This window comes from Gastrolobium bilobum, unplaced genomic scaffold (assembly GCF_033153095.1).
Source record: "Gastrolobium bilobum isolate Gb01-03AN ecotype WA unplaced genomic scaffold, APGP_CSIRO_Gbil_v1 utg74291, whole genome shotgun sequence".
NCBI classification, from domain to species: domain Eukaryota; kingdom Viridiplantae; phylum Streptophyta; class Magnoliopsida; order Fabales; family Fabaceae; genus Gastrolobium; species Gastrolobium bilobum.
This window is the reverse complement of record NW_026900007.1, coordinates 1-72,089: the sequence shown is the minus strand read 5'-3', so window position 1 is coordinate 72,089 and position 72,089 is coordinate 1. Positions and strand designations below refer to the sequence as shown.

General features: G+C 35.7%; 3 protein-coding genes and 1 pseudogene across 3 annotated transcripts; 3 read left to right on the top strand and 1 right to left on the bottom strand.

Moving 5' to 3' along the window:
• Positions 1-2,607, top strand: part of LOC133294834 (uncharacterized) — a 2,618-nt pseudogene extending 11 nt beyond the window's left edge.
• Positions 2,608-3,650: 1,043 nt separating this feature from the next.
• Positions 3,651-3,989, bottom strand: LOC133294833 (uncharacterized). Its single transcript, XM_061493589.1, has one exon. It carries the CDS (start codon positions 3,987-3,989, stop codon positions 3,651-3,653), a length of 339 nt encoding a protein of 112 aa, XP_061349573.1.
• An 18,584-nt stretch (positions 3,990-22,573) lies between these two features.
• On the top strand, positions 22,574-32,129 carry LOC133294832 (LRR receptor-like serine/threonine-protein kinase ERECTA). The gene is made up of 27 exons (XM_061493588.1): positions 22,574-22,649; positions 23,292-23,430; positions 23,539-23,610; positions 23,712-23,783; positions 23,875-23,946; positions 24,034-24,105; positions 24,199-24,270; positions 24,402-24,473; positions 24,565-24,636; positions 24,722-24,790; positions 24,897-24,968; positions 25,091-25,162; positions 25,285-25,356; positions 25,689-25,760; positions 25,835-25,906; positions 25,992-26,063; positions 26,265-26,336; positions 26,415-26,486; positions 26,562-26,633; positions 26,726-26,797; positions 27,136-27,204; positions 27,304-27,375; positions 27,481-27,554; positions 29,368-29,496; positions 29,852-30,199; positions 30,650-31,020; positions 31,568-32,129. The coding sequence occupies exons 1-27, from the start codon at positions 22,574-22,576 to the stop codon at positions 31,943-31,945; spliced, it is 2,949 nt and encodes a 982-aa protein (XP_061349572.1). The 3' UTR covers positions 31,946-32,129.
• Positions 32,130-37,691: 5,562 nt separating this feature from the next.
• LOC133294830 (myosin-15-like) lies at positions 37,692-71,946 on the top strand (the record flags this gene model as incomplete). The annotated part of the gene is made up of 24 exons (XM_061493586.1): positions 37,692-37,923; positions 38,025-38,171; positions 38,548-38,693; positions 38,805-38,961; positions 39,075-39,133; positions 40,050-40,206; positions 40,367-40,516; positions 40,635-40,771; positions 49,650-49,796; positions 49,885-49,986; positions 50,326-50,383; positions 50,514-50,615; positions 51,363-51,400; positions 51,740-51,866; positions 51,963-52,136; positions 52,304-52,435; positions 54,499-54,608; positions 55,589-55,649; positions 55,770-55,947; positions 56,347-56,552; positions 56,943-57,062; positions 57,148-57,246; positions 71,382-71,603; positions 71,807-71,946. Coding segments are annotated over exons 1-24 (3,089 nt in total), but the record flags the coding sequence as incomplete, so codon positions are not given.
• Between the last annotated feature and the right edge of the window lie 143 nt (positions 71,947-72,089).

Genomic DNA, 72,089 nt, shown 5'->3' with positions numbered 1-72,089 from the left:
CATGTCCATGTGGTATCTTCTACTCTCCCTTCTCTTCCTTCATGCAACTGCTGGCACTCAAAGCAAGTCTTTTATGTACTAATAATTGGTTTTACTTTCAGATTTGGATGCATCTGTTAGTGTGTACTGTATGTTTCATCTGCGTCACAACAATCACTTAAAAGTTTAAAACATTAAGAAAGTCTTAATATTCTTTTGAAATGTTGATTCTGGTACTTCCAATTTCCAAATGTAACATTTTAAATGAAACACAATTTCTGCAATGCCAGCGTTTGAGTTTGAAGCCTTTTCTATCTATTACTTTTTCTTTCATTGGTTAGAACGCTTTTTGTACGTTTGATCCCTCAGGGGAAGTTCTCTCATGTAAGTTAAGTCTTTTCTTTTTGAATTGTCGAAGAAATTGATGGCAGGGATGAAATTCCACATTGGATCTTGGTCTTAGAGTATAATATAATGAGTTTTGAAGCTGATGTTGTTGGTTGTCTTCTGTGTTATATTAATTTTTTCTTCGTTAATTAAAGTGAGATCCAAGAAGAAATACCTGGTGTATCAGTTTTATAGATTTTGTAACTAATTTCTACACAAATAATTTCAATGACTACGCTGGCATTTTCCTCTCTCATTTCCCCCCTGATTTTCCATTCCTTTATTTTTCTTGGAGTAGGGAGGAGAATATTCGGTTTTGCCCACTCTGCTTGTTCTCTTCTTCTATTACATTTTGGATTTGTGTACATTCTCACATTGTCCAATCCAAGCAGTTGGCTGCATCTTCTGTGTGTAACGGCCACAACCCATTTTAGGCTTCCAGAGTTTCAGTTTAGGAGCTTATACAGTCACTTCTCCTAAATTGATTTTCACAAAGATGCTACTTTTCCTCTGTGGTAGGTGTTTATAGTTCTAGGAAAGAAATAGATGAACTGTTTATGTGAAATGAAGTTGAAAAGTCGAGGATAACCAAGGACTTTTTTGTACATGATACTTTTGTTGTAGGATTTTATGTTTGTTCTTGTGAACTAAAACGAATTTACCTTGGCTTACTTGGCTAGAAGATATCCTTAATCTTTCTGTGCTCCTTCCCTTCTTATTCACAAATTATCATTCATACATCTTTTTCCTTTCTGCAGTAGACTAACTCAGTTTCCGGGCAAGTATGCTTATGGAAGTGTCATCAGGATTTTATATGCCGTACCTCAAAATGGTGCAATTTTTATTTTATTTTTTGATAAACCACAGGAGGCAATCCTGTTCAGGGCGAGTCCAAGATTAAAGCTTTAAACTTCTTCCAAAGATGGTACTAGGGAGGATCGAGCACATGCACTCTTTTATATTAACTTAGCATTAGGATTTAGGAATTTGGTGTTGGTTGAGAGGGGGAGAACTAGTTCTTGGCAAAGGAATCTCTAGAATTCATAACAGCCACTGAAACTCTATGAACTTATCAACTATTACTAGGTTATGCATGCAAGATAGAGATCTTGGAGGAATTCAAGAATCTGCAGTAGTTGAACTTCCAATCTGTAATTTCGAGTTTTTTTTTAGTATTCGGAACAATTTCATTTCCCTGTAATTGGTCTGTACCTCTGAACCTTGACTCTTTACATTTGAACTTTGGTGAGAAATGAACATGCCTCTTTTCTCAAGAACTTTCTTTATTGCATTTTCTGTTCATATGAGTAGCTAAATCTTTTTCAGGAATCTTGAATGAATTGATGAGTACCCTTTAATCAATATTACCTGTTATGCATGTCTCTTGATTTTTAATTAGAAAATCTTCTTGCTTAAGTGCCATGGGAGTGGTTCTAGAACACTTTTATTCATGAATCTTTAATTGGGAAATTAAGGGTTTATGATTTTGTTAATTGAATGATCCAAGACTAGGGATAATATGGAGTGAAAATTGAGGATTCGTCATAATTGGATTAGATTTAAGCTTAGGGACTGGTTTGAGTCAATTCAATTATGGATTTGGGAAAATTCAGTTAAGTGATACAACACTCAATTTTCGTCAGGAAGGTGCTATAGCAGGTAAAAAGTAGGGATGCGAAAATACAAGGGAAAGTCATGAAATTCAAGATTTCAGTGTCTTGTATCTGAAATTTAATTGTTCTGTAAGTGATTAGAGTATTCTTGTGAGGTTAAATTCTGATTTTGGTTTGTAGCAATTGAATTTTGAATTGAAAAACTAAATACCTTACAATTCAAGAAGCTAGGATAGGATTGTATAAAAGAAATTAATTTCACTTTTACGAATTTACATTAATATCTATGCTTCTATTACCAGTCGCTTCCTGGGGTGCCAGTCTAAGTATGTCCATGCACCTGAGGCATTTTCTGAAATCCTGATAAGAAACCAGAAGAGCTTAGATATACTTTATTCTAAGAATCACACTCAGGTGGGAGCTGATGTGACAGGTACTGATGGTGGGTCTCCTTACTTCTGGTGTGTGTTGTTCAGCAGAGGCAAACCTAACAGCAGCTTTGCTTTTGAGTGTGGTGTGGCTAAAATAACAAAACCTGGTTGTTTTAGTGCAGCTAATGATGAGTGCAGCGGTGCTCATGATTGGTCTCCACTCAGTAGGACATGGCTATTTGCCACTTCAGTTCTAATTGCATTTGGGTTTACTTTTGGATTATCATCATAAATTTATAGAAATTTGATGGATTTCCACTTGAATTAGGGGGCTCTTTCATCTTTGTTGTGTTTGGCAAGTTTGACCTCGGCTATTTATTATTTAATTTGTGAATTGATTCATTCAAGCCAATTGTTTAATTTCATTTCTTGTTTGTATATGAAATTTATGGTATTGGCTCTTGCAAATCTCTTAAATAGGACTCCAATTTTTATTTTATTTTTTAAGAAAGTAAAATCAGAACTTTAGCCAAAGTGGATGGCTTCACATGCCCTAAAATGTAGAGGAGAAAGGTCATAGGTGAGCTCTCCTTGCTTTGGGTTTCAGGCTGTTATTATGTCAAAAGTATAACAGTATGGTATTATAAAAAATATGCCATTTATGAAGAATTTGTAGTATTTTGGTGCTGGCTATATCACAGTTATCCTCTACCTTCATGACAGTTATTTTTTTCCTCTTTTGGTAATGCCTGGGTAACAGTTAAAATAACAGATGATTCAGCTGCTACACATACTAGTGCCACTAACCTGATATTCACAATTTTTCCGCAAGTGTATGGTTTTGCTAACCTGAGATTGACATTAACCACTGTCCACTAGGATGACTTGGCTATATTGCTTGGATCTCAAGAAAGATTTAATTTACGTGATGGCACTTCCTTTTTGTTTGTGCCATGGCTCCCCTTTGGTTCGTTCCTTTATTTCATTGCTTTAGACTCTGATTCTGTCTTCTCTTGGAGCAGATCTTAGGAACAAACCAAATAGGAAGGAACAAAGGAAATTGCTTCATTGTAGAAGTATGTCAATATCTTTGTAGAGGAATTGGCTAAATGTCCTCTGATATGAGCCATGAGGAATAAAAACTAGACCTTCAAAAAATGTTAAAATAAACTTCTTACGATGGATAAAAATAGAGGATGATTAATCACTCAACATAGAGAGTATTGCTATGCTCTTCACAAACACAGTTGGAAAAGAAGTTCTTGCATATCTTACAATACAGTTTAAGCATGCCAGCTTCTTACAGAGACGCTTTACACATCAAAACAAGAAAGAGAACAATAAGAATCAAAACAATACCACCAGAAGAACCACCAGCTCTATGAATCCAGTCACGATCAAACCTGGTGAAGCTCCGATCCAGAAAAGCTGATAAAGCTATGGCTAAAATCAATACAAAGAGCAGCAGAGGCAACCAAAAAGCAAAGTTCATGGGTTGGTGGTCATCATCTTGCAACTCACTTTCTGGTTTCCTGTCCATATAGAGAGGAGAAGCCACAGCTAGAACCACCATGCTTATGGCTGCCACTCTCTCATAAGAAGAAAATTTGCTCCCTTTTCTACTAGCTCCAAGTTCCATTCAGAAAATAGATGATGAATCAATCACCTTGGTTTTTTGGGGACTTATTTTTTTTTCTGCTAAAATATGTATTGTGGAAATGTTGAGGTAAAGTCACACCCAAAATGTTAATATGTGGTGAAGGGAATCATGCCTTTCAAAGTAAACATTATAAAGCATCAGGTACACTCAGCTATTCTTTTTTCATTGTTCATGTACTAGTACTGCTTTGGAAGATGAACTAAGACTATATGATGGTAATTTCAGAGAGAAAAATTGTAATGTGCAGACTTTTCATTCATTTATATACTATGTTTGGCATGAATATAAACCAAAGTACACTTTTAATATTGTTGTAGTTAATAATGTCAGGATAGTTAAAAAAATAAAAAATGCACAAGGCTCCCCATGGTGAAGGTCGATTGAATAGTTTTACTCTTATATTTTTGCAAAGAAACAATTTTCTAAATTATAATCTGTGACCCTCTAACAATGAAGGAGCAACTTTACGGGAAAAACAGTTGAAGAACATTTTATGGGAAAAACACTTCTTATGCTTCTCATGTTGCGTGAAAAATATTTTCTCATGATGCGACCTTTCAATTTGAGTTAAACTTTTTTTTAATAAGTGTGGAGCTCACTGTTAATTAAGTCACAACATGAAAAAATAATTCTCAATGCTCACATTTTATATAAAAAAAAAAAAGTTGTTTAGGATAAAATGCATGAAAAATAGAGATAGATTTTAGTGGAAAGTGGGGGACTCTGACCTAGAGGAAGGAAAGGAGGAGGTTTGGTACAAGGTATTTTTTAGGATTCCTGAGAAATTGAATTTTTCTAAATTTTTAATTTTCAGATATTATCGTAAATTAGATGTTTTCATCATATTTCTAAAAATCGAGATTTCCGGATAAAAAAAATTTCTCCTCTACCAAACATCCCAAAAGAGTAAATGTTATGTGCAAGACGGAAACAGGTATTGGCAGCACACTGACAAAGCTCCGGTAGTTACACTGTGTGGATGTGAACAATATTCTTCATTATTGACAAAAAAGCTCAATATTCGGTGCTGCTTAAATTTTTATGTGGAATCTGATGCTGTTTCTTCTGTTTTGGACGTCTACATTACTACGTCATAAAATGTCAAGGAATTGCTGTTGGAATGAGGCAGTTCCACTTCAACATGCTGACTGGAGGGTAGGGCAAAGAAATATTTAGCTTGAATTAAAGAAAAAGGAAAATGCTAGTGGACAAAAAGAAAAATATGCGTGTATAACGACTAGATAAGAATCTAAGATATGAATTTAACCCAAAAAAATAAAAATAAAAAAAGATATGAATTTATAATTTTATATAGAAAAGTATTGGTGTAACTGTATGTATGACTATATATACAAAGTGAGGAAAATCAACTATTATTTCAAGAGAAAAAGTCTCTGAACATAGTACCTAAGTATTTCATCACTTCACTTCTCAACAATGGCGGAACGAGGGTTTTTTTGGGAGATAAATTATATATTTTTTAAAATTTGGTATTAGAATTAAAAAGTTATATAATTGAATAAACATGGTCTTAATACATAAATTACAATATAATATAACATCATATAAAATAATATAATAAAAATAAAAATGCTCACAATATAAAGAATTTGAAAAAATTATATAAATAGAAATCACTTCACTTGAGTCTTACTCTATTTTATTGTATTTAAATATACTTTTTATCCAATTTTAAAATTTCAAATTAATTTTGTATATCTTATTTATTTATTATATAGTAATATTTAATTAGGCATCAAATGTATTTGAAATTGATTACAAAATAAAACGAATCTTATGAGGTTTAAATTTACTTTGAATCCAAATTCTATATATATACTAATTTCATTCTTTTTATCTTATCTTACCTTATCCTATTTGTTATATATTGATATATTTTTTTACATATTTATATATTGATATTTGCATAGACATCAAATATATTTTGAGACTGATTAAAAAAAAACAATTTTATTATATTTAATATATTTCATATTTTTAAATCTTTTAAATTAATTGAAATAACACTATTTTTAATAAAATTAGGGTAAAACGTATAGCATATAACTCTTTTTTTTTAGTACACAAAAAGTTTAGGTGGAGTAGACATCGATACCCCCACCAGAGTCAGGACAGACTTTCCAATCTCAAGAAAAATTTTCGGAAGGACAGCGGAAAGAAAACCTGCTTTGTACAAATCATCCATCGGGCAAAGACTTCACATCAGCCAGAGAGAATCAAATTCACGCCCTTTAAAAGTATGAGTCAACTCCTTTGGCAACTGTGCCATCGCTTGTTGGCTAGCATATAACTCTTCTAACAACATGATAGGTGGTATCAAGTGTGGCTACTCAATCAATATTAAGGAGGGCGATCATCTTTAACCTCTTCCTCGCATCACCATTGCTTTTGAGAATATAAAAAAGTTAATTTTTTTAGTAGTAAAAAAAATTGATTAGAAGAATGTGATCCCTTGTGAGGTAAGGAAACACCATCAACCTAGAGTATAAGGTGAAATTATATATTATTTACCAACAAAGAAAACTTTAGAATCGAAATCAAGTTAACATGAGTGAAAAGTTTGACTCGATATGTTAACCCTCGTTGATGAAAAGTTTATTTTAGATTTGCGGTTTGTTAAATATGAAATCATACAAGCCAACCGGTTGAGTTAGTGGTGGAGTTCTTTGAAATAAAAGGTTTATTTTATATATTAAAGTGAGTAACTTCAATGCATGTGTATTTTCATATTATTAGTTGTTATTTTTCCATCAATAATTATGATCTCTCATTTTTTTTTTCTAAAGTGAATTCCATCTGAAGCAATCAAATTGGGTGAACCAACATATAGTTCGGGAGTAAATTTTGGATTGCCATTCCGCCTTGCTGCAATTAGGACAAAAAAATAAAAATAAAAAAAATCAAACAAACCAGTTTTTGGAGTCTATGTCAAATTAATTTTTTTTTTGGGTACAGTATGTCACATTAAATGTTTAAACAATGCATAAGTTTGGGAAAAGTGTTTGTCCTTTTAAATGACACAACTTATATCCTTTCACTCTCACAAAAGAGGTGGGACTCACATTTTTTATTTTTTCATCCACTCTCTCTCCTTCTTTATTTATCTCTTTCTCTCACTTAAAATGACACAATTTTACCTCCTTTAAAATATACACATTTTACCCCAGAAGTTTTCATTCCTTTCGTTTTATCTGGCGCTCTGGCCCAATGAATTGAGTCCAATGTCTAGAATTTTGTAAAGGACACCCGTAATGAATCAAAGAACGTGATTTCTTTCTCCATACACTACTGCCTATCATATATTCACTACATTGATGAGAGTTGCAAAACGCCTTGCAATAGGCAAGATGAGGCTAACGGTGGTTCGACTTTATTCTCTCTTTCCCACACCTAGAGAGTATCCATTCTCCTATAAATATCCCTCTTCTTTTATTGAAGAAGAATTTGATTTTACACACTTTCATGAGTGTTATTCTATTAAGATTTAGTAGTGGCAGAGCTAGAAGAAAACTTAGCCAATGCCAAAAGATCCAACTGGTAGAATTTAGCCAGTGTCAAGGTGTATTATTTTTAAAAATTCAACCAATACTAAGGTTGTACCATATTTTTTTTTAAATATTGTACTATATTTTAAAATTAGATGGTGTCTTGGCACCAACACACTACCAAGTGGCTTCGCCACTCAAATTTAGAGCTACTATAATTGAAACACACTTCTCCCCATTGCAGAGATATCTTGCTAGCACCTAGATAACTTATATTGAATCTTGATCCATATCATTGCTATTTTGAGTATCCCTAAATCAACATAATTCACTCCACCCCTTATTTCTAAATCAACATACTCCACTCCACCCCTTATCCCTGAATCAACATACTCCACTCCACTTCTTAAGGATAATGTTCGGTTCAAAATACACCACAGTTCACCTTTATTGCTTTTAATAAAAAATTTCCTCCTTTTGGATGGTGCAAAACTTTATTGAAAATTCTATCGCTGCATAGCATGATATTGGAAAGTTTAAGCAAGTAACATGAAGAATGGATACAATGGGAGAAGAAGGGTGTTTATAGGGGAATGGATACTCCCCTACACTCCAACACATGTTGTAAAGACTCAAAAAAGGTTCAAAGATTGCGTTATATTTTTAGTTTCAACTATTAGATTCGTTGAATTATAATTATTATTTTATTGAATTTAATATAAATATTTGGGATATCTTGTGTTTCTTTTCAAAATTAATGGATAATATAAGTTTAGCTTCATTTTTTTGTTAAATTATTAAGGGTGAGGGGATTAGTGAGATTGGGCTGTGGTGGAAAAGGGTTGTATGATGAAGAGAGGCAGCAGACAAATGAGCCTGGGTATCACTGGACTTGGCCCGGTTCTTGTAGCCAAGAGGATAACCGTGCAATTTGAAGCACTTCTAAGCACTTCTCCAGTGTGTGTCCCTGTTGTGAACAATGGGTGTAGAAGGGACGGTCACAACGAGGCCTAGGTGGTCCAATAACGACGTTCACGGCAAGAAGCAGCTGAAGGTCAGAAACAGGGAACGGGCCAGGCAAAATGGAACGTTGGGCTCCTCCTGAACGACTAACGAAAAAATACGACTCAGAGGAGGTAAAGGCTCCATAAGGAGAATCTGAGCTCAACTTGCATAGTAAGATTCATTTAGACCCATAAGAAATTGGATAGAGGAATCTTGCTCTTGATATTGGGACCAGGTACGGAGGCCACCGCAATGGCAGATTGGAATCGGTTGGGATTCATGGAGTCCATTCCAGAGATTCTTCAAACGAATGTAATAAGCATTCACATCAAGAGAACCCTGTCGCAGGGCAGCAAGTTGAGACTTCAATTAAAAGATGTGAGGAGCGTTGCTCTGCTCAAAGCGATAACGAAGGTCAACCCATATGCCATGAGCGGTGTGAATGTAAAGAATACTATCAGAGATATCATGGGTGACAACATGAAAAATCCAAGAAGAGACCATGTTGTTGCAATGAACCTAGAAAAAGTAGAGCAAATCATCAGGAAAAGGAGAAGGAAATAATCCATCAACAAATTGATATTTGTTCTTGGCTTGAAGAACCATGATCATGGAACGACGCCATGTGTGATAGTTGGGTCCAAAGAAGGGATGAGCAATAAGCACGAGACCAGGGTGGTCAGCATTATGAAAAAAAAAGGGCTAGAAGAATCATCGTTGTGTGGGTCAGAACCACCAGCAACATTTTTGCCTCTGGCCATGAAAAAATTAGTCTATTGATACCATATTAGAGTAAAAATAAGAATGAATTGAATATTTCTGTATATTCTCTGATGATGATAAAGTGTACAATACGTGTCTTTATATAAACTAAAAAGGAATCATTCTAGAAGAAGCTAAAAAAGGTTATAACAAACTTTCCTATAAAGAAAGAGAAAAACTATACAACTCACTACTCCTATAATAGAATGCAAAAATACAATTACAAGATTGTCGTATACTTAATATTATTGGATATTATTTAATATCAAAACGTATCTTAACGTGTCAAAATATAATATTTTTTTAAATTAATATGTCGGAGTGTCCAATGTCAATACAACATAGCAAGAAAGTTTAGTATTAGAGGGCGTTTGGTAGAGGAGAAATATTTTTTTACCAGTGAAATACAATTACTGGAAAAATGAGTTTGGTAAAGGAATAATATTACAAAGAGTTTTCTGTACATAATAATGCTTTTCTATACCAGAATTGTTATGCTGAAATAAAAACTTTCGTGGAGCCTACTTTTTATTTCAAAAGGGAAAAAGAAAAAATGCTGGTGAAAGTAGGGGTGGCAATTTGGGTCGGCCTGCCCCGCCCCGGCACCAACCCGCCAAAAACGAGGCTGGGTGGGTTGGCCCGCCATTAAATATGGGTTGAAAAAATAAACACATCCCGTTTTATGGTAGGTTAGCGGGTCAACCCACCAACCCGTCAATTAAGAAAAATTAATTAAAATTCAAAAATAAATTATATTTAATAAATTTTTCTAATATTATTTTATTTTATTTTACACTTCTCTTAATTTTTTCAGTCTCAATCTTAAATGTATACTAATATTTGTCAAACATTCTTTAAGAACTCATTTGTCTCCATATATAGATAACATTTGTCATAAATAAAATTTTTATTCTTTATTTTTTTCGATAGTACTAAGATAAATTTTTTTTGTATATCACAAAAATTTAATTACAAATGAAATACTACCAATTTGTAAAATAAAAATTATAACCCCGCAGGTCAACCCGTCTCGCGGCGAGTTGAACCCGTTTTGACCCATTTCTAAGTGAGACGGGTTGAAGTGGATTGGTGGGTTAAAAATCTCAACCCAACCCGTCCCGTTTTGACGGGTTAGTGGATTGATCTACCGGACCCAACCCATATTGGGAGCTCTAGGTGGAAAATTCCTTTGCAGGTGAGGAAACAATTCCCCTATTAGGCTATTAATGCTCACCCTCTCCCAATTATGAATCGAAGGTGGGGAAATTCTAGTAAAAGCACTTTACTCATTGAGTCAATTGGCATGGTACTCTCGTAGGAGTATTCAAACTCGTCCCATTCCAAACTTGGGGCAAGTTTAAAACTCGTCTCACATCCTTCGTCTAAGTAAATAATATAATCAAGTTACATAGTTATTATTAAAGATAATTATATTAACCTATCTCACTAATGTAACGCTTATTATTAATATACTTTTCAATTTATATACAAAGTATTAGATTAATTTTAACTTAAGATAGTGACTATTGAATAAATTTAATTAAAAATATTTATAAATGTCAAGGAAGTTGAATAAAAGATCACCCTTACCTACCTCATCACCAAGTCTATAAATGAACTAGGGCTGACTTTCTTAGGGTGGCGCTGGCATGGAAAAGAAGGCACTTCTAGAACTTTACCTATGATTGTACTCATTTATTGCATGTTTTAGTCTTAATTAATAATAGGATTTGCCAGTCATTTAAATATTTATTGTTTCAACCTTCTTTTAAAAAACAAATGACCAAATTTTAAAAATTGAATGAAATAAATACAATCTTATATAAGTATATAACGCTCCAAGCCTCCAACATCATTTAATAATTTATGGATCCGATAAACTATAAATACTGACAAAGACGTTGAGGTGGATGGGGATTTGTGGGAACCTGGGATTGTGACTAACCTGGCAGGATTGGGGCCCATCTTAGGAATGGGCCTTTGATTGGGCCTGAGTGTGAAGTTGGGCCTAAGAGCAGTCCTAACCGTTGGCGATACACCTCCCAAGAGTGATTGTGCGAAATATCTGTTAAATAATTTATAACTGAAATTCTTATTTGCCATTAAATACCATGCTTTTTTAAAGCAAAGTATACATCAGTGTACCTAAAAAACAAAAAAGTATATATCTTAAAAATGATTTTAATAAAACCAGTGAAGGTTGGTGTTAGCCGTTTTCAGAAACATTAATTGGGAGCTGCAGTGTATTCGGTTTAGATATTTATATACAAACCACCTTAAAATGGAGAGAAAAAAAACAAATTCCAATGCAGAATCGACTTCGCAATACGAGATTACAAATAGGGAAAATTTTCTTTTTTTAATTTTTTTCTTCTTTCTATTCAATGAAAATATTTTTGATATTATAAATATACCAAATACTCAATACATCTGTTATCAAATATGAAGAAAAAAAATTGATTGTTATTTTTAATTTTTTTTTTCTTTTAAAAAATGGAGCATCTACGTCCTAAGCACCGAAAATGTGCTCTTACTCATCGCTAATTGGGATTGAGTAATGTGTACGTACCTTGGAAATTCAATTGTCCAATTTTTTTTTTGAGTTACCCAACCCTAATTATCTCTTTGAGGCGAGTTGGCTCCCTTCGGAGCCCCACGAGCTTCGACTCTTTGAGCCGGCTATGAGACTAATCCGGAGTGCGGGGGTCGGTGATGGCTAAAGGTTCAGCCCCCTCCCAAGAATGCATTCAGCAGGAATCAAACACATGTTCACCCCCACTAACTCAGCGCCAAATTACCAACTGAGCTGCACCCATTGGGTTGAATTGTCCAACTTTTACTGTCTATGACAAATGCGATAATAATGTCAACTGAGTAATATGAATCCCACCGTGTTCGAACATAATCAAGTCAGATAAAAAAATTAATCAGTAAAGAATTAAAAAAATAAATATGGTCATTCATTCAAATAACAATAATAACAACGTATTATGATATTGTATTTGAAAATATTTTATTTACAACACAAATAAAGATATAGTTCAAGAGAAATAAGTAATTCACTTAAATTTTATTTTTTTTAAAAGAATTATAAATTTTAGTCATGTTTATTTTATAAAAACATTGTTATTTAGAAGAATGATACTTTTATATATATATATATTCTATTGATTAAATTTATATAATAAAACTTTAAATTTTCATAATATAATTACTATATTTACCCTATTTCTCGATTAAATTATTTAAATATTTTTTTATGATACGCGTCGGAGTAATATGTTAAGAACACAATTACTTTTACAAAAATTTTATACAAAAAATGCAATAATGAAGAAATTAGGTTAATCTAAAATAAAACGTCCATATATAAAATAGACAAACCAAAATGTAAATGAGTTATATTTATCTCATGTTACATAAGAGAAGACAGTTTTTTATACACACAAAAGAGAGGTGGATCTCACCTTTATTTTTTTTTCTCCTCTTACCTACGGGTTCCATTTATAATTTTATTTCCGTACAACATAAAAAAACTATTTCACAATGTAAATAATATATAACTTGAATCATGCATATAATTGTAGCCTCTCCCACCCTTTTTATGCATGGTTATGTTACAGAGTGGGATATATTATTCTTTTCGGATCCGTATCCACACAGGAAAAGCGATATATTACAATTTAAAAATACATTTGCAGCTTCGATGATTCAGATTTCAGAGTGAGAATTATGGGACCCAAAAAACCTTAAATATACACATTTAATGGGCACGTGACTGGGAACAACTGTTGTTGAGAGGGCGTCCTGTCAAAACGCTTTGCATGTGAGTGTTGGGCCACATCCACAGTGCTCTAATTTTCTTTTTCTTTTTCCTTTAATTTTTTTTGGCTGACAAGCATCCTAAGAGTGTGTTTGGTACAGGAAAAATTTTTTGGTGACCGGAAATCATGATTAATGGGAATTCAGTAGAAATTGAGTTTACTTGGAATCTTACGAAAGATGTGTTTGGTTCGCCAAAATATTACCGGGAATATTGGGTAAAAATTATTGATTCCATATTTGGTTTATAACGAAATATGACTTGGAATATGGGGTTATTTTACAAAAATAACCCCAAACTATTTTTACTTTTGTAATTGATAGATTGAGTCTAGATTTTTATGTGTATTGGAGTATTTTTGTCTCAAAATTTATTGTTGTGTTTTCCCTTTACTTGGTATTCTGATTGGTATTCCGAATTACCATATTATTTTTGGTAATCTGAATAGTGACTTTTCTTTATAAATCAAATTACCGGTAATCCTTGGATATCCGGGAATCGTAATTTATTCTTTCTACCAAACGTGGTAATTACATTTACCAAAGAAAGATTACCGGTAATCCTCTCCAAAAACTTGAACCAAACACCCCTAGAGGGATATACAACACTGGGAAATTAGTCAAATGATTAATAAGAAACAGACGAGATCTAAGTAAAATATTATAAGACTAATCTCTTATATCAATTTTTTTGCATGTATATTAATAATAATAACTTCTTCGTTTCATACAAAATCATATAGTATTAAATACCTACCTTACACTTCCATCTATCGATATTCATAGGTGGTTGTGTGCAATGTCTTTGTTTTTGTATTTATACTATAATATGAAAAATATATATATCATAATTCTTTTGTCCTAATTTTTTTAATGACTTAGTATTATTGTTATCTCCTTAATAAATAAATAGTCCTTACAACTTTAACTTATTCAATAATTACCATTAATTTTTGAAAATTTATAATTAAATACTATCATTTTTTTTCTCCGACAACAACATTACCCTTCTAATATATTTTTTTTTATCTCAAAATAACTAAATTTCTCTCATTGATGCACGTGTAAATTTTGGCATTTATAAAGTAACAAAACCTAATAATTATTTATAAACGTGACTTAAACGATAATTAGTATATTTAAGTTAAGATAACGATTAACAAGTTTTTTAGTCAGAAATACAAATCTGCGTAAAATATCTTAAATGATAATTAATGTCACCCTAAAGATGATAAAAATACCTCATAAGAAAAAAAGAACCTAAACATTAATTGCCCGTGGTGTTCCCTACCCTATTAAAGGTATATAGGGTTTAATTCCCGATTTCCCATCCCATCCTTTTGACCAAATATCTCAGCTAGTATAAGTCAGTTTTATGTAACATTACCTTTTTTAAGATGACTATGTTTTGTAGGGTTTCAAGTAGCAGATCTAAAACTCATTTAACTCGATCCTTTTTTCCTATTTTTCAAATTTATCAATTTTTTTAATGTTAATGGCTCTTTGACAGAAATGGTGGTTGTAATTTTATTTTATTTACAACCACATGTATCCTTGCATGATAGATAATTTTATTCAAGACGGATTCGGGATCAAAACTTTAAATATTTTTCAAAAATAATATTGGAGAGGTGATGATTGTAATTCAATTCAAATTCTTATAATTAGGATTCAAGTTCCATTAGTAGTGAAGCCACATTATCTCCGGTCAAGGCCTTCGCCCCGATTTTAAAAAATAGGTTTTGTATTTATCATTTAACATGAAACAACAAATTTTTTTACACACATAACATTTTGTGGGTCTCACGTTTTTTGAAAAAAAAAATTACAGCACGCAAAACGAATCTCTAGAACATTACACAATCATTTTTCTTACAACATAACTCTTATAAAACTTTTCAAAAATTAGTCATGTTTTTTTAATAAAATTTAGGAGGTATATTAGATTGAGATTTCAAATGATTTTAATGGATTGAAAAAAAGTCACGTGGTATTCGATTAGGATTTTAAAAGATTATTTTAGAATCCGTTCAAATCCGTTGGTATTCAATCAGGATTTTAAACAATGGAATCACAATCTCGTGGTATTCAAAATCCGACGATTTTAATAGGTTATTTTATGAATGTATTGTTACGAAATAAGATGTTTTCTTTCTTCTTGGCACAAAAATGTGTTTTTTGCATTAAAAACAACATAAAACAGTGAAAAAATAACAGGGGAACTTTCGTATTATTTTTGTTTTATATCAATGAAACAATATCAACTTAAAGAAAGATTAAAACTTTCATAATATGAACCCTATATTTCGTAACAATACATTCATGAACGAAATTCCTTCACTATAAGAAACGATTCCAAACAATTTTTGTGTCAATATATAACTAAAAACTTGTTTCTCAAAAGCCCCAAAGCAATTTAAGGTTTCAATGTATCGATTGAAAAAAATTTGAGAAACTTTTTAAACTTTCATGTAATTAAACCCAAAATTTCAGATTAAAAATTTTCTTAATATTCAATGAAAATATGCATATGATATATGGTTAGAAAATTTCAAAAACTCCAAGATTTTCAAGATCAATTGCAAAAAATTTCAAACGAAATTTTATCATGAACTTTAGGTTCTATATGCAAATTTAGAATTATTTTTATAATTATAAAAAGTTGGGTCTTATAATCATATATACATAACTTTATCACAACTTTAATATTTTACTCAACTAAACAATTTTTTTTATATTTTCCTACCAAATTCACTTTTTAACTATTTTTATATTAATTACATTTTCTTAATATTCAAAAAAATTCTCCTCAACCAAACGCTCCCCTTCTCATGTGTTGTGTTTCGAGATGAGACTTCTCTTTTAAACATGAGAGCGAAGATGACGAGAGCTGCTCACCTAGCCATGTCTATGCTGCTCTACTAACGGGAACCAGTGTAAAAATATGGGAAAATTTTTGTAATGAACTTCTACGGGTCATCATGAGATATTGGTCTTAAAAAGGCCAGCCAGAATAACCTTAATCTTGTATCCGTAATAAAATATTATTAAGTAAAAGAAATTAAATCTTTCATAATAAGAGGAGATTTGATAAATAAAACTGAAAGTGTGAAAGAAAGAGTGAGAGAGAAAGATAATACAGGACCATTTTTGCGCTTGGTTCTGGTGTTCAATTAAGGAGGCATGACGTGGAACCACGTAGGGTGGGGAGCTAGAAGGGCTAATGATAGAGAGATTTGTTCCTAAATAAGGAGCATGACTTAATATGGGGAACAGTACACAGATTAAGAAAGGGTCTTAAATGTTAGATATCATATAATAGTATAAAAAGTTTCAGTAACTAAACTAACCTAAGGTAAACGACAGTGGGCCATAAAAGTGATAGGGAATTAAAGAGACGTTGTCGTGTTGTTTGGATAGCGAAATTTGGTAAACTCGTTGGATAACAATATTAAAAGAAGGAGAATAATGATATGGTCTTAAACAGAAACTTACATGCAGACGTGAAAACGACCTTTCGTTTGACAGCAACGTTAACGGCGTCAAAGGAGCCTGTGTAGGGTGTGGTGTTCAGGCTTTTTGATAATAGGTAGTAGGGGCCACAACCAGGAATCATAATCGTAGAGACGAGACAAATGACCTTCCCGAGGTGAATATATAAAAGAGAGAGAAAATTAGATAAGTAACTTTTTATTTTTATTTTATTTGTATGGAAGTTAATCAGAGTACCCTAGCTAAGGATGAATTCGATATCTTTTGAGTTTTATGTTTATCATGTAACATGATATGACATCACTTTCCTACTCACACATTAAAGAGGTGGGGTTCACATATTTTTCTTTCTCTTTCATCATTCCACTTTCTCTCTTCATTTTTTTGTGTGTGTTGGAAACAACACTTAAATCATGTAACATAACACTAATAAAACCCTTTCCTTTTATTAAAAAAAAAATTAACCTATTTTTTTAAAAAAATATAGTAAAAGAGAGAGTACCGATAATGCACCAAATCTTTTCTCATAGTGGGCTCTACACCGAATATGAGATGTGAGATGCGAGAACCTTTCTCTTTCTCTCTCTAAATTGAAACCAGAAACCAGAAACCACAACCAAATTACAAACATGGTCAATATTTTTTTCAGACTTCAATGTCACTATTCAGATAATTACTTGATGGGGCCTGCAGTGAATTTTGTTCCCTTTATTCTAACTTTCCCCTTTGCTCTGTTTACTCTATTGGGTGTTATTAATTTATTTTGACTTTAATTTTTATATTTTTTAAAATTAAAATAATTAATTAATTCCTTGTAGTTGATCAAATTATTTTTGTTTGCTTTAGTTGATGTTGATAGGCTTTTTGACCCTTTTGCCCCTAATTAATTAATTAATAACCAATTTGTCCCTGATCAAGAACTATCCACCAACCTGCCCCCTTTTAGTCGACTACCTTGCTGTTTTAGTCGAGCAAATGGTCAATCTTCAGAAAGTGGACTACCGCAAATTTAGTTGACTAAAAAATCATCTTAATCGACTACATTTTTGGGATATTTAGTCGACTAAGTAACGATATTTAGTCGACTAAATATCGACGGATTTGTTTTTTAAAAACCCCCCATTCGGCAGAGGGGGAGTAGGATGACCTAATCGACTAAGGAGGCGGCCCAAACCCCAAATCCGCAGGAGCAGCTGAAGAACGCCCCAAACCCTTCCCTTAGGCGTGTGGATTGCCCCCAAATTTGGTCCAAATCGTGAAATCTGAAGGATAGGTAAGGTTTCTTAACTTGCATTGTGTTTTAGGTTTAGGAAGTTTTTGTATTTGTTTGTTGTCCGAATTTGTGAACTCTAATCAAAGCGTTTGTTGTAGGTTTTGTAACCATCTCCATCTTGTGAAGTTGCAATCAAAAGAGTTCCTTTGTATTTACCGTACAAATGCGTGCCATCAATTTGGATTATGGGTTTACAATATTTGAAGGCCTCAATGTACTGGTGAAAGGTCCAAAATACTCGGTGAAAGACAGCCTTATCCGTATACACTCGACGTTCATCAACACATTGGTCCGTATCAATCTTGAACACAGAACTCACATTAACCTGCGTCATGTATGTCAGACAACCAGGCAAGAATGCATACGATTTATCCCAGTCGCCAAATAACTTGACAATGGCTTTCATTTTAGCCTTCCAAGCTTTCCTGTAAGATATGTTGTATCCATACAAACGTTGTACCCTCTCTTGAATAAGAACTGGCTTCAATGATGGATCTTCTTTTAACATACCTATATAAAAAAAAACACCGGCCAACAGTCAGAATACAAACTGATTAACGTAAACATACCTTAGGAAGTTAGATATATCGAATAATACATACTGATAATGGTTGCACATATCACATCAGAATCCAACTGTCTATGATCCCGGGTAAGACCTTGGTTTAGGCAGGTGTGTTCTTTAACCCATTTACTAACCACCCAAGTATTTCCATTCTTCGGCAACAATGCCCTCACATACCAGGGACATCCATCATTATGGTGTCGACACTTCATCACAAATCTATGGTCATCACTTTTTGCCACAACGGCAGTACGGTGAGCCTTCATACAATATAATTTGACTGCATGTTGCATTTCAGATTTGCTACGAAACTCCTGATACAAATATAAAGGATCCCCTAATTGCCAGCCACCGTGATCATCATCGTCACCATACAATATCTCTGTCTCATCATTAGGGTGGGCCCAATTAATGAAGGTATAATGTGAGCTTTCATTCCAAAATGGCTCGACCTCAGAACCTACGGATGCATTATAATGCCACCGTCAATACCATTCATAACAAAAAAAATAATTGCTAAATTAAATCTTTAAAAAACAAATCTTACCACTGCTAACAGGGTCAACACGAAGTGGTCTCATAACCTGCGAACCCGGGGATGGTGAGCTTGTGTCAGCGTCGAAATCACCTTCTACGTCAGTACCTGACGTGTCACCTAGCGGAATAACACTCTCAGGTTCACCGTCCTCATCGCTGTCCATATCGGCATCCTGTTCATCCTCATCTATTTCCCGCAGTGTTATCTGACTTATGACATGTGCAGGTGCAGATAAATCGACTACTCTTTCTTCATGACCAAAATACGGTTCACTTCTTGTATGCATGGGTGCAGATGAAGATTGACCACAATCTAATTCAACATATATCTCAATAAAATTTTGAAATTTTCGGTCAACAATTGCATCTATGACACATTCGACATCTTCATCATCACATATATCGTTACCAATGTAGTAAATAGCATCCTTACCAACTGTTGTCTCTACCCTGGCAATCATCCGTTGAACGCATTGGCTGCCTTGCAGACCCAATTTTTGCTGAATTCTCTCCTTTAACTCATTGTATGTAGTGCCCCGTTTGATTTTCAACATTTTCGTTTTTCCTTCAAATTGAACACCATTGGGGCCTTCATAATGTTTTCCATCATAGTAGATCATTGTCACATACATGTTTGGACTTGTGCTCATCTTCCTCGCGAAATTGGGACTTGGGTTCTGAAATTGGGGGTTTGGGTTCGGATTTTGGGGTTTGGAATTGGGCAATGACAATGATTTCACAATATTAGGTCTGTAGAGATGGGGGGATGAAATACAATCGGATTGAGAGGATTACACATGAACAAAGGGAGCTATTTAGGTTTACACAACAACAACAATCGAAATGAGACCGAAAACATGGAAAATATAGGGTTTCAGTCGACATTTAGTCGACTCAATATCGTTACTTAGTCGACTAAATATCCCAAAAATGTAGTCGATTAAGATGATTTTTTAGTCGACTAAATTTGCGGTAGTCCACTTTCTGAAGATTGACCATTTACTCGACTAAAACAGCAAGGTAGTCGACTAAAAGGGGACAGGTTGGTGGATAGTTCTTGATCAGGGGCAAATTGGTTATTAATTAATTAATGAGGGGCAGAAGGGTCAAAAAGCCGATGTTGATAGCTTGCAAATATTAAGAGACTACATAACTAGTTTCTAGCTAATATTTACAAAAATTAATTTGTGCTACACATATAAAGTTAGTTTTCATAGTTTGAAATTTTAAATATACATCTTAGTTTAGCAGGGCACTTTTTATTTTTATTTTTATAATCTTACTGTTGACAAAACCAAGTAGGTAAATAAAAGAATATCATTTTCATATATGTTTAGTTTCAATTAATTTTGAAAATATTAACTTTATATAAAAATTTATTATAAACTACTTTAAATAAAAGTATATATATCCAAATACACATTATATATTTATCTTCTCTTTAATTTTTTATTTTATTTTATTTTTAAATTTTGTTCTCTTATGTATCTTTATTTTTTTATTTATTTATTGCAACTTTTTAATATCTGTTACTTATATATATATTTTTAATTTTATTTTGATCCCATTTTTTTTTTAATTTTTCGTATTTTACATTTGAATTCATCTCTCGCTACTCCAATTAGGGATAAAAATATTTTTGGTTTACCAAAAATAAAAATATTTTTGATATTTAGTATTAGGAGAATTTGAACTTTAACGTAGCATTATAAAGAGATCATTATATAATATAATAAAATAATTTAATATTTAAATTAAAAATTATCAAAGGCATTTATTTAATAATTGACTTTGAGATACTTGTGTGTTAAGTTGAAATAAAACCCAAACGGCTTAACTAATATAAATTAGGGATATATTTTTCTTATGTTGTAGGAAAAGAATTACCTCATGTTGTAGAAATAAAAGTATAAGTGGGACCCACATGTAAGAGGAGAGAGAAAAAAAAAGTGGTGGGACCCAACCCTTTTTGTGTGTAGGAGAGATGTTTATCTCATGTAAAATGAGATAAACATAACCCTAAATTAAGTTAAAAAAGAGAGATAAGATTCTTTTATTTCTAAAGAGTTTTGTTGAAAATATGTAATTTTAGATGGATGTTTTATGTGTGTTTTTTTATATTTTATATAAACAAGAGAGATTTAATAGCATAAATTAATTCACATTTTAATACATTTTTGTTATACTATTTTTTTTAATACACATATGTTTATAAAAAAGTAATAATAAATTAAAGCAAAACACGTGTTCAATAAAATATACGAAATAGTTGAATAATTTATTCTTGAAATTAATATATTTATATTTATTTTAAAATTAATTACAAAATAAATAACAAAAACAATTAGCTTTTATATTAAAATTGCAAAAAACAATACTACTTAGAGAATTTGTATGATCGATAATAGAGATTATATTTAATAATTAAATGAGGTTGTATCACTAGATTCACTACCAAACAAAAGCGATAAATAAATGAGGCGAGAAGAGAGAGAGAGAGGGCAAAGTGGCAAAGAGATAAATAGAAAAATATTCAAATTATAAGAAAAGGAGTAAAATATCATAAATATAAATCCAAAGCCCAAAAAATTAGCAATAAAGAGTGTATGAGAAAGAGAAAGACGTCCCTGTCATCTTAAATGGATTGCCTATCTTACTGAAAAATGACATCATTTTTCCAAACTTTTTTTTTAAAATTAACTTGTTCAGTAAAAATAATAAAAAATATATCACTATTATTTTAAAATGATACCATATTAAAATGTAAAATTTTCTACTTTATTAATTTTTAAAAAAATCACACAGTAAAAATATTGTGTAAATAAATATATCACTATCCTTATTTACATGACCGTTTCCCCATAAACTCTCGTAGCAAAAACCACACAGATAGTGACCCCTGAGAATCAAAAGTTAAAACCAATGGCACAGCATAGCATAGCATAGGTACAGTGTCATTTACTATGGCTGAATGGCATAGCACATAGCATAACAGTTTAAGGAGAGAGAGAAAACAAATGTAAAAAAGAGAAAGTTAAGGGGTATATAGAGAGAGAGAGAGAGAGAGAGAGAGAGAAGAAGAGAGGTGGTGCAGAGTTGCAGGTTCGTAGCAGAAATGGTGGCAGATAGTTTTAACTTTATGTGTGAAATAATTTTCCTCTATCTCTCATCTCATTTGTATTTGTATTTGTATTTTTATTTTTTTCTCTCCCTTTTCTTTCTACATCTTACACTTGCACTAGGGAGTGATGTTTGTGCCAGAACGATGTGATTGAACAGCTAAAGCTATGAGCTTGTTCTGTTACATACCGTCAAAAAAAATATCCGAACATGGAAACCCAACTTCTCTAAAATAATCACATAAAAAGCTATATGATATGGAGAATACGCAGAAGAATACTTCAAAAGCTAACTCACCTTACCCTTTTATCTCTTGAACCATTTGAATGGTGCTCAGTGCCACTGCTATTAAAGCATAGCAGAATCTTTTCTTCTTCTTCTTTTGCTGGTTCCCTTGTGCATGAATAAGAGCTTTGTTTGGTGGTTGTTGAGTGCTTTGATGCTTTAGCTGGTGTGAAGTTAAAGTGTTGCAGTTGCAGCTATGGCATTTCGATTTGGGTTCCTTCTTCTTGCTTTGCTCATTTGTTTGAATGCCAATTCCGTGGATTCAGATGATGGTGAGTTTCGTTTACTGTTTCAAGGTTTTTTTTTTTTGGTTGTTGTGTTTGGAGTGGATTTCCTAACAAATACTTTATGGGGAGGGAGAAGGAGAACACAAGAATGTTGAAAGTTGAAACTTTGGCTTTTATGGTACTTGTGATTGCCATTGTTAGGGAGTCAAGTTCTTCACAATTTTTTCTCTCTTCTTTCCTTTTTTTGGTGAAGGGTATTGGACAAAAGACGTAAAGCTGAAATTTTTAACTTTTTTCTTTCTTTCTTGCTTTCTCGGCAACCAAACAGAGTACTTCATCCGCTGTTTTCAGTTGGTCCAATTTTTTCTTTCTTAAAGTCAGCGCCTTTTTCCCGCGAATGCTGATTTTGACTTGGTTGAATTTTGGATCTTGTTATTTTTTCTTTTTTAATGCGAGTGCCAATTCCCACGTTGTTAGAATGAATTATGTGGCTTCTACTACTAATGCTTGTTTTCTGCATGAGTTTACATAGTGGAATTTTTTCTTTTTTGTATATGGTTTTGCATGATATAAAACATGGTACCCGGAATATGAATATATGAATATGATATGGAAACCTTGGTTTCCTTTGACTTCACGGTTCTTTCTATGTTATGTGTGGCTAATGTTTGAATATTTCAAATGTAGGAGCAACATTGTTAGAGATTAAGAAGTCATTCAGGGATGTGGATAACGTTCTATATGATTGGACAGACTCACCATCATCAGATTATTGTGCCTGGAGAGGCATCTCATGTGATAATGTAACCTTCAATGTTGTTGCACTGTGAGTTGCCGTGTCCTTGGACATCGTATATAAGCTTCTTTGCTAGGTTCTTTGTCAATGAAAAAATCAAATTTCATTTTATCTTGCTATTTTTTTTTTTATTTGCAGCAATCTTTCAGGGTTAAATCTTGATGGTGAAATTTCGCCTGCAATCGGGAGCCTTAACAGCTTGGTCTCTATGTACTTACTCCTCTACTTCACACATTGTTCTTTTCATTCATGTTTGCAGTGGATGTAGTTTTGCTTATCCTTCTTGCTACATGTTGTCTTGTTTGATACAGTGACCTAAAAGAAAACAGACTATCAGGGCAGATACCCGATGAGATTGGTGACTGTTCTTCTTTGAAAAGCCTGTATGTTTCACATCCAGAAGAACTTAATTCAATTTATAATTAAACCACTTAGTGACTTACTTCGAACTTGAATATTTTACTGTGCTTTCAGGGACTTGTCATTTAATGAAATACGGGGTGATATACCATTTTCAATTTCCAAGTTGAAACAACTGGAAAATCTGTGAGTATTTCTCTGTAATTGAAAATTTTGTCTTACCAATCCGCGGTTGAGGTTATGACTGGTTTTTCTTTATAAATTGCATCTCAGGATTTTGAAAAATAATCAGTTAATTGGACCAATACCTTCAACTTTGTCTCAGATTCCCAACTTGAAGATTCTGTAAGTCATTTTTGTGTTTCTCATTCCCCTCCTCTTATTACTAATTATAAGTTGTAAGACTAACATTTTCAACTCCTGGAAAATATGTTCTAGAGACCTGGCACAAAATGAGCTTAATGGTGAAATCCCAAGGCTTATATACTGGAATGAAGTTTTGCAGTATCTGTGAGTCTAAGCTATATGCAAATAAAATCATCATTTCTTTGAAGTATTAATTAACATTTGTATCACACCCCATGATGTAATCTTACTGTTAATTTTGTTGGTTTTTTTCTCTTTTACTTTGCATATAATAGGGGCTTGCGTGGGAACAAATTGGTTGGTTCACTATCGCCAGACATGTGCCAGTTAACTGGATTGTGGTATTTGTAAGTTACTTCATCACTCTTTTTTATTCCATGCCTTGAAAATGTCCATTTCCTATGAGATTCTGATTATTTTCTTCCTACTATTTTGTAGTGATGTGAGAAACAATAGCCTAACAGGAAGTATTCCTGAAAACATAGGCAACTGTACTGCCTTCCAGGTCTTGTATGTAATCCAACTATATGACAGACTTTGCCTTCCCTTGTCTTATTTTCCTCTTACCTTTTTTAACGTCTTCTATTGATGCCAGGGATTTATCTTACAACCAGTTAACCGGAGAGATACCATTCAACATTGGATTTCTGCAAGTAGCGACCTTGTACGTGTTGCGTAATCCTTTTTTAAGTTATTTTTTTATCGAGTAGTTTTTGGTTTTCCACTTCCCTTCCTTGGAAATTCATGATATATTTGTTTGAATTTGGTAGGTCATTGCAAGGCAATAAACTCTCTGGAAATATTCCATCAGTGATCGGTCTCATGCAAGCACTTGCTGTCTTGTAAGCATTTTAGATAGTAGTTTCTGAAACGTACTTTATGAAATTTGGTCATTGACTTGATGTTTTTTCACTTCTTTACTGGTGTTCTTATACTTTTTTTTTTCTCCAAATTTTTAATCCAGAGACTTGAGTTGTAACATGTTAAGTGGACCAATCCCTCCTATCCTGGGAAATTTGACTTACACAGAAAAATTGTAAGTATAAGTAGTTTTAAAGTTGTATCCATTAACTGTGTCCTAGGTTGGGCATATCAACAACTTCTAGAAAAATTCTAGACTTATTATATTTTGGTCTCAATTTCTGAAATGTTTGTTAGGTACTTGCATGGAAACAAGCTGACTGGTTTCATTCCCCCAGAGCTTGGAAATATGACAAAGCTTCACTACTTGTAAGATGCTCACGCTCCTCTCGAATAGTTAATTATCATTTCATTCTGAATTCAGAACTTCTATGTGGAACCTTGTCAATTACGAATGTGAAATTATGTTTAGTTTAGTTTTGATTTGAGCAAAGAAATATTTGCTAGAGGCATTTCTTGGAGGTTTATACTTCTCTCATCTCTTCTATATAATTCATCATCTTGTCTGTAAATCATTTCTTACAGTGAATTAGGGTTCACAAATATCAGCCTGGTGTTTCTGTAGAAATTGTTTGTTCACCAGTCTTAACCAGGTAAAATTTGGTTTAATGTATTAGCCTCTAATGTTTAACCTTTTGCAGGGAACTAAATAATAACCATTTAAGTGGACATATCCCGCCAGATCTTGGAAAACTTACTGATCTGTTCGACTTGTAAGTGCTGTTACTTCGAAGTATCAATTTTGTTTGTTTTTAGTTTCATGAGTAGTCACTCATCATTCTTGCAGAAATGTTGCTAACAACAACCTTGAGGGGTCAATTCCTGGCAACATTAGCTCGTGTAAAAATCTTAACAGCCTGTAAGCAATAAACTTGTACTTATACTTAGTTACAAGGTTTTTGTAATATATTAAGTTGACGGATTTTTCTATTCTGTTGTATTAGCAATGTGCATGGGAACAAGTTGACTGGAACAATTCCCCCTGCTTTGCAGAGCTTGGAGAGTATGACTTATTTGTAAGTCTCACCTTAATTTTCTTGGACCTTTGTTTGAAAAAACCTGCAACTCTTTTGTATTCATGTATAAGCGTATACATACATGCACATCTGGATTGCTATCATGCTTGGCCAATTCTTTTCCTGCGTCAAGCTTTTAGCTATTACTCTTTTGCTTCATTGGTTCTTATTGCTTCATTACATTGTTGTGACCATCCTTAGGAATCTTTCTTCCAACAATCTTCAAGGTTCCATTCCAATTGAACTGTCACGGATTGGTAATTTGGATACATTGTAAGTATACAATAATTTAACATATCTCCTTATGCCAAAATCTCTCTGACTTTATACTAATAGATGATTTCCTCCCAGGGATATTTCAAACAATAATATAGTTGGCTCCATTCCTTCTTCCCTCGGTGACTTGGAACATCTTCTGAAGCTGTAAGTTATCTGCCTAGTTAATTTTTAGAATCTGAACTGTTTCTTCTTACTGATTGCTAGTATTCATTTTGTTAGGAATCTGAGCAGAAATAATTTAACAGGATTTATTCCAGCAGAATTTGGTAATCTTAGGAGTGTTATGGACATGTAAGTCCACTATATTTTTTGAAGAAAACATTTTTTCTTTGGTTTCTATTGTTTTTGCTTTCCTAATTATTCTACATGCTTCTATGTTGTAGAGATCTTTCAAATAATCAACTCTCTGGCTTGATTCCTGAAGAACTTAGTCAGCTTCAGAACATTATATCCTTGTAAGTTTCTTCTGTATCTTTTTTCAATATTTGTTCTATATTCTGTGATTAGTTGCCTTGGATGCTGGAAATAAATGACTGTGGTGGGATTTACTTTCCACTTTGGGGGTTCTATTGATTTGTTCAAATTAAACATGCCTAATAATCAGTAGTGTTCATCAAACTAATACGGACTTGCGTTTTATTCAATAGGAATTGAATGGCCTCAGAATTAACCATTTGGTCTCTTAGCTTGTTTTTCACATGTAAATATGGTGGATGATCTTAGACTTTGGTAATTTTACTAATCATTATCGTTGTTGATATTTCTATTTTTCTTGGTTTAAAATGATATATAGGAGGCTCGAAAACAACAAATTAACCGGGGATGTGACGTCACTTGTAATTTGCCTTAGTCTTTCTCTGCTGTAAGTTGAGCCTTCATTTTTGAACAATTTGGCATGATATTACTAACGCAACATGTTACTTTAACCTAATAAGTTGAATATCTACCACAAATTTTGTAGTAACGTGTCCTATAACAAACTAGTTGGTGTTATTCCCACAAGCAACAACTTTACCAGGTTCCCCCCTGACAGGTATGGATCTTTGTCTTTTTTTCCTTTTTATGTTCCCTAACAATTTAGTCTAGTTGGTCAACAGCATGTTATTTTGGATTGATTGATACAACCTTTTATTTGCAGTTTCGTTGGAAACCCTGGTCTTTGTGGTAATTGGTTGAATTTGCCCTGCCATGGTTCTCGCCCTGTAGAGCGAGGTAAGCTGAACTTTCTAGCAGGAATGTCCTATTACCCCCTTCCTTCTATGCTTTGGCCGTACTGTGAGCACTGAGCACCCTGAAATCTCTTCCTTTTCCTGAAAAGTTATTCCCTTGTTCTACTTCAATACTATACTATGCCTGGTAGAACATATGAAGTTTATAGGGATCGTTATTATTTTGAGATGGGGTACATATAATTGATTGTGGCTTTTTTTTGTTATTAATATTCATAATCATTTTCTTCTTTTTGCCCTTGGCGAGAAATTGTGCTGAAATGTGCTTTCTTTTTCCACACATGTTGATAAGGTTTGGACCAAATCACTTCTCAACATGAAGTTAATTATTATTAAATCACGTTGAAAAGTTAGTTTTTCCAACCTAATATATGGTAGGTGCACAAAGCATAGTAGCGTATTACATGACATAATTTCTCATTAGAAAAAAATTATTTAGTTATTCAATCATATCAAATAACTTATTAAAAATTCCATATCTTATCCATTATTCCAACATACATTCTACTGAAAACTAATTCTCCACAAATTACCTAAATATGCTTGACTTTTATATTTTAAAACAAATTACTTGTATGATTAACAAATAGGAATGGGATTCAGTACATGAGAGATAACTAGCACTTTGCCAGTTTCTCATCATCATTGACTCATTGTTGCTTATATCATTGCAAAATGATTGGAATGGATGTCATACATAGAAGCTATGTTCTTCTCAATGTTATTAAACTTGGATTTGACCGGAGTATTGGGTCATTGGTTGAACCGTTTAAATATATGCAAATCTATATTTTATATTCAGAATTCCACAAACATACTCAAATCCGTTTGATTAAACCCGGCTTAGACCAGTCGGGTCAAACCGAAAAATGGTGATATAGCCAACCCGATGAGAACTGGTTCGGCTTGACCGGTTTTTTTAAAACACCGATGACCCGATTGGTTTTGTTTAAATCAATGGGACATGCATATGGTTTTTAAAAAAATAATAAGTCAAACTAGTTCATTTTGAAAGCATATCAACAGAATGAAAAAATAGTAAAAAAAATTTATTAGCACCGACACTCTAAATCCATAAGTTGCAATACCAAAACAAAACCCAAAACACGATGAAATTGGATTGGAAGCATAGGAGAGGAGGGATAATTTCCTACACTAAACTCGAAGAAGTTGGATTGAAAGCATAGAAGACAAGGAGGGATAATTTTCTTTGCCAACATCACTGTTGGCAAAGGAAAGGATCTGTCTACATCAGCATTAAGTACTATTTCAACTTATTGGGGGTGATACAATTTGGATCCAAAAGATGATTAGTATTATGAAACCGCTTGTAATTTATGTCATCATGCAATGGATCCAAAAAGAAAGATAGTACACATGCACGATGATATAAATTTCTGGCGCTTTTGTTATATTAATTTTTTTTGGATCCAAATTGTATTACCTCCAATGGTTTGACAGGTATCACCACAATTCTTTGCAAATTAGAAATCAATTGGTTAGAAGAAAGAAAGAAATCAATTGGTTAGAGAAGTTGAAATGGTACCTAGCAATGATTTTGGCAAATCCTCTCCATTGGTTGTTAGCAAGGAAAAATGTTGGCAAAGCATGTCCTCCCTCCTTGTCTCCTATGGTTTCAATCCAACTTAATCTTGTTTTGTTTTTCGTTTTGGTGTTGCAACTTAGGGATTTTGATCGTTGGTGTTGATATTTTTTTTGTCTATTTATTCATTCAGTTGACTGGTCCGAGCCGGGATATCTAACACTGGTGCTAATATATGTTATTGATCTTGCAGTTACATTATCTAAGGTGGCTATCCTGGGAATTACTCTAGGTGCACTTGTAATTATTCTTATGATATTGCTGGCAGCTTGCCGACCACACAATCCATCTCCTTTTCCTGATGGATCACTCGACAAACCAGGTACTTATCTTTGTTGCATCCGGACAATTTAAGCTGTAGCTTTAGACACCCAGAATCGCAAATTAGTAGATAATCAAACCCTCATCATAGCTCTGAATTTATTTTATCTAGCATAGGTCCTAAGAGCAAGTTGGAGTTTTTTAGATTTTAATTAATTGTCTTCAGTGGATGTGGCTTTCATCCAGTATGATAGAAATTGATTTGATTGTGTAATGGTGTGCTTTAAAGTTGATATGGCTGTTTATCAATTTTTAGGATTTTGTAATGTTAAATATGGTTAGAAAGTATTTTATAATTTTGCCTCTCGAAACTGAAGTTGACAAGCTACTGACTGCTTGAGCTTGGAAATTGACAGTTAATTTCTCACCTCCAAAACTAGTGATTCTTCATATGAATATGGCACTTCATGTGTATGAGGATATCATGAGGATAACTGAAAACCTGCACGAGAAGTATATAATTGGATATGGTGCATCAAGTACAGTTTATAAATGTGTTCTTAAGAATTGCAAGCCAGTGGCTATCAAGAGGCTCTATTCTCACCATCCAGATTGCTTGAAAGAATTTGAGACTGAACTTGCGACAGTTGGAAGCATTAAGCACCGGAATCTGGTCAGTCTTCAAGGCTACTCTTTGTCCCCATATGGCCACCTTTTGTTTTACGACTACATGGAAAATGGCAGTCTATGGGATCTTCTTCATGGTAGGTTCAAGCAATTTTTTTGACTTCTGCTTATGTGCATGTAATGCTGTATTTGGAAATATTTTTTATAATCTCCTCTTTAATATGGTGGATTATTATGTGATGTGAAGTTCTTCTAAGATGCATGACTGACTCATGTAACGAAGTTTCTAGTTTCATGTATGCCTTTTGCTTGGGGTTCTTGAGTGCTTTCTGCCGTATTCATGTGGTCGGTTGCATATAGACCTTGTAAATAATGTGATGAAGAAATATTGTTAGAAGAATCAATTAATCCATTATGGTTGTCCAGCAAGTTAGGAGGGAGGTAGTATATGATACAATCCTACATGGTTATGTGAAGTGGGCATTTGCGTGCCACTCGCTGCATTGGATAACAACTATTCAGATAAGATTTAGAAGCCAGACAATGATTTTATTGTGCATGACTTTGTTATATACCATTTTTTTCAGGACCTACCAAAAAGAAAAAGCTTGACTGGGATCTGCGTCTAAAAATAGCACTTGGAGCAGCCCAAGGGCTTGCTTATCTACACCATGATTGCAGTCCACGTATCATCCACAGGGATGTGAAATCTTGTAATATTTTATTAGATGCAGACTTTGAGCCCCATCTCATTGATTTTGGGATTGCCAAAAGTCTCTGCCCCTCGAAGTCTCATACTTCTACTTACATATTGGGCACAATTGGCTATATAGACCCTGAGTATGCTAGAACTACCCGGCTCACTGAGAAGTCTGATGTGTATAGCTATGGTATTGTTTTACTTGAGTTGCTAACTGGGAAGAAAGCTGTTGACAATGAATCCAACCTCCATCACCTGGTGAGTTTGCTACACATTTTGAAACATTTGCTGTGTCCTATTGCCTTGCTCCACAAATATCTTGAGCATTGAGCTAGGGTGTTTTTGTGGATGTATTTTTATGGATAACATTGGTCTTGCATGGACTAGGTGTGTGATTTTGCTCTATCCTTAGTATGTGGAATGTGGATAATTTGTGTGTTAGAGAATAATATAAACCATTAAAAGGGCCCTCACCTGAAAGCTTAAGCTTTTGGTTTGAATTTGTTTTTTTACATGGTATCAGAGCCTCGGTGTACGGGGTTCAATCCTCATCGCTTCCAATTTTCTTTCTAGTGGAATTTCTTTCTTCGCACAGGTAAGTGGGCCTGTGCATTGTCTATCTTTCAAGCCCAGTGGGCTCTCGTGTAAGGGGACGTGTTGAGATATATAAAACCATTAATGTAGCCTCACCCAGTAGCTTAAGTTTTTGGGTTGAATTGGTTCTTTACACTGTGTATGCGCTAGAATGTTTAGAATGTTTGATACGTGAGTTAATTTTCAGTCAAGTGACTCTTATTTTGTGTAGATTTTGTCCAAGACTGCAAACAATGCTGTAATGGAAACCGTTGATCCTGATATTACTGCCACATGCAAGGACCTGGGAGCAGTAAAAAAGGTTTATCAACTTGCTCTATTATGCACAAAGAGGCAGCCATGTGATAGGCCCACAATGCATGAAGTGACACGTGTGCTGGGAAGTCTTGTGTCATCAATCACCCCACCAAAACAACCAGCTCCACTGCCACCACCTGCATCACACCAACCAGCTGCTAAAGTGCCATGCTACATGGATGAATATGCAAATCTCAAGACACCACACTTGGTTAACTATCCATCCATGAGCACCTCTGATGCTCAGCTCTTCCTCAAGTTTGGAGAGGTAATCTCCCAGAACAGTGAGTGAGGATTTTGAAAGAATCAAATTAAGAATCATGTATATTCAAAGAGAGAGAGAAAAAAAAGGTGAATGAGGCAGGGGGAAAGTGGGTGGATAAGTTAATGAAAATGTGTATAAAAAATTTGTAGTATCAGTTTGTGTTGTTTGGAACAGGAAAGATATGTATCACCTTACTACAATTTGAAAGGTGCAGTAAGCCAATTCTTGTACTTAATTGTTTGGTAGAGCACAAGATTGCAGTAATAAAGGGTCTGGGGGCCCACTGGGCCCACTGGGCAGGGTGGGGTAAGTAGCTCTTAAAATGTTGGAGGAAGCAGTGCATAATATGATGACAGCAATAATGCACTGCTTCTTAGCTGGCCCTGATCAGTCATCTGTCTGAATGCTGGCAATATTCAGCGGATTGTCCATTGCCTCTTTTACAACTACCTCATACCATTTACTAAGGTTTTGTTTGGAGTTTGGATGGGATGGGAAGGTAAGGGATCCAATGGGGAGGAAGAAGAAGAATAAAGGGTATTTTTTTCTTTTATTTTGGGAGCTAAATATATGATAAGGGAGAAAAAATAAAGTGTTAATGAGATATTTTTATATTTTTTTAAAGAATAATAATATTATTATATTTTGTAAATAAAATTAAATATCAACATCAACAACACCTTTATTCCAAATTAATTGGGGTCGGTGGTAGATGAACCCACATGAAAGATACAAAACGGTTGAAAAAAAGTAAAAAAAAATAAAAAAGTAAAATAAAATAAAATAAATAAATAAATAAATAAATAAAAATACACAAATAAAATAATAAAATAAAATGAAATAAAAATATATGTATATATAAATAAATAAAAGTAAAAAAGAAAGGGACTAGAAGAAGTGGGGGAAATGAAGGGGAAAAGGACTAAAAAAGGACCATCTGGAACATAGGAATAACAGCGGGTCTAACCCTCCACCATACTTATAGCTTTTCTCCATTCCTTTCTAAGACATACTGTCCGCCAATCTATATCCCACTCCATTAAATCTTGTTTTACTACTTTCCCCCAAGTAAGCTTCGGCCTACCTCTGCCTCTTTTTGTGTTTAGCTCTTGGTAACAAACTTCTGTTCTTACAGGAGCATCCATGGGTCTTCTCATCACGTGCCCAAACCACCTCAATCTATGTTCTCTCATCTTCTCGGCTACCGGTACTACTCCGACCTTTCGTCGAATATCTTCATTTCTTATCTTATCCATCCTTGTGTACCCACACATCCACCTTAACATCCTCATCTCTGCTACTCCCATCTTATGCTCATGTTGCCTATGTGCTGGCCAGCATTCCGCTCCATATAGCATTGCCGGTCGTACTGCCGTTTTATAGAATTTTCCTTTTAACTTCAGGGGAATTTTGCGGTCACACAAAAATGCAGATGCACTACGCCATTTCATCCACCCTGCTCTGATTCTGTGATCTACATCCTCATCAATCTCTCCACCATTTTGTAAAATGGAGCCCAAGTATTTAAAAGCATTTTTTTTGGGTACCTCTTGACCATTTAGATGCACAGGTTCTTGGTCCTCATCTTGTACCAGAGAAAACTCACACTTCAGATACTCAGTCTTGCTTCGACTTAATGTGAATCCTCTGGATTCCAATGTGCTTCTCCACAATTCAAGTTTTCTATTAACACCCTCCTTGCTCTCATCAATAAGCACAATATCGTCTGCAAAAAGCATACACCATGGCACTTCCTCTTGAATATCTTTTGTTAGTTCATCCATAACTAAGGCAAATAGGTAAGGACTTAGAGCCGACCCTTGGTGTACACCTACCGTGATAGGAAAATAACTTGATGATCCGTTACAAGCTTTTACACATGGGCAGAGTTTATATTATTATGTACTTTTTATATTATTAAGAAAAAATAATCATATTTTTGTTGTTGCAAATGACAATTTCTGTCAAAAATACTTTTTTTGAAGAAATTTTTTATTTGTTGAAAAAATAAACATTAAATAATATTTATTTAATGAATTTTGTTGAAAATTTTGATCCCAATTGATAACGTGTTTTTTTCAAAAAATTTGATGGAAATTTTCAATTGAAAAACATTTAGGTGAAAGTTTCATGCAGATTGATGAAATGTTTATTTTTTTTGAAAATTTGGACAAAAAAAAATTTGTTGGAAATTTTTAAAGAAATTTAGTTTCTGTAATAAGTTTTGACAAAAAATAATTTTTTAAATATTTTTTTGTTGAAAGTTTTAATCTAATTTTTTTTCGTTAAAAGTTTCAAAAAAAATATGTTATCAATTTTCGTGAAATTTTTGGCAAAACTTGTTTTCTTAAAAAAATTTCAACAAAAATTTTTCCCTCCAAAATTTTGAAAAAAATTTCGTTAAAAGTTTTGATAAAAAGAAGATTTCGGGGAAAATTTCGACATAAATGTTTGGGAAATCATGCTCTCATGTCACGGGAGAGCAAAAAATTTTCCTACACAGATTCGTTTTCCGTGCCAATTAATTTTTCTTTTCTTTTATAATATAAAATGTGGGACCCACGTTTAATTTCTCTCTACTTTTTTTATCTCATGCAATCCTACAACATGAGAAAATATGAACCCTAAATGTTTTCACCAAAACTTTGGATGAAATTTAGATTCTATGAAGATTTTTGATGGATATTTTTTCTATCGAAATTTTTTGTCATTAATTATGATCAAATCTTGTTTCGTTTATAATTTCGTCATAAATTTTTTTCTTCATACTTCGAAAATTCTGTCACTATTTTCGTCAATAAGTTCTATTGGTATTTGAATTTTTTTTAATAGTATCACATTTAAAAATGATTCACATATATGTAATTTTCACATTTTAATGCTAAAGGTTAATTTCTAATATTTCCTCTCTCAAACTCTCGAATTGGGGGAATTTTAATTTTAAGTGTGTGAAGTGTTTTGGAGGATTTTATAAAAATCTTTAATTTCCTTTCCCCATTTTTAAAAGGAAAATATAAGTATCATATGACATAAGACAGTTATCTTATGATATACACACATAGAATTTTGTGTCAATTTTTTTTTTTAAATTGTGGATCTCACTTATGTGTCCCACCTACATAAAAATACTATCTCTAATAACACGAGATTATTAACTCCCTTATTTTAAACTTACAAATAAAAGAAGGTATAAGTAAAATCCTCTCCTTTCTTCTCTTTGTTCCTAAAAGTGATTTCCAAACAAGCACTTAGAATATAACCCAAAGGAAGATGATAGCTTGATCAGGAACAGTGACTGTTATAAGGAAACCAACACCACAATTTTGCAACTATGTGACAATGATGCCTAGAACTCTTAAAATAAGGCTTCAACCCAGCTCAGAAAATGTAGAAGAGCATAAGAATGCACTGAAAGCTAAAAAATGATATGTGGCAACTGGATTTTCCAGTAGTTTATACCCTCTAACCATTTCCCGAAGGCAGCAAAGTCACCAATAAGACTTATGACCATGTTAAAATTATGTGGCAATTGGATTTTCTGGTAGTTTATACACAACCTATTTCTTAAGTTGGTGGTTCTGCCCTGCTTAACCTCTGTGCAAGTATGAGCAGTTCCATTTTTTAAAGTATCAAATTGAGCAAGAGACAGTGGTAAGACATACTAATGTATAGGAAGCAAGGGTTAAACGTGGGTAGGTTGCAAATCTACAAGGATGTGTATCTTACCCATTATGGTATCACATGCTCTTCTAGCTCTACTGTTAGCATCTAACTGATTGTTGTCAAACGTTGCAACAACGATCATACTGCCACAATTTTTGAAATTAATTACCGGAAGGGCCGGCTTGGCTCAGCGGTAAGCTTGCTTGCCGTGGTGTGTCAGGTCGCGGGTTCGAATCAGCCTCTCTGCAAAAAGCAGGGGAAAGACTGCCTAGAGTATTCCCTTCCCCAGACACTCACGAAGTGGGTATTTGAACTGGGTCGGCCCTTTAATTACCGGAATTTCATGGTTCGAAAGCTTAATACCAAAATGACACATTTCAAGACTCTGTCTATCTGAGTATCGACAGGTTCAGTTTGCCATATGTCACACATACAAAGATCCTCTTTGAGCAATGACAGGTTCAAGATCCGTCATTCCTAAAAGCGGGTCATTGTATGTTGTACGCGCGACACGTGACAACTGATTGTGTCTTTTTACGTAGTTGGGTTACTGTTTTGCTATGTGTCGCACATACAACGACCTTCTTTGAAGAGTGACAGATATTGGATCCGTCATTCACGAAAGCGGGTCGCTATACGACTACGTACGCCACGTGACAACTAACAGTATCTTTTTATGCAGTTGGATTATTATTTTGTCACGTGTAACACATACAAGGACCCGACCCGTCACTGTTTAGAGCGAGTCCCTATACACGTGACAAACTGAACCCGTTAATTTGCAGAACGGGTTTTAAATGTGACATTTTGACATTTTATTTCTAAATCGTGACATTTTGATAATTAAAATGCCAAAATATGACATTTTGATTCTTGTCCCTTATATTATTCCCAAATATATTGCTCATTCCTCTTTAGTGAGAGACTGTCTAACAATTGTCCTCGTGGCACCCATTTTGGATAGCCACACAATAGGCATCAGTTCGAGATTCCATCTTGAATGCTGGATTTCCAAAGTTTCTTTGATGAAGGCATGAAAGTGGAAGTCACTACTATATTCAGTAGGCTCATCCATTGCATGATAGGCACCATCCAAAGAAATCCCTGCATTGAGTTTACTAGGAAACTTCACCTCCTTTGGAACAAGGTTATTCTATCTACTATAACCATTTCCACCATCAAGTCTCGTATCCACGTTTTTTCAAATGAAGCTCATGCCTTCCCAAGCTTACATGCTCAGGCAATGTCCCTTGCTTAACTCTGAGGACAAGAGTGTCACTGAAAGGTGGTTGTGCAACAATCATCAAATCCTCATTCCATAATGAGCCTGCGTTGTACAAAGCACAAGTTTAATAAGCTTTAGATTATCATACAAGTTTTAACAACTAACAATGACCTTATCCAAATAGAGATTATATCCAAAAAAGAAAGTATGCACAAAAAAAAAAAAAACCAATGGAAGATAAATATCCAGAGAAATAAATATTATCAAAACCATTCTGCGGACACAAATATCAAATGGAAATCATTAAAATATATAGCTAATAATTAGATGAAAACTTTATGCGAACTCCAATCTCAGTTCACCGGCAAATAACATCAATTAGTTAGTTTGGTTGATGTCAGGAAACTGAGCTGAGAGTATCTGTTACATCTTTCTAATATAGTCTTTAAAAGAAGTTTAAAGTTTTAATCTCAAAATCTGTCGCAAATTAAACTAGTCGCGAAGTGACGAATCTATTTGAATATTAAAAAAAAAAAATATTAAAAAAAAAAACATCAATCGGCTAAGATTTACAATAGTTGAAGAAGTACAAAAATTTAAATTTTATTATCAGTATACCAAATCAAATTATATTTTTTACTTTTTTTGGCCGTTGACAATCACACACTGTCGGTTTTTTTAATTCTTTAAAACTATTAATGAGTTTGGACAAAAAAAATTTGTACTGTATTACAGGAGACCGTGAACGTTGAAGGTGAGAAACGAACCGAAAGAAGTGAGAACAGTTGAAAACGGAACTCACTGAGTGACGTGTCGTGTTGACTACGGTATAAATAATCTGCAGTTTCGCCATTTTTGATGTTTGACTCGTAATCTACAGTCTACACACTTCTTAGAGCGGGAACCCAAAGTTCACCTATGTTGTCTCTATATCTCTCTACGTCTCTCTAATTTTAGGGTTTCAATCTCAATCTTCGTTTTGTAATTTGCAGCAACCATGAACCTGCGCAAGGGCTCCAAAGTTTGGGTCCAATACAGGGATTCAGCCTGGGTGGCTGCTGAAGTGGTTGATTCCGATGGAAACCGGTTCCAGCTCGCAACTGATTCTGGCAAGGAGGTGATTTTGTTGCCTAATATATGCTGCTTCTTTTGCTACTATTGTTTTGGTGGTGATTGTTAATAGTTCGAGTTTTGGTTTTGGGAGGTGCGGTGGTGCAGGTTTTTGCTTCGCCGGAGAAACTGTTTCCAAGGGATGCGGATGAAGAGGAGCATGGGGGATTCGAAGATATGACGAGGTTGGCTTACTTGAATGAACCAGGAGTGTTGTACAATCTTCGTAGAAGATATGCTGTCAATGATATTTATGTGAGTGTTCATAGATTGGATTTCATTAGTTTCTAGATGTTCAATTGAGGTTAACTTATGAGTTTAGACCATAATGATTAGTATACATAACTCTTTATTATTTGAAAATGGTGTTCTCAGGTGGAACTGATATATGAATCATATGAGATTATTGCTTTCATTTATGAGGACTTTTATCGATGGTTTTGATGGGTGCATGACTTAATGATTGGGTAGCCCATACCCGAAGAATCTTTGTCAAATTTATAAATTAATATATTATCGGTAGCTTTTAAAACATCAGTTTCCTTTTGGTGATTTCGCTGAGTGAACTTTACTTGGTTTATACGTTGACTGCTATTTAATGCTTTTTGCTTGACTTGTTTGTCTTTGTTAGACATATACAGGAAGCATCTTAATAGCTGTTAATCCCTTCACGAAGCTTCCTCACTTGTATGATATCCATATGATGGAGCAGTATAAGGGAGCTCCATTTGGTGACCTTAGCCCACATGTTTTTGCTGTTGCTGATGCATCTTACAGGTTAGTATGCATTTTATTTGTTTGTATCATATTTGAATGTTTCTTTTTCTAATATTTGCGATTTGCCTTTTTGTTTTGCGAATTATTGAGCTTTTGTTGGTCATGATTTAGAGCAATGTTGAACGAAGGTAAAAGTCAATCTATCTTGGTCAGTGGTGAAAGTGGTGCTGGAAAAACTGAGACAACAAAATTGATTATGCAGTATCTTACCTTTGTTGGTGGACGTGTGGCCAGTGATGATAGAACAGTCGAACAACAAGTTCTTGAAGTAAGCTATTCTGGAATCCAATCAATCAAGACTTCAGGGATTAATTTACTTCCAGGTTCCAATTGTTATTTAGAATCAATATAGGATGCTGATTATACTTTTACTTGATTCAGTCGAATCCACTTTTAGAGGCATTTGGTAATGCAAGGACGGTTAGGAATGACAATTCAAGGTGAATTTGGTTCTCTTTTTTGAGTTTGTCCCCCCCCCCCCCCCCCCCCCCCCCCCCGCCCGCTCTAATGCTTTTCTTTCACCGTAGTTTCCATCTTTTGCAATTTTCTAGTTTATTTGCTCTTCCCCATTAAAATTTAACAAAATAAGCTGTGTTAGGGTGGTCCTACTATCTGGTCTTGTATCTATCTAAAGCATACTAAGGCCAGGATGGAAATTTACAGAAACAAGTTGCCGAAAACAACTAGTTTTTCTAATCAGTATCCCAATTAAAGGGGAGTGATTTGAGAGGAATTCTTTATTCCTTATTTAATCTGTTTTTCTTTAGGTAGTTTTTTTGGCTGATCGGAAGCATTGGTTTTTAAGATATTTCTTTCATGTTTTAATGCGTCTAATGTATTATAAATAGGGACCGATAGCTTGTACAGTTTAATTTACAAGAGATACAGAAATTATTCTGATTTTACAAGTTGTATTAGATATTTGTAGGGAATGTCAGTCCTTTTCGTTACCCTGTTTGCAAGCCTAGTTGTTGTACCATGGATGCTTAAAATTTCAAAATGAGTTGAATGTAGATGGGAAGAAAATTCTTGTATATTATAAAAAATTGATGCCATTGTAGATGTTTGGGAATTCAGATTCAGAAGCAACCATAGTCACGGCGGTGCATTGGAGTTTGAAAGATTTAAATCTTAGTCCAAGGCTTAATTGTATTTAATTTTTTCTTGGTTTATAAGATAATGAAGGTTTTTCAATTGCCGCATATTTTATGGATATTATGCTATCTGTATGATCTGGGTAATTCCACAATGTTACATTTTTTTTGCAAACAGTATTTAGGGTGTAGGGGTGTAGATACTCTACCATTGAAATTGATATTGCTCATAGCCTCACATTATTACTGTTTTTGGTTGCAGTCGATTTGGGAAGTTTGTTGAAATTCAGTTTGATTCAAATGGTAGAATCTCTGGTGCTGCAATTAGAACTTACTTACTGGAAAGATCTCGAGTAGTACAGATAACGGATCCAGAAAGAAATTATCACTGCTTTTATCAGTTGTGTGCATTTGAAAGGGTATTCATTTTCTTTTAGGCCTTTTATTTAATTTGTATTTTGGGGTTAATATTGCAGCATAATGCAATAATTTGCATTGTGATGTGCAGGTTATGGTTTTCATAATGTCATAATCAAAGTATTAATTGTTATGATTTATAATTGGGATGCCTCATTTTAGAATGCAGAGAAGTATAAGTTAGGACATCCGAGTCACTTCCACTATTTAAATCAAAGTAAAATCTATGAACTAGATGGTGTTAGCAATGCTGAAGAATACGTGAAGACGAGGAGGGCAATGGATATTGTTGGAATTATTCATGAGGATCAGGTGTGATATTGTTTCCCTTAGTGTAGCTCTTGCTTTGATGAATGCTTTAAACATTTAATGGATAGATTTATTGATGGCCCTCCCTTTACTAATAGTTATCCTTGCTTCCTATTATCAGGAAGCCATATTTCGTGTCTTAGCTGCAATTTTACATTTGGGAAACATTGAATTTTCTCCTGGAAAAGAGCATGACTCGTCAGTAATAAAGGATGAAAAATCAAGATTTCATATGCAGATGGCTGCTAATCTTTTCATGTACGAGATTTATATTTGGAATTTTATATTCTAAAATGATTTATAATTTGGCTGAATTTCATTTTAACTCTTTACCATCTGTGCTCAAAATGCAAATACATTTTTTTCTGCAAACATATATGTTGCTGCTATATTAATTTCAGAGAGTATGACCGTGTAGAGTATATGGACAGTGTATACAACTAAAATCTGGTGGAAAAAGAGGTAATAGTAAAATTTCTATGTACAGAAACACCTAAGAAGTGCTAAGGATGCATACCTAAATATTGTATTTTGAAAACAACCATTGACATTGCAAAGATTAGATCTAAATAATTAGACATATCTGAGCAAGAGCCCAGGCAGTTGAGATCATAATAAGTAGCATTGGTCTCTTTGGTCCAATGAGAAATTGGGTTCATTTGTCAACAAGGCTATGCCTATTGTTTCTCTAGTCTCAGATTGAATAATATGGAATTTTATTCATAATCAGATGATACATCAATGGGTTAAATATATATGCAGACGACCATAACAGAAATGGAAAAAAACCATAGTCAAATCCCATGATTTGTGGGATATCCTAATTCCCAACAGAATAGAAAACAAAAATGAGCCTAAATCTAGGGATACAATCTGTTATGGAATAATTTCCTAAAATAGCTAATTAAACACTGATTTCCAGACTCCCCTCAAGTTGGTGAATATGTATTCTCCATTTCCAGCTTTGGTCAATGTTTTAAAATGCTGGACTGCTCAACCCTTTGGTAAGTATATCGCAAGCTGACCTTGTGTAGTCACATAGGGCATACAATTTAAACCACTTTTGTGCTTTTCTTTGATTGTCTGATCCTTTGAAATATCGGCAGACTTAGTTGTGAGATGTTTTCCGTATCCCTGATCAGTAAACCAGATCTTAACTGAGAGAGACCAGGTCTTGTAAGTAGCAGATCCGGTCAGTTTCCTCGTTGTAATAGATGGGGTAGTACTGGAGATGACGCCAATAGTGTTTTTGGACGCATTACCTGAGTCCTCCATCACAAAAATAAAAGAGAAGACCAGATCAAAGCAAGAAACTGCAAACTCACAAGAAATCGCGCAAAAATAATTCAAAAAGATGTCCAAACAACGTGTTTTTCGCCGATATCTTCTTAACGGATGGGACCCACAACGAACGAAGACCAGATTTGGAAAGAGGAGAGGAGAGGAAGTTGAGCTGTTCTGTCCTGGAATGGCCGGAACAGTGCACACACGCCGGTGAGAAGCGGCGCGTGAGCACTTCGCGTAGAGAGGGTTGGCCGCCGGTGATGGGTCTTCCACAGAATAGGTTGCCGGAGGAAGGAGAGTCTGTTCGTAGGTGTTTCGATTGAAATCGTTGCCGAAAAATTTCTCTGGTGACTGTGAACAGTAACAAACGACGGTTCTGGTGGCAAACAGAGGCCGATTTCTGACTATTTAAGGTTGAGGATAAATATTTGGTGACTAATTAAGGGTTAGGGCTAGAAAAAGGTTGGCAGTATGATGCACGACAAGATAAGGGTTTTATGCAAAAGCGAGGTTTCCCAGAACACAAGCTCTGGTACCAACTTAAAAGTAAGAATGTATATTGTATTCAATTGTATATAGAACTGTACAAAAGTCCTCTATTTAAAGAGGTTAAATGACCTAATAGGCCAAGCCCAAATAACCTGCTAGAATAATAGAATAATAAAAATACAATACTATTTAATACAATATTATTTCTAACAGTTATCTTTCATGAATCTGAGTCCTTTTTCCCAGGTCCTTATCTTCAGGGGGAGAGTGGTACTTCAGTAGGCTCAGCATCTTCCTTTTTTGAGTCTGGATCATCACGTTCTACTCCTATACCTCTTCCTCTTATTTTTGATCCTCTTGTGTCTGATCCATCATATACACCGGAGATACGGAAGATTGTAACACCAGATTTGGTATATCACAGGAGAAAACAACCCACACTGCTTCATCAACAACCTCAATCTTCTGAACCACTGGTAAGTCCTGAACCTTTTGTTTTTGAATCTAATATTGATGCTTTTGTTGACATACCCATTGCCCTAAGAAAAGAAAAAAGATCTTGTACCCAATACCTATCTCCCCTTTCTTCTCTTCTACTAATCTTTCTGTGTAGCACAAAAGCTTTGTTTCAGCACTAGATTCTATGTCAATTCCAAAATCAGTACATGAAGTATTAAAAGATGAGAATTGGGCTCAAGCCATGGAAGAGGAGATGAATGCCTTGGAGAAAAATAAAACATGAGATGTTGTTGATAGACCCGATGGAAAGAAAGCAGTAGGGTGCAAATGAGTTTATGCCCTAAAATATAATTCTGATGGCACTCTTGAGAGAGATAAGGCTTGGTTAGTAGCCAAGGGTTACACTCAGACCTATGACATTGATTATGAAGAAACTTTTGCCCCAATTGCAAAGATGAATATTGTGAGAGCCTTGTTGTCCCTTGCTGCCCATTACAATTGGGTATAAATCAATTTGATGTGAAGAATGCTTTTCTTAATGGTGAGTTAGAAGAAGAGATTTACATGAAAATCCTTCCTGATTTTGACCCTATCTATGGAGAAAATAAGGTTTGTAGGTTAAAGAAGGCTTTATATGGATTGAAGTAGTCTCCTCGTGCCTGGTTTGGGAGGTTTACTAAGGTTATGATGACCTTAGGATACAAACAGAGTAAAAGAGATCACACTTTTTTTTAAGCATTCCCAAGACGGGAAGCTCATTGTGCTCCTTGTATATTTGGACGACATCATTATAACAGGGGATGATATTGTGGAGAGACATGTTCTTCAAGCACGACTAACTTCTGAATTTGAAATTAAAGACCTTGGGAAATTGAGATATTTCATAGGGATAGAAGTAGCTCATTCAAAGAAAAGAATTTTTATCAATCAGAGGAAATATGTCCTTGACCTTCTTAAAGAAGCAGGAAAACTTGGGTATAAACCCTCTATTACTCTTATTGAGCAGAATCACAAGATGAGTTATGAAGATGAGAGTCCTCCAGTTGATGAAGGACAATATTAGCAGCTAGTTGAGAGATTCAAATATCTGGCTCATACTAGACCAAACCTAGCTTATGCTATTAATATTGTCAGTCAATTCATGCATAATCCAAAAGAAAAACATATACAAGCAGTGGAGAAAATTCTTCAGTATCTTAAAGCCACTTTTGGTAAAGGCAATTATTTCGGCGTGATGACAATCTCTCTTTAGAAGTTTATACTGATGCTGATTATGCTGGATCTGTGACTGACTGTCGATCTACCACTAGTTATTGTATGTTTCTTTGTGGTAACTTAATAACATGGAGGAGTAAGAAACAAGATGTGGTTGCCAGATCAAGTACAGAGGCTGAATTTCGAGCTATGTCTCAATGCATTTGTGAATTATTGTGGTTGAAAATTATACTTGATGATCTCAGAATAAGATGTGAAGGACCAATGAAGTTGCTTTGTGATAATAATTCCGCTATTTGTATAGCTCATAATCCAGTTTAACATGATCGTACTAAGCATATTGAGGTTGACCGCCATTTCATCAAAGAGAAACTTGATAGCGGGTTGATCCTCACTCCATACATTCCCTCTGGGCGTCAATTAGCTGATATTCTGATGAAGCGACTTCCCTCAGATAGATTTCAAGAACTTACTAGCAAGCTGGGAATGATAAATATCTATTTTTGGACTTGAGGGGGGATTGTTGTAAATAATAGTTGTAGTATTATTTATTTATTATTTTTTTATCTTCCTTGGGATTAGCCCAATAGGTCATTTAGTCTCTTTATATAGAGACCCTTTGTACATTTGTAATAAATAATTCATATAATATAATCCTTATATTTTCAAGTCGATCCCATAGGTAAGGTATGAGACTTGAAGTCCCATATTGATTGTATGGGCAACTAATGTGGGATTTATAAGCCCTTGTGTACTCCCATCCTTTGAGCTAGCTTTTGGAGTGGTGCATCCCAAAGTTCTTATCAGAAACCCAATAAAGAAGGCTGGTAGATGCAATAGATTGGCAATGAAGGCTGACTGATTTAAGAGAGAAAGAATAACAATATGATTTAGCAGCAAGGAATGCTTAGCAATGAATGCCAATTCATTAAGAGAGAAGACATTTTGATGGCTTCAGCAGAAATAGCAGCAGTCCCACATCGCAACTGCTCTTATATCATCTAGGAGATTGAAAAATGTGGAATTTTATCCATGATAATATGATACATCAATGGGTTAGATATATACACAGAATGGATAGAAACTAGAGTCAGATCCTATGATTTGTGGGATATCCTAACAGAATAGAAAACACAATTAAATGAGCCTAATTCTAGGGATACATTCTTGTAACTGTAAATAGTATAGAAGTCCCACATTGTGTATATGTCGTTGTATTTCTTATTTGGTTTAATATATAAATAAAATCTCCTTCGTGTAGTTGACACAAGGATTACAATGAATACCTCTTGTCTCTTGATAATTAACATGGTATTTAGAGCCTAACAAGAGAATCCTAATCTGCGTTTTTTCGGTGGACCACTGTCAGCTGAGTAATATTTTTTTTTTTCCGGAAACCGTCATATCTGTCAGTTTCCGGCTTCCTTATTTTGTTTCCGACCTTGTCTCAGCACTGCCGCTGTCCAGAACCATCGTTGACCGCCGCCCGCCACCGTTGACCACCGTCTCCGGCGACTTTTCCGGCGAAACTCCCATCGATCTGACCGCCACAACAAGGCGGTCCTGTCTGTCCAACACCCATCTCCAACAACTCAGCGACGCGCCCACACGCGTGGGAGGAAGCTGCTGCCGTCCGCTCCATTGCAGCGGCGCGTGATGCTTCGGCTGGACCTCCGACCACCACGGTTCAACTCGTCTTCTCCTTGCGCACCTGGATCTGTCCTCCCTTTGTTGTTCCGACTTCGTTTCGGCTTCCGACAGTGTCTCTTTCTCTTGCTGGTCACTATTCACGCGTGTTTCTTTTCTTTTGGTTGCTGTTCATTTTTGTTTCAGGTGATCTATGGCTGATAAGTCACCCCACGATGCATCCAAGGGTTATGCACGTGGACGCAAACCCTCTACGAGACGCTTTCTCTGCACTCATTGCAACAAGCCGGGCCATACCATACTATTGATCGTTGCTGGGATCTTCATGGTCTCCCTCCTCGCTCCGCTCATTTTGCTCAGACTACTGTTTCTGCCTCGGACTCTGCTTTGATTGCTGGATCACAGCCACCTCCGTCTGTTCTCACTGACTTCTTGCAATGGTATAAAGGGATGCGTCCTCCTGGTACCACTGCCTCTGGTGCACACACGGGTAATTCCTTTGCTGGTGTTTCTCACTCGCCCTCTCTTGGTCCATGGATTCTCGATTCTGGTGCATCTGACCATATTTCTGGTAATAAGTCTTTATTTACCTCTCTCTGTACGTTTGGTCCCCTGCCCAGTATCACTATGGCTAATGGGTCACTGGTTCAGTCCCAAGGGATTGACACTGTTCTCTTTTTTCCTTCTATTCCCATTGAGAATGTGCTTTATGTTCCTCATTCTCCTTTCAACCTTATTTCCATTAGTCGTTTGACTCAATCCCTTGACTGTATTATTTCTTTCCCTAAAGAGTCTGTCATTTTGCAGGATCAGAGCTCGAGGAGGACACTTGGCGTCGGATCTGAGTCCAATGGCCTTTATCAGCTTTCCACTTCTGTTCCAGTGTGCTCTGTTGTGGATTCTCCGCTTACTATCCACGCTCAGTTGGGTCATCCAAATCTTGCTAAGCTCCAAAAGATGGTCCCACGTTTCTCAAATTTATCTAGTTTGTCTTGTGAGTCGTGTCAGTTAGGGAAGCACACTCGTAGTTCGTTTCCCGATCGTGTCAGTCGTCGGTCTTCGTCTCCTTTTGCTTTCGTTCATTCAGATATTTGGGGTCCTAGTCGTACCGTTTCCACTATGGGGTACAAATGTTTTGTAACTTTCATTGATGATTATTCTCGATGTACTTGGTTATTTTTAATGAAAAATCGGTCTGAATTGTTTTCTATTTTTAACAAGTTCTTTAATGAAATCCTTACTCAATTTGGTGTTTTGATTCGCATTTTTTGAAGTGATAATGCTCGTGAATATTTGTCTCATCAATTTCAAACCTTCTTTGCATCTCACGACATCCTTCACCAGACATCATGTTCACACACCCCTCAACAAAATGGGGTTGCTGAACGCAAGAACCGTCACCTAATTGAGACTACTCGGACACTTTTGTTACATGGTCATATCCCATTCCAGTATTGGGGCGATGCTGTCCTCACAACTTGTTATCTCATTAATCGGATGCCTTCCTCCGTACTTAATAACCAGGTACCACATTCTGTGTTTTTCCCCCATCAACCTTTGTACCCACTCACTCCTCACATCTTTGGTTCTACTTGTTTTGTCCACAATCTCAGTCCTGGTCTTGACAAGTTATCTGCTAAGTCACATAAGTGTATTTTCCTGGGTTACCCTCGCTCACAAAAGGGTTATCGTTGTTATTCTCCCAGTCTTCGTCGTTACTTTGTCTCGGCGGATGTTACATTCTTTGAGTCTATCCCATTCTTTGACTCTTCCTCCTTTCCCAGTGATTCTGTGGCTCCTCAACTACCTTTACCCCCTGTTTCAGTTCAATATATACCTTCACCATCTCCTTCTTTAGATGTCCCCGTCCCTGATACCGCCCCTGTTCCCCCCTTCCAGGTCTACCATCGTCGGCACCATCCACCTGTTCCCCAGGACCCTGCCCCCCAAGACCCTGCCCCTATTGTTACTGAGGCTCCTGTGGACTCACTTTCGTCATCATCTCCTCCGACAGCTCCGATCCTTTCGTCTGACATTGATGTACCCATTGCACTCCGAAAAGGTACTCGTGATTCTCGTCCCCCTCCCAGGTAATTAATAAATTTGAGTTATCATCGTCTTTCACCATCCCATTTTGCTTGCCTCTCTTCTCTTTCTTCTGTATCTGTTCCTAAGACTACAGGTGAGGCGTTATCACATTCTGGATGGCGACAGGCCATGATTGATGAGATGAGTGCACTTTAGAGCAGTAGTACCTGGGATCTGGTTCCCCTTCCCTCTGGGAAGTCTGTTGTTGGCTGTCGATGGATATACACAGTTAAAGTTGGTTCTGATGGTCAGGTAGACCGTCTCAAGGCCCGCTTGGTGGCTAAAGGTTATACTCAGATATTTGGCCTTGACTATGGTGACACATTTTCCCCCGTGGCGAAAATGACTTCTGTTCGCCTCTTTATTACTATGGCAGCCATTCATCACTGGCCTATGTATCAGCTAGACATCAAGAATGCTTTCCTCCATGGTGATCTGCGGGAAGAGGTTTATATGGAGCAACCTCCTGGGTTTGTTGCTCAGGGGGAGTCTAACCTAGTTTGTCGTCTCCGAAAATCCTTGTATGGTCTCAAGCAGTCTCCCCGGGCTTGGTTTGGAAGGTTTAGCACTGTTGTACAACAATTTGGCATGACTCGAAGTGAAGCTGATCACTCAGTCTTTTATAGACACTCTGATTCAGGTTCTATTTATTTGGTAGTATATGTTGATGATATCGTCATTACAGGTAATGATACTCATGGCATAACTCAGATCAAACAACATTTGTGCCATCATTTTCAAATAAAGGACCTTGGAAGACTCCGATATTTCTTAGGGATAGAAGTGGCTCAATCCAAAGATGACATTGTACTATCACAGAGAAAATATGCTATGGATATTCTTGAGGAGACAACACTGTTGAATGCTAAGCCCGTCGATACTCCTATGGATCCAAATGTCAAGCTTTTGCCAAATCAGGGGGAGCTATTTTCTGATCCAGAAAGGTATAGAAGATTGGTTGGGAAACTGAACTATCTCACAGTTACTCGACCAGACATTTCCTTTGCAGTCAGTGTAGTAAGTCAGTTCTTGAATTCTCCCTGTGAAGATCACTGGAATGCAGTAATCCGTGTCCTCAAGTACATCAAAAATGCTCCTGGCAAAGGTCTTCTCTATGAAAACAAGGGTCATACCAGAGTTGCAGGATACTCAGATGCTGATTGGGCAGGTTCTCCTATTGATAGAAGATCTACCTCCGGGTATTGTGTATTCGTTGGAGATAACTTGATTTCCTGGAGAAATAAGAAACTAAGTGTAGTTGCTAGATCAAGTGCTGAAGCAGAATATCGCTCCATGGCCACAGCTACCTGTGAACTCATCTGGTTAAAACAACTACTGAAAGAACTCAAGTTTGGAGACATTGGCCCAGTATCTCTCATTTGTGATAATCAAGCTGCTTTGCATATTGCTTCAAATCCAGTGTTTCATGAAAGGACTAAGCACATTGAGATAGATTGTCATTTCCTTAGAGAAAAGGTTCTCTCAGGAGATATATAGTCACTCGTTTTGTCAACTCCAATGATCAATTAGCTGATGTATATACTAAGTCTTTGAGAGGACCTAGGATAGACCAGATATGTAACAAGCTTGGTGCATACGATCTATATGCTCCAGCTTGAGGGGCAGTGTTACTGTAAATAGTATAGAAGTCCCACATTGTGTATATGTCGTTGTATTTCTTATTTGGTTTAATATATAAATGAAATCTCCTTCGTGTAGTTGACACAAGGATTACAATGAATACCTCTTGTCTCTTGATAATTAACAATTCTGTTACAAAATATTTTCCTAAAATAACTAACTAAACAAGGTTTTCCACTTGTTGTATTGTATAAATGATAAAAATACCACATGAATGAGATTATTGGTTGTTTCTCCTTTAAGATGTAATGGCTGGTCTTAATTTTAAGTTGTCCTTTGCTGAACTTATTGACTTACTTTTTTTCTTCGCTAGGTGTGATGTTGACCTACTGCTAGCAACATTGTGTACTCGTTCAATACAAACTCGAGAAGGAATTATTGTGAAAGCCCTTGATTGCAATGCTGCTGTTGCTGGCCGGGATGCTTTGGCAAAAACTGTTTATGCTCACTTATTTGATTGGTATACTTGTGGTCAATGCAAAATCAACAACCATTTTTTATTATGCCTAGTTTAGGGTGATAATTCTTTGTTTTTGTTGTGCTAACAGGCTTGTTGACAAGATCAATAGGTCTGTTGGGCAAGATATCAATTCCCAGATACAAATCGGAGTTTTGGATATTTATGGTTTTGAGTGCTTTAAGGATAACAGGTAAGTTGTTGTCAATTACCTGTAACTTGGAGGGTTTTTATTTTTTTGGTGGATTATGGAAAATAAAAGTGAGTAGGCTTATTTTAAGTTGTGGAACATTATAATGCATAGATTGGGCATTTGTTCTTATAAATACTTCTCACTTCCTGGTGTTCTTTCATGTAATGTACTACGTTCACTAGTATCAAAATGCTTAATGCTCAAGACATCATGCATGGTTTCTTTTACTTTGTATTCCCATTATTAGATTATGATTCGTGTGCTGCGGTTGTTTATTTAATTTGATAATTTTTTCAATATGATTGCTTTGCTCAATCCAATAACATTCACTTACAACAGTTTTGAGCAATTCTGCATCAATTTTGCAAATGAAAAGCTTCAGCAACATTTCAATGAGGTATGCATGTGTTACTTACTGTATATTGATGTGCATTCACTAGGTTACTGCCCTGTCTTAATTTGGATTTATTGGTGTTCTTTTTTCTCTCTTTTTTTTTATTACTTCTCTGTCTTGCCATTTCTTCCAGCATGTATTCAAGATGGAGCAGGAGGAGTATGGAAACGAAGAAATTATCTGGAGTTACATTGAATTTGTAGACAACCTAGATGTTTTAGATTTGATTGAAAAGGTTTTTATTTATTGTTTTCCTTTTAGAATGTTTTGCCTTTTTAGGGTTAAGTTCTCTAAATTCTATATCTCAATATTGCCATGTAGTATATTTTACATTCTTATGCATGTTTGCTTGTTTCATTCATAATGTGTAACTAGTGGAATATATAGGTTACATACATCAAATTCAAGATACTGAAATTGCAAGAGGATATGTAGCAATATATTTGTTAGATGTAGAACCATATATTGATCTTTACCTAATAGCTTAAACTTTTGCGTTAGTTGGTTCATGATATGATATCAAAGACCCTTTGACCATGTTGTTAGAGTTTAATTCTTGTTGTTTCTATTCTTCTAATGAAAGTTAAATTCTAGCATAAGGTAGGGTGGGCTTGTGCGTTATTCACTCTTTAAGCCCAAATGGTTCTTGATTGCTGAGGCATGTTAGATCTAAAACCGTTCATGTGCCTTCATGTGGTTCTTGACAATGTCAAAATCTTTTTTTTCTGATGCTACAGTATAGGTTATAGGTTTGGATCTTTCACAAGATATATCTTTTAATCAATAAATTGGTAAGACCTGTTTATCTAGTGTTCAGATAAGGATAATCATGCCAAAATAAATTAATGTAGTTTCATTTGGAAGTGCAGTGCTAAGATATGCATCTTATTGCTGTATAAGTCACCGTCTTCTCTTGATTCCAGTTTATACGTATGCCTGTAATTTCAGCTTCTTGTGGACTTATTATTGCATTCTTTTGCAGAAGCCCATTGGTATCATTGCTCTTTTGGATGAAGCTTGGTACAATTTGAGTTCTTTAAACTGAATTGGTGTGTATTTATTTGTAGGGGTTCACTTTGGTGCTCCCTCCAAAAAAGTGTGTACCGTAGTACCTTTTTTGAAATAACAAACTAAGTAACAAAGTTATTGGCTGGGTAATAAAACTTACAGACTGAGTAATAAAGTTTGTAACTTTGATTACTCAGTTTGTAATTTTTTTATGTATACAACTTTTATTACTCAGTCTGACATAAAGTTTGTAATTTTACAATAGGGAGTACGGTTTTTGGAGGGAGTACCAAAGTGGACCCCATTGCTATTGCAAAATGATCCTTAATCTTGAATTCGATTGGCTTGCAGCATGTTTCCGAAATCAACACATGAAACATTCTCAACCAAGTTGTTTCAGCATTTCCGGTCTCACCCTAGGTTGGAAAAGGAAAAGTTTTCGCAAACAGATTTTACCATTTCTCATTATGCTGGAAAGGTGAACCTGTGTTCGTGTACTTTCTCCTGATTTGAACATGAAATCTTGTGATGTAATGTTACAAATTTTAAAAAGATCTTCCACGCTTTTATGCAGGTCACTTATCACACAGAGACCTTTTTAGACAAAAATCGTGATTATATTGTTGTAGAACATTGTAATCTATTTTCATCATCAAAATGCCCCTTTGTGTCTGGTCTTTTTCCTTTGCTACCAGAGGATTCTTCAAGATCATCGTACAAATTTTCTTCAGTAGCTTCCAGATTTAAGGTGCGAACATCTACATCCTTTTCATATTTTACTGAAGACTAGAGGGTCCATTATTATGACCAAATTGTATAGGTGAATAGAGCTACGTATTTGAACATGAAATTTTTGTTGCTGATCTTTTTCTTCATTTATTTATTTATTTTTTGGTGTCTTGTTTGTGTGCTCAGCAACAACTTCAAGCACTCATGGAGACCCTTAAGTCAACAGAGCCTCATTACATACGATGTGTGAAGCCCAATTCTTTGAATCGACCACAAATATTTGAGAATGCAAGCATCATACACCAATTACGCTGTGGGGTCAGTAGTTTAGATATTCTAGATCCCTTTATTTTGAGTTGTTGTCAGAGTTTCATAGATTGCTGACATGTCAATTAGTGTACTCTGTTTTTGGTTGGTATCTTATTGGTTACATTATTGATCACGACAATTATTTAACTTGATATTGTGGTATAACTTATATTTAGGCCATTTTTGTGTCAATGGTTATGTACTTCTTTGTCCCTCTATTCTCGTGTTTGTCTTTTTTTAACTTGGGTAATGTTTGCTATTGATTTCCCAAAAATTAAAGGACAGTACTGCCACAAAAAAATTGTACTTTGTTTGATGTATAGTAGTAAGTACTCAATAAAAAACAACTCGGGACAATACAATACTAAAGCAGGTTACAAATTTTTGTCTACAGCACAAAAAGAGAAAAATGCCAATAGTTCATGTCATTTCATTTTCTTAGCTCTGTTGCCTGTGGAATGATGAATAACACCAAAGGTATTACAATAAATTTTGTGTTGTTCGGTCCAGTATTTATGCGTTCAAACAATGGATATCACAAATTTTTTAGTTTTGTGCATTTCATGAAATAGCTGACAACACCAAGAATTGTCCGGTGACTCAATCACTAATGCTTAACTTTTATGTTTGTGCTGTTCCTCAATATGTGTCAAACGCGCTCTGTATTTATAGCTTAGCCAAGTTTATGGTGCCCCAAATGCACTAATACCTTGTCTTGGTTGGCAGTTTTATGGAGTGTTGGATTTAATGATGCAAAATCCTAAGTTCAATAAACTGCAAATGAGGTAGGGTATGTACTTGGGGTACCTTGAATTTTGCTTGTAACTTGCGTCATTATGTTACTTTGCAACTCAGGTTAATTTTAAAGTTTTACTTTTTGGGTCGCATTGAATTTTTTTGTCTGTTCTAGTGCATTGAATCAAGCTGAAGATAAACAACTTTAGTATTGGTATGCATGAATTTTTGCTTGTGGAGAAAGACTCGAGACTTTTTGTATGAAAGTGAGAGGCGCTAATTATTTTTAAGTATGTCCTATGGTATTAGTCTGGATAAGAATTTGCTTATTAGAATCTCAGATTATCAGCTTCCGTTCTTTACAAGTAGCTTTATAATAATGTTTACTAAAAATTATAAACAAAGTAAAAAAAATTGTAGTCATTGTTATACAAAATGTAATCTTTGACTGAGGTTTGGTTGTATAACTTGTATTGACTACTTGGAATGCTTTTGGTGTTTTGCGAGCAATGTGTAATGGAGCTGTTATATATCTTTTTAAAGTTTTTGAAGAAGAATGGGGTTAAGATGTCATGGAAAATGTACAAACTATTTTTCGGTATTTCTGTGTATTTGTTTAAACTTCTAAGAAGAATGCTCAAATTTGAAGATGAGTGTTAGAAAAATATAAAACGATTAATGTAGCCTCACTCAACAACTTAAGCTTTTGGGTTGAATTGATTCTTTACATGGTATCAGAGCCGACGTGACCAAGTGATCACGAGTTCGATCCTCACCGTCCCCATTCAATTAATAAATAATTAAGTATTGTGGAGTTTCGTGGCATAAGTAGGCTGGGCGTGATGCATCATCCACCCTTCAAGCCCAATGTACTCTCCTGTGAGGGGACGTGTTAGAGAAATATAAAACCATTAATGTAGTCTCACCCTACAACTTAAGCTTTTGGGTTGAATTGGTTCTTTAGAGTGAGGTTTGTCGTTCTTGTCCTTCAACACTTAGTTCAATAAGTCTGTCGTTTTGATGCCCTTATTATGCTCTTCTAAAAAGAAATAAAGGGTTTTTCTAAAAATGGAATTGAGTTTTAAACAGGTATATTCTTTTGATATATTTTGTTGATTTTTTCCCTCTATCTTTCTATTGTCTATTAGTAATTTCTTTTCCAATGAATAGAAAAATGATTTGGTTTGCAACTACATGCATGCAAAAAATCATGTGGGCTTGATTCAAATTTTCATACAAATAAGGTGGCCATGATCTACATGCTTGTCTTCTAAGTTTTCTTTTTAGTTGTTTCTCTAGGGCTATCAAGTAATTATATATATCTCTATTTTATCAAGGGCGTCCTTGAAGCTGTTCGAATAAGTCTGGCAGGTTACCCCACTCGAAGAACTTACTCACAGTTTGTAGACCGCTTTGGGTTAATAGCCCCTGATTTTATGGATGGAAGGTGAGTTCATTAAAGGTAATTTTCATAGTTAGTGTTAACTGACTTTACAATTTTTAAGCTGTTAGGTGAAACCTATGAATGGTTTTATATTAACATCTCTAACATTTGTTACTGTTTTTGTTTGGCTTAAGTGTTGAGCTATATCTGCCCATAAAGTTTATTTTTTGCTGGGCTTGTACTAGTAGTACTGTAGTACTAGTACCTGACTTATTAGTGTAAATAGGAATATTAGGTTAGAGTCTTTTCTCACAACATATTAATATCATCTTCTTATATTGAGTATTTCTTTTTCTCTCTCTTCCACTTTCCATACTTAAACTTTATAATTTCAACAGGGTGAGAGTCAAGGGTCAAATGTTTTACTGAAGTTGAGTCAGTCTTAGCCGTATCAAAGTTATAATTGTATTTTCCAAGTAATGAAATTTTGAGCTTGAGGGATTTTGTCCCCATACAGCCACACTGCCCTTGTGGCTTGTATTTAATTTTGAGTGAGAGAAGTGGGAGCCTTTCAACCAGTCCAGTAAAAAACTGGCAGTGGTTCTCGAATTTAGTCCTGATTGACTGGTTTCCCTGGTTATTAAACAATTTGAAAAAAAAGGGTAGTTCTAAAGAACTACTGGGCCAGATCATGGGCGGTTCCCTGAACCTGCCAATCTGTCCTGGTTGTAAATCATTTTAGGATAAATGTAATTTTGTTGGTGGTTGTAATTAGCTGAACCGAAAGAGAAAGGAAAAGAAAAAGCAATTTGGTTTTACTTCTGCTGCTTATTTGGATAATTCATCATTCAGTAGCGGAAAAGTCATTGGTTCTGGCAAAAATTATTGCTTTCTGGCATGGATTGCGTTATCTTCTTATTGACAACATGTTCATTTTTTTATGAATGCATGTGCAACAGTACAAGCTTCTTATTTAATAAAAAAAGTGCTCCGTGTTTTCAGTTCTCATCTTCTTTTTTGGTATGTATTGTTTGTGTTGATAGTTATGATGATAAAGTTGCAACTGAGAAAATTTTGCAAAAGCTCAAACTTGAGAACTTTCAGGTATGCTTCTTAGGAACTTTCCATGCAGCTGTTGTTCATAAACAAGCTAGGGATGTTAAAGCATAAGTGCTCTTATAATGGTTATATTTCTTGTTTTGCTTTCTCTTTCTTCTTATTCAGTTGGGTAGGACCAAAGTATTTCTCAGGGCTGGTCAAATTGGCGTTTTAGACTCCAAACGCGCTGAAGTTTTGGACAATGCTGCAAAGTGTATTCAGTGTCGACTGAGGACATTTATTGCACACAGGGATTTTATCTCAGTCAGAGCAGCTGCATTTTCTCTTCAGGCATGCTGCAGGGGTTAGTTTTCTATCTTTTTTTTTTCTGTCGCATTTACAACCATCTACTGCAAGAGCAGTAGACAACTTTACTACCACACTCTCACATTTTCAACTGTCTTAAGGCCTTATAACTAAGTGGAATGTAAATGGTTGAAAGTAGTTCTGAATTTGGCTTGGATTAATATAGGATGGGTTAAATTGAACTAAATAATTTCCAATAATAAAATCAATGACAGGTCAATCTTTAACTTATTTCTTGGTGCCAAACAACTCTCAATTGATTTGTGCTTCACTGGTTGGCTGCTTGTTTAGAATATAGTTAACTCATTCAAACTTGTTATTATAAGCACATTACATGTAGAGATCACTACTTTCATAATTACATTAGCCTGATCCTGATCAGTTTTTGTAATTGTAGGATACGTTGCCCGAAAGATGTATGCTGCTAAAAGGGAGACGGCAGCGGCTGTCTCCATTCAGAAATATATTCGTATGTGGCTAACGAGGCATGCTTACTTGAAACTATATTCTTCTGCTATTATCATACAATCCCATGTTCAAGGTTTCACAACTCGCCAAAAATTTTTGCGTGGAAAAGAACATAAAGCTGCTACTCTTTTTCAGGTAGTTTTACCAAGAGATGGGTGTTGGGTGTGCTAGGATTTTTAAAATGTCAACTGTGCCCTCTTTGTCTTCGTCACTTTAATAAATTTGATTATATTTTGTATTTGTCATCTTAATTATCAAGTAATACTGATTGTGTCAGGAATTTTGAATTTTTATGCATCTGTGTAATGTTGATTGATTGTATGAAACACCATAATATTCTGATTGATTTTTTAGTTCCATCTCTCTTTACATGTGTTGATAAGGCATGACACAATGCTTTATTTGCTTTGGTTTCTATTGTTGCTGCATTCACTTTCAATTGCTTGTCATTTGTGTCTGGTTACCTCTGGGATGATGGATTTTGTTCTAATATTATATTGATCCTATGTAACATTAATAATATAGGCCTGTTGGAGGATGTCGAAGGTTAGATCAGCTTTCCGGCTACATCAAGCTTCAATTGTGACAATACAATGCCTTTGGCGGCGTAGACAAGCAAAACGGGAGCTTCGTAGACTTAAACAAGTAAGGTTTTTTCCTTTAGGGGAGGGGCGATCCAATGTAGCAAAAGTTGTTCTTATTGTCTGTTTTTTTTATTTATTTTTATCAGGAGGCTAATGAAGCTGGTGCCCTCCGTGAAGCTAAGAATAAACTTGAGAAGCAATTGGAACAACTCACATGGCGTTTGCATCTTGAAAAAAAAAAAAGGGTATTGCTTTAATTAAAAAATTATATTGTGGTTGGGTTGTATACTTGTCAATTTGAATCCTTCTGTGAAAAGTCTTCCTGCCTCAAATGTGTTTTGAGACATGATATTTTGTACTGCTTCGCACATTCTCTTATAGGTTTATCTCTTGTTGACACCAGCAGTGTATATATTTATTTATTTTGGGTCTTAAATGATTTAAATGATAAACTGGTGATTTGGTGTCGTTTAGTGTAAACAATTTCTTCTGCTGCATATATGCACAATCACCATATTTTTTATGTTACGCTTAAAGATTGAATAATTGTGTCTAATACGAGCACTCATGGAATATAATATATATATATATATATATATATATATATATATATATATAGGGGAAGGATCTTTTGACTCTAGAGTAAGACTTACAACTCTTACTTCTCATCTCAATCGTTGATTTCCGTCCATCTAACGGTTATCTATAACAATTAATTAATTTTTTATTTCAAATAAATAATAACAGTTAGATGGACGGAAATCAACGGTTGGGATGGAGAGTAAGAGTTGTAAGTCTTACTCCAGCGTCAAAAGATCCCTCCCCATATATATATATATATATATATATATATATATATATATATATTAACAAGTACAGAAATTAATCTATCATAAACAAGATGTGAGACTATTCTACTATATACACTATACTACTTTAACATATTAATCTAATACTTCCCCTCAAACTGGTGCGTATATATTGTAAGCATCCAACTTGTTACAAATATATTCAACCCGAGATTCTTTAAGAGCTTTAGTGAAGACATCCGCGAGTTGATCCTTGGAGTTGACAAATGCCGTTTTGATTTCTCCGAACTGAATCTTTTCTCGAATGAAGTGACAATTGATCTCTATGTGCTTGGTTCTCTCATGAAATACAGGATTAGATGATATATAAAGTGCAACTTGATTGTGACAAATGAGTGTCATGGGTTGTTTCTGTTCATAAAGATGGAGCTCCCGAATCAACTGCTTTAACCAGATTAGTTCGTAGGTGGCAGCTCCCATTGCACGATACTTAGCCTTTGCACTGGATCGGGCGACAACAGTTTGTTTCAGACTCTTCCAAGAAATCAGGTTTCCTCCAAAAAGATACAATAACCTGAAGTAGAGCGTCTATCCGAGGGTGATCCTGCCCAATCGGCATCTGAATAACCACAAATTTCTATATGTCCCTGATCTGAATATAATAAGCCTTTCCCTGGTGCTCTTTTGATATACCGGAGGATCCTCACAGAAGCATCCCAATGAGATTCACAAGGGGAGTCAAGGAACTGACTAGCCACACTAACAACAAAAGAGATGTCTGACCTAGTCATAGTGAGATAATTGAGCTTTCCAATCAACCTCCGATAACTTTCATGATCAGATAATGGCTCCTTCTGTCCGGGCAATAATTTGATATTGGGATTCATGGGTGTATCAACTAGCTTACACCCCAGCATATCAGTCTTCTGTAAGATGTCTAAGGCATATTTCCTTTGACAAATGGAAATGCCTTGTCTAGATTGTGCCACCTCAATCCCTAAGAAGTAACGAAGCTTACCAAGATCCTTTGTTTGAAATTGATTGAACAAATATTGTTTTATTAGTCAATCTCAGCTTGATCACTTCCAGTGAGAATGATGTCATCGACATAGACTAACAGATAGGTGCACTTATCAGGAGATGTGCACCTATAAAACGCAGAATGATCAACCTCACTATGAATTAAGTCAAAAGCCTAAACGACAGAACTGAAATGGCTGGACCACGCCTAAGGAGAATGCTTGAGGTCGTATAAGGACTTACGAAATCTACACACCATTCCAGACTCCCCATGAGCAACAAAGCCAAGCGGTTGCTCCATGTAAACCTCTTCCTATAAATCACCATGAAGAAAAGCATTTTTAATGTCTAGTTGAAGGAGTGGCCAGTGACGAACAACAACGAGGGCAAGAAACATGCGGACAAATGCCATCTTAGGGACAGGAGATATCGTGTCACTATAGTCAAGGCCAAAAATCTAAGTAAAGCCCTTAACGACTATGCGCGCCTTGAGATGGTCAACATGGCCATCAGATCCAACCTTGACAGTAAAGATCCACCGACAACCAACAATAGACTTCCCCGGAGGAGCAGAAATAAGATCTCAAGTGTTATTGGAATGAGGAGAGGTCATCTCATCAAGCATCGCTTGGCGTCACCCTGGATGGGAAAGTGCTTCACTTGTGGTCTTAGGCTATGAAGCACCGATACCGACACGGCAATTTCGATACGTTCCCGATACGGGACGTCGATACGTTACTTAAAAAATATTAATATTTCGATAAGTTCTGATAAGTCTTAGTATTAAATAATATTTTTAATATATAAAGTGTATTTCAATAAAATATAATAAAAGAAAAATCATAAGCACAAATAATAGATTATCCATAAAATCATAATAAATGGACAAAAACAGAATTTACAATCATAATCATGTTAAAAAAAAAACATAATCATAATAAAAATATATTTGTTGTGGACAATGAAAAGCTCAAAATAAAAATATGGACAAATTAAAAGCTCAAAATAATAAAAATATGGACAAATTAACAAAAATTAAAAGCTCAAATTAACACAACATTGATGCACGATAAAAAAGAAAAAAAATGAGGTTAAAGAAATGACAAACTGACAACAGTCACAGACACAAATAAAGAGAGAGAGAGGGGTAGACGCATAGGAGAGAAAAGAGACTGAAAGAGACCGCGACCGCGACTGCGTCGAGGAGAGGGAGAAGTGAGTCAGCACTGGCCAGATATCAGATATGGCAGACGGCAGACGCACGAGGAGAGGAAGAAGTGAGTCGGCCGACAGATGGCAGTGAGCTTTCAGCGATTTTAGAACAGAGATGGCGGAGGTGAGTATAGAATTAAGGGAGTCAGATTTCGATTCAGGGTTTTTTTGCCAAAAATCTTCAGTTAGAAAACATCATTCAGTTTTTTAAAGTTAACATTCATGGCATTTGACCGTATCGATTTTGTTGACTCATCCAATACGTGAAAATGAGTATCGCCAACGTATCCGTCTGGGACGCGTATAGGATATGTAAAAAAAAAAAATTAGGCGTATCGGTGCTTCATAGGTCTTAGGATATAAACGGAAGAAAAACTAGAAACAAAGGTGAAATAAGGAATAGAAAAACGATCATAGCTCAAAAAGGTATAAAGAGGATAAGGGTTACGAGTAGTACGTATACCTTTTCTTTGGGCAATGGGAAGAGTCTCTGGTGAAGGATCCATAGGAGAAGAGTTGACAGGAGAAGGCGATGAATCAGCCAGGGTCAAGTCCATAGGAGGCACAATTTGACGACGCTGATAGGTGAGAAAAGGGTGGTCCTTAGGGATGGAAGCAAGAGGTCATTCCTCTGGGATAGAGTCACCTACAGCTGGTAAAGACAAGTCAAGAAAAGGAACATAAAGAAATTAGAAAAGTCAAAAGAAATATATTCTTTAGCATTATCACTACGTAAAATACGAATATAGGCACCAAATTGAGTATGTACCTCAGCAGAAAACCTTTGATAAATGGAAAATAACTTGGAACGATTTTTCATTAAATAAATCCAGGTACAACGGGACTAATCATCAATAAATGTAACAAAATACTGAAAGCCTAAAACAGACAATTTACGATTTGGGTCCCAAATATCTGAATGAATAAGAGAGAAAGGAGCATCAGCTCGTTTATTGACTCGACTGGAAAAGGAGGAGCATGTGTGCTTCCCTTGCTGGCACGATAGACAATCTAAAGATTGAAGACCAGATAGAAGAGGAACCATCTTCTGCAATTTTGAAAGACTTGGATTATCGAGGCGACTGTGGATAAGTTTTGGAGATTCTGTGAGAAAGCATGCCATTGAAGGACGAGGCATAACCAGATAGTAAAGACCCCATGACTCACGATCCACTCCGATTGTCCTCCTCGTATCCGGATCCTGCATAGAAACAAAATGTTGGGAGAAGGTAATAATGTAAGTAAGGGAGTGGACCAATTTACTAACAGAAATTAAGTTATAAGGGATGCCAGGAATGTAATGGACGGATGTCAAGGTTAAAGAAGAAGTTGGACGAGCTTGTCCAATCCCACGAATAGGGGCTTTAGTGCCATCAGTAAGGGTAAAAGAAGGTAAATGATTAGAATATGAGATGTAAAGAGTTCTGTTGTAAATATTGGTTACTTTATTATTATTATTTGTTGTATTGGGCCAAGCCCATTAGGTCAAATATTAGGATTTTCATTCTCTATAAATAGAGACCCCTTTGTACAAATTATTTACACAATTTAATAATATTTCAAATATCCTTTTCTTTCAAGTTGGTATCAAAGCTCTCGATCCTGAGGGCTCTGCTTCCGCGTCTACGAAACCTTTTATTCCTTTTTTTTCGTCTCTCGCTGCCATCAGCCGCCACCAGAATTTTTTTTTCCGGGGACCTCTTGGACCGAGAAGATCACTGTTCTTTTTTTCCTCTTTACTCAGTAGCCAAACAACACCTACAGATACCTACAAACAATTCGTTCCTCACCGTATTCAGAATACAAGAACACTGTTCAACATTTCAGCACTGTTCCAACGCATTTCAGCCCCTGTTCGCACTGTTCCAATGCGTTTCAGCCCCTGTTCATCGCGTTTGATCTTCTTTCCGGCGGCCGTTCAACTACGACCAACCCCAGATAGGTTCGCAACCCTTGGACCACCTTCTACTGAAAAGCCCAACCCCATCGGACGTCAGACGCGCCTCCACGCGTCGCTCTTCTCCACGGGCGTGAAGCCCACGCGCCGCCAGCTTCACCGGCGCGTGACAGAGGTTCTGGAGGTCGGACGACCGCAGCTCTGATCGACTCTCCAAGCTCGTTCTGGATCTGTGATCGGACGTCGTTTGGTATTTTTTCCGAATTTTTTGGCATCTTGGAGCTTTTTCGTTCCTGTTTTTTGTGCAGTATGGCCTCTTCTCAAAGGAGTTCCTTTACAAAGTTTTATGATGGTGCATCTTCTAGACCTAAGAGAGATGATCAATGGTGTTCTGATTGTAAAAGAACAGGTCATATCAAGGATTTATGCTTTCGCCTCCATGGAAAACAAACTGTCTTAGAAAAGATGGCAAGGATGTGTGGTGAAGCGCATTTTACTTCCTCTGAAATAACCTCTGCACCTAATGAGACCCAACCTGCATTTCGTCCAGATGAGCTGGAACGGCTCCGAACCATCCTTGATTATCTGAGTAAGCCATCTGATACTAGTGTTTTGGCTATGACTGGTATGAGCTCCAAAACTCATTCTTTCTTTTCTTCATGTAATGATTTTAAACATTCTTGGGTTGTTGATTCTGGTGCTACTGATCATATGGCTTGTTGTGCTGACTCCTTTACTTTTTATCATCCTATCATTGGAACTCATACAATAGCCATAGCTGATGGCTCACATACATCAATTGCGGGTTCTGGTGACATAAACTTACAGCAGTCCTTACATCTTAAAGATGCTCTTCATGTTCCTAAACTCTCCACGAATCTTCTTTCTATTCATAAAATTACAAAAGATTTGAATTGTACTGTAACCTTCTTCCCTACCCATTGTGTTTTTCAGGATCTCGTCACGGGGAAGACGATTGGTAGTGCTAAAGAGCAAGGTGAGTTGTACTATCTGGTGTTACAATCTCCCGCAAATAAAGTAACACATCACATCTTGATGTCTCATGGTCAATCAACTGCTGATTCTTTGATTTGGCTTCATCATAAGCGCTTGGGACATCCTCCATTCGGTTTACTCAAGTCTTTATTTCCTTCATTATTTTTGTCTAAGCCTATTGAGTCTTTTCATTGTGATGTTTGTGAGTTTGCTAAGCATCATCGTGTGTCTTTTCCTTCTAGTAGTACTAAGAGTGTTGATCCTTTTGATCTTATTCATTCTGATGTTTGGGGTCCTTCTAAAGTCCCTTATGCTTCTGAAAATAGATGGTTTGTTTCTTTTATTGATGATTGCACTCGTGTAACTTGAGTTAACTTAATGCGTGAAAAGTCCGAGGTACCACAACTGTTCTTTCAATTTTATAAAATGGTTGAGACCCAATTTGGTAGGAAAATCAAGAGACTAAGAACAGATAATGGTACTGAATATGTTAATCACAGTTTTTCCCAATTTATACGAAATAACGATATGATTCATGAACTTACTTGTGTTGACACCCCTTAACAAAATGGGGTTGCTGAAAGAAAAAATCGTCACCTTCTTGAAGTAGCTCGTGCATTAATGTTTCAGACACATGTACCCAAATACTATTGTGGAGATGCTATTCTTACTGCAGCATTCTTGATCAACCGTTTACCCACTTGGGTCCTTGACCATGTAAGTCCTATTCACTCTATAACTTATTTTTTCCCTTCTATTCCAACTATGAGTCTTCCTCCATGAGTGTTTGGGTGTGTTGCTTTTGTTCATGTTCATAAACATCATCGCAGTAAGTTGGACCCTAGGGCTATTAAATGTGTTTTTCTTGGTTATGTTCCTGATGAGAAAGGCTACAAGTGCTATCACCCTGGTAGTAGGAAGTTTTTTGTTTCTATGGATGTTACATTTCAGGAATCTGAGTCCTTTTTCCAAGGTCCTCATCTTCAGGGGGAGAATCCTTCACCTCCCATCTTTGAGTCTTCAGTGTCTACTCCTTTACCTGTGTCAGTGTATCCTCCTCTTGTTCCTGTTCCTCCTGTGTCTGATCCTCCTGTGAGTGATCCTCCTGTGACTGATACATCAAGTACACCAGAGATACGGAAGATTATGACACTTGAGTTGGTATATCAAAGAAGGAAACAACCCACATTGCCTCAGCAGCAATCTCAATCGTCTGAACTACTGGTAAGTCCTGAATCTCATATTTCTGATCATGATGTTAATACTTCTAATGACTTACCCATTACTACTGATTCTGATGATTTACCCATTGCTCTTAGAAAAGGAAAAAAATCTTGTCCCAAGAATTCTTGTTCCTCTTGTCCCTCTTGTACTCAGTACCCTATCTCCCATTTTGTTTCCTCTGCTAATCTTTCTGTGCAGCACAAAAGCTTTGTTTCAGCACTAGACTCTATTGCAATCCCAAAATCAGTACATGAAGCCTTGAAAGATGGGAATTGGGCTCAAGCCATGCAAGAGGAGATGAATGCATTGGAGAAAAATAAAACATGGGAGGTTATTGATAGACCTAATGGAAAGAAAGCAGTAGGGTGCAGATGGGTTTATGCCCTAAAATATAATTTTGATGGAACTCTTGAGAGATACAAAGCTCGGTTAGTTGCCAAAGGTTACTCTCAAACCTATGGCATTGATTATGAAGAAACATTTGCTCCAGTTGCAAAGATGAATACGGTGAGAGTCTTGTTATCCCTTGCTGCCCATCACAATTGGGATATAAATCAATTTGATGTGAAGAATGCTTTCCTCAATGGTGAGTTAGAAGAAGAAGTTTACATGGAAATCCCGCCTGGTTTTGATTCTGTGAAGGGAGAAAATAAAGTTTGTAGATTAAAACAGGCCTTGTATGGAGTGAAGCAATCACCTCGTGCCTGGTTTGGAAAGTTTACTAAGGTTATGATGACCTTAGGATACAGACAGAGTCAAGGAGATCACACTCTTTTTTTTCAAGCACTCCCAAAATGGGAAGCTTACTGTGCTTCTTGTATATGTTGATGATATTATTATCACAGGTGATGATTTTATGGAGAGACAGATTCTGCAAACACGGCTTGCCTGAGTTTGAAGTCAAAGACCTTGGAAAACTGAGATATTTCCTAGGGATAGAAGTAGCTCATTCGAGCAAAGGAGTTTTTATCAGCTAGAGGAAATATGTTCTTGATCTTCTCAAAGAAGCAGGAAAGCTCGGGTGTAAACCCTCTAATACTCCTATTGAGCAGAATCACAAGATAGGCTATGAAGAAGAAAGTCCTCCAGTTGATAAAGGACAATATCATCGGCTAGTTGGGAAATTGATATATCTGGCACATACTAGACCAGACCTAGCTTATGTTGTTAGTGTTGTCAGTCAGTTTATGCACGATCCAAAGGAGAAACACATGCAGGTAGTAGAGAGAATTCTTCAGTATCTTAAAGCTACTCCTGGTAAAGGATTGTTATTCCGACGTGATGACAATCTCTCTTTAGAAGTCTACACTGATGCTGACTATGCTGGATTTGTAACTGACCGTCGATCTACCACTGGTTATTGCATGTTTCTCTGTGGTAACTTAGTAACATGGAGAAGTAAGAAACAAGATGTGGTTGCCAGATCAAGTGCAGAAGCTGAATTTCGAGCTATGGCTCAAGGCATTTGTGAGTTACTGTGGCTGAAAATTGTACTTGATGATCTCAAAATAAATTGTGAGGGACCTATGAACAAAGGGACTATTTGTATAGCTCATAATCCGGTTCAACATGATCGGACTAAACATATTGAGGTCGACCGCCATTTCATCAAAGAGAAACTTGATAGCGGGTTGATTACCACTTCATACATTCCCACTGGGTGTCAATTGGCTGATCTATTAACAAAGGGACTTCCTCCAGACAGATTTCAAGAACTTACTAGCAAGCTGGGAATGATAAATATCTATTCCTCAACTTGAGGGGGAGTGTTGTAAATATTGGTTGCTTTATTATTATTATTTGTTGTATTGGGCCAAGCCCATTAGGTCAAATATTAGGGTTTTCATTCTCTATAAATAGAGACCCCTTTGTACAGATTATTTACGCAATTCAATAATATTTGAAATACCCTTTTCTTTCAAGTAGTTTCTTATTACCACAGAGGTGATCGGTAGCACTTGAGTCAAATATCCAAGGACCAAGTGATGTAGAATGAGAAACACAAGCAACAGGATTAATAGTGTAGAATATGTAGAATATTCTAGATAGTATTTATTGATGTAGTTGGTAGATGTATATTTATTGATGTAGTTTGTGGTTGTATATTTATTAAAGTAGTTGAGGTAGTTGGATGTACTCAATATAAAAAGGACCCATTGGGTCTCTCAATGAATCAAGAAAGTATTATTCAGATAAAACACTTCTTCCACTTCTTCTTTTCTTCATGGTATCAAGAGCTGGTTATATTCCAGTCTCTTCCCCGTTCTGATTTATTTTTAAGTCATTTTCCTATTCCTTTTTTTTTCGTTTTTAGCCACTGCCCAAGCCAGAATCCTTACCTAGACACCTCCAACCACGAAACCAAGGCCACCATTAGGTTCAGAACAAGATTCTGAGCCAGCCCACAGAAGACCCGTAGCAGCACTGTTCATTACTGTAGCAGTACTGTTCATTACTGTAGCAATTACTGTTTCACTGTAGCCAAGATTGCTCTCATTCATTGATTTTTGCGAGCAACCCTCTTCCTGTTTTGAGGGTCAAAATCGTATTTGGAGGAACTTTTTTCTGGGTACCTGTTGTTAGAAAACCATGGACGTTGAAAATTTTGAAAATTCGTCTTTTCAGAAATTGATGTCTCAACCTGCTGAGGCAACTAGTCATGTTGCTCAAAAAGGTATGGCATTCCATGTTGAACATAGTAATCGTTGGATCCTTGATTTAGGAGCCTCTGATCACATGACAGGTAATGCAACCTTATTTTTCTCCTATACCCCTTACTATCACCCGTCACGAATAAGAACAACTGATGGGAATTTCTCCACTATTGCGGGAAAGGGATCCATTAAACTTTCTGAGCATATTATTTTGAACTCAGTACTTCATGTTCCCTCTCTTACTTGTAATCTCATCTCTATTAGCAAACTTACTGCTGAGTTGCATTGTGTTGCTAAGTTCTCTGCAAATGCTTGTATCTTTCAAGAACAGGACTCGGGGATGATGATTGGCAGTGCTAGAGAGGAAGAAGGGCTATACTATTTTACAGATGTTCATTGTGAAAAGAGGATTTTTTCGAACCACTCTCTATGTTTATCAGATGACTGTAATGATGTTTTGTTATGGCATCGTAGGTTGGGACACCCAAATTTTGTTTATCTCCAGAAGTTATTGCCGAACTTATTTATCAATAAAAAGCCAAGTTCCCTTCTTTGTGATATTTGTCAGCTTGCAAAGCACTCTCGTGTCACTTATTCTCCTAAGAAATATCATGAATCTTCTCCCTTTACATTGATTCATAGTGATATTTGGGGACCTGCTCGTGAAAAAAATGTCTCGGGTGCTCGTTGGTTTATTACTTTCATTGATGATCATTCTAGGGTATGTTGGGTATATCTCTTAAAAGATAAGTCTGAGGCAGCATCCACTTTTAAAAACTTTCATGCTATGATTCAAACTCAATTTCAGACTTCTATCAAAATTCTGCGAACAGACAATGGTACTGAATATTTTAATTCAGTTCTTGGAGATTACCTAAACCAACATGGAATTATTCATCAAAGTTCTTGTCCTAACACCCCTCAACAAAATGGGGTGGCTGAAAGGAAAAATAGACATCTAATTGAAGTTGCTCGAGCTCTTTTATTCACGATGCATGTCCCTAAATATTTGTGGGGGGAAGCCGTCTTGACAGCCTGTTATCTCATTAATCGGATGCCTTCTTGGGTACTAAATTTTCATTCTCCTTTATCCTGTCTTACTAAATCTTTTCCCTCTTTCAGTGCTCTTTCTTCTCTTCCTCCCAAAATATTTGGCTGTGTGGTTTTTGTGCATATTCCTCCACATCAAAGGTCCAAACTTGACCCTAAATCCATCAGATGTGTCTTCATAGGATATTCCCCTAATCAAAAAGGTTATAAGTGTTACTCACCTTCTCTCCGTAAGGTTTTTGTTTCCATGGATGTTACCTTTTATGAGACACAATCCTTTTTTTCCCCGACTTCTCTTCAGGGGGAGTCTATTGGTATTGGTATGGATGAAGATAAGCTTGGGAAACCAAATGATGTAGTCTTACCTTTGCCTTTGGAAACAGGTGGAGTTATTGGGAAGGAAACATGGGGAGCAACTATACCTGAATCTAATGATCCTCCTTGTGATCCTCCTGGTAAATGGGGAAAATTTTACAGCAGGCGCAAAACACATGAAGTTACTCTAGACTGCCAGGATCCTGACTCGAGTCCTTGTTCCAGCAACCCACTTGAATGTACTAGTACAACCAACGTTGATATGCCTATTGCTCTTCGGAAAGGTACTAGATCTTGCACTGCTCATCCTATTTCCCATTATATCTCATATGAAAAGTTGTCTCCAGGTTTTCGTGCTTTCAACACTATGTTAGATAGTACCAGGATACCCAAAAATATCCAAGAAGCACTTGATGACCCAAAATGGAGGAATGCAGTATTAGAAGAAATGGATGCACTTACAAAAAATGGAACATGGGAGTTTGTGACATTACCTAAAGGAAAGAAAACTGTTGGTTGCAAGTGGGTGTTCACAATAAAATTCAATGCAGACAATAGCATCAATAGGTATAAGGCCAGATTAGTTGCTAAGGGATTTACTCAGACTCGTGGGATAGATTATCAGGAGACATTTGCTCCTGTTGCCAAACTTAACACTATCCGCGTTCTGCTATCTCTTGCCGCCAACCTTGATTGGCCATTGCAACAGTTAGATGTTAAGAATGCCTTCTTGAATGGTGATCTCCATGAGGAAGTTTACATGGATCCACCTCCTGGTTTTGAAAAAGGGGATGGTTTTGTGTGCAAGTTGCAGAAGTCTCTCTATGGACTTAAACAATCTCCCAGAGAATGGTTTGGGAATTTTACTCAAGCTGTTAAGGGAAGAGGGTTCACCCAAGCTCAGACTGATCACACTTTATTTTTTAAACACTCCGACAAAGGAAGAATTGCTATTCTGATCGTTTATGTTGATGACATAATTGTCACTGGTAATGATAGCGAGGAGATAACCTCTTTAAAAAAATGTTTAGCTGACCAGTTTGAACTAAAAGATCTTGGATCTCTCAAATATTTCCTTGGCATGGAAATTGCTCGGAGTAAGGAAGGAATTTCTTTAACTCAGAAAAAATACATTCTAGACCTGTTGCAAGAAACAGGTATGCTTGGGTGCAAGCCGGCAGAGACTCCAATTGAAGCTAATATCAAGATGGGAGTTGAGGACGGGGAAGATGTTGATAGGGAGCAGTAGCAGAGACTAGTGGGAAAATTAATCTATTTGTCTCACACTCGTCCTGATATTGCTTTTGCTGTGAGCATGGTTAGCCAATTCATGCATTCTCCTAAGGAAAACACCTTAGTGCTGTTTATAGAATTCTCAAATACCTCAAAAATACCCCTGGTCGAGGAATTTTCTTTAAAAAGGGGCACAAAAGGATGATTGAAATCTATACAGATGCAGACTGGGCTGGCTCTGCAATGGACCGAAGATCTACTTCAGGATATTGTACTTATGTCTGGGGAAACCTTGTGACCTGGAGAAGTAAGAAACAAACTGTTGTTGCAAGAAGCAGTGCAGAAGCGGAATTTCGGGCTCTAGCCCATGGTATTTGTGAAGGAATTTGGTTACGAAGGCTTCTGGAGGAGCTGAAGATCTCTTATTCCCTACCTATCAGATTATATTGTGATAATAAGGCTGCTGTCAGCATTGCTCAAAATCCTGTTCATCATGACAAAACAAAACATGTGGAAGTTGATCGTCACTTTATCAAAGAGAAATTAGAAGACGGTAGTGTATGCTTGACATATATACCTACCAAGGAACAGACGGCGGATATCCTCACCAAAGGATTACTTAAGCCGACCTTTGAGAATTTGATCAGCAAGTTGGGAATGATCAATATATATCTCCCAACTTTAGGGGGAGTGTAGAATATGTAGAATATTCTAGATAGTATTTATTGATGTAGTTGGTAGATGTATATTTATTGATGTAGTTTGTGGTTGTATATTTATTAAAGTAGTTGAGGTAGTTGGATGTACTCAATATAAAAAGGACCCATTGGGTCTCTCAATGAATCAAGAAAGTATTATTCAGATAAAACACTTCTTCCACTTCTTCTTTTCTTCAAATAGTATCTGGAGCAGAAGGCTGAGACTGAGGAGAAACCTTCGTGATAAGAGTCTGGAGTGGTGCATAGTCTGTAGAAGAGAGAGACTGAAGCAGATGAAGTAGTATCTCATTGAGCTATATTCGCAGCATGAGAGGGTTGCAAGTGAGGATACTTCGTGTAACAATGCTCCTCATACTCTGTGTGAACAAGAGATGATTCTGGTATTATGAATGCAATAAAAACTTGCAGAATAAAGCAAATAGAATCAAACCGATAGCCAAACAAGAAGAAACGCGCCAAACAGAAAAGGAGGAGACCCACGAATAACCAAGAGAAAATCTAGAAGGAGGAGACAAAACTGAGCAGTTCTGTCCTGGAACGACCAAAAAAGGATGTCGGAATAGTGTTTCCGGCGATGAACAATAACTCTGGCGACATGAACAGTAACTCTGTCGGTGAACAGTGCTTCTGACAGTTGCAAGCCGAAGGGACGAACAACAAGGAAGGAGAGAACACCTAAGCAGTGGGCTTGGGGTTTTGGCACACCTAAGCAGTGGGCTTGGGGTTTTGGCACACCTAAGCAGTGGGCTTAGGGTTTTAGTGGAAGCGAAAGTTCCCAAAACAAAGACCTCTGATACCAGATTGAATAATTGTGTGTCTAATATGAGCACACAGGGAATATATATATATATAAACTTTTATAGAATAATATAAACCATTAATGTAGTCTCACCTACACCAGCTTAAATTTTTGGGTTGAAGTGGTTTTTACAATTAACAAGTATAGAAACTAATCTATCATATACAAGATGTGAGACTATTCTACTATATACATTGTACTACTTTAACATACTATTCTAACAGTTACATATTGTTGCTGGTTTTATTTTGAAGTTATTTGTTACCTACTTACTTTTCTCTCTGAAATTTGGACCTAATGTCTGACCAGTCCATTAATTAATGATCTGGTGCAGAGGCCTTTGGGAAACATTATGAGTTTGATTTTAATAAAAAGAGTTCTGTTTTTTTATTGTATTTTAATGCAGGTGAGATTTATAGAACTTTTTGTCATGATTCTTCATCGTTATGTAGGTTTCTAATGAAGAGGCTAAGCAAATAGAGATTTCCAAACTTCAAAAGATGTTAGAAGCTCTGAATCTTGAATTAGATGCAGCTAAATTGGCAACAATTAATGAGTGCAACAAGAATGCAGTTCTGCAAAATCAATTGGAATTGTCAGCAAAGGAAAAATCTGCTTTAAAAAGAGAGCTAGCTGCAGTAGATGAAGTACGAAAGGAAAATGCTGCATTGAAGGTGATTAGAGAGCTAACTGGCACCATCTGCTGCTAATATCAGTGACTAGAGAATTTTTCATCTCCAAAAACATATATAATTTGTTTGTATTTGGAGAAAATTTGTTTGGAGAAGTATCATTTTTCTCTGTTATTTTCCTGTCTGCTTGTTTTTTCTTCTGAATTTAGTTACATTGTATTCCTTCCCTTGTCTTATATTTTTAGGTTTCTTTGGATTCCTTTGAAAAGAAGTACGTAGCTTTAGAGCTTCAGCTTATGAATGCTCAAAAAGGCCGTGATGAAACCATTGAGAAGCTGAGGGAGCTTGAACAGAAGTGCTCTCAACTCGAGCAAAATGTTAAAAGGTGCCTTTTCTTTTCACTCTTTACTCCCTTTTTACGAATAGATTTAGTTACTGAATGGTGTTACATTTACTCCTATATTCCAATTCCACTGCTCTTTCTTGTTTGTGCTTATTAGAGTTTGAGCTTTGCTATAAATTTTGATG

What these genes read in the sequence shown, in the direction of transcription:
- LOC133294833 (XM_061493589.1), bottom strand. Translation starts at nt 3,989, where the DNA reads ATGGAACTTGGAGCTAGTAGAAAAGGGAGCAAATTTTCTTCTTATGAG.
- LOC133294832 (XM_061493588.1), top strand. Translation starts at nt 22,574, where the DNA reads ATGGCATTTCGATTTGGGTTCCTTCTTCTTGCTTTGCTCATTTGTTTG. An exon ending in TTCCGTGGATTCAGATGATG is followed by an intron (nt 22,650 to 23,291) that starts GTGAGTTTCGTT and finishes TTTCAAATGTAG; the next exon opens with GAGCAACATTGTTAGAGATT. An exon ending in TCTATGGGATCTTCTTCATG is followed by an intron (nt 30,200 to 30,649) that starts GTAGGTTCAAGC and finishes CATTTTTTTCAG; the next exon opens with GACCTACCAAAAAGAAAAAG.